Source organism: Amia ocellicauda, chromosome 12 (assembly GCF_036373705.1).
Source record: "Amia ocellicauda isolate fAmiCal2 chromosome 12, fAmiCal2.hap1, whole genome shotgun sequence".
NCBI lineage: Eukaryota > Metazoa > Chordata > Actinopteri > Amiiformes > Amiidae > Amia > Amia ocellicauda.
The window spans coordinates 32882788-32954876 of NC_089861.1; the positions used below are offsets into that span (position 1 = coordinate 32882788).

Here is a 72089-nt window from a genome sequence, read left to right on the forward strand (position 1 = left end):
AACACATAACAGAGGCAATAAAGTGCAGTTAATTAAAGGATAAGTTGTGTTGATCTTTTCCTATTTACCCTTCAAATTTTTCATTTTTACTACAGGTTTTTGTAAACCTCAATGGATTTGTCCATTATGATTAATCTTTCCTCATTATAGAATCTGGGTTTAAAAGTTGATTTATTCTTATTAACAGTTTAACTATTTATCAGTAAAACACTATAATGGTCAGACATTTGTTTATTTATCTTTTTGTGTTCACTTCATGAGAATACAGCATAATTTTTTTTACAGGTTTACAAAGTCAGATCTGGCCCTTTGGACCTGGCTTGCCACCTTTTAACTTAACGTTTTTAACTTAACATTTATGCGATCTTTTCCAGAAACATTTTTTGTTATACTGGTTGAAAGTCTCTTCACAATCAATAATTTAAGTGGTCTAAATGTATATATATATATATATATATATATATATATATATATATATATATATATATATATATATATATATATCTGTGGAAGGGACAGGACTAAAAAAGGATCGTGATAGGATGTCCTTCCTGTCTGTCAATCTATATTTGCATACCGCCGCGCATTCTTGTTCATGCAGACAATCACACGTCATCAGCGCGGGAACTTTTACGCTAGTTATTATTGTAATGAGTAACCTATGAATGAGACATGAGGTCATCTGAACCCGCTGCGATCGATTCCACCCACACGTCTCTCCTCCTGGCGCTGAGACTCTGCTCTGTGTGTGTGCGCATGTGTGATAGAGGGGGCGTGGCTTTGGAGACGCCTCTGAAGGGAGGGCTGCTCTATGCTTTCAAAGCTAGCTTGCTAACTGCTGGCGTCTCAGGATAGCATACCCTAGCTTTAACTGCTAGCGTTAGCTGCCCCAGGACTGTCTCCTGAGCAATGTTAGACAGTCACAGTGGGGCTACCTTTCTTTTAGTCTTAACTTAGCGTCCCATAACTTTCCATAGTAAATGCTACACATACCAAACTTCAGTATACTTACCTATGCCTTTGTTCTCCTTTCCTGCACCAGCAAAATCGTCTAAATAAAATTAGTTGAAGGTGTCTCCATCCACCGTCTTGCTAATTTTGGGTGCGCTCACTATTCACTCTGGTAACAACACGTCGGTGAACAGTGGTTCCTCCCCGATGTGGACTATTCCACAACCACAACAATCAGAGGGATGAATGCATGATATAAATAATTTAGCCAACATCAAAGCAATGTAAAATTATAGTTATTGTTAAGAAAACTACTACTACTACTTTTAGACAATTAATAACAACAACTTATCACATTCCTACTCTGATGGGGGTGGCCACTTAGATTCTAGGGGTGGCCCATGCCACCCCGGGCTACCCCACCATCCCCACCCCTGCATAGCAGGCCTCACCTTAACTACAGTTTTTTTCAATTGCTAACAAGTATCAGTCAATACTGAAGCAATTTTTCTAAACTCTTCATACAGTCTGCATTACCATGCATCTTGGCCAAACAGTTAATCTCACCTCCAAAATTCACTCAAACCACCAAAACACTTCATACATGTCTCAAAATAAGCTTGTTCGACCATAACACTGGCAACAATTCTCACTCAGAAGGCATTGATTGTCACTCATAACACACTGACCTAAAAAACACGAACAACAGGGAGCATTGCATAAATGATGAACTTATATCTTTGAAGTTTGAGTGATTTTTCACATAAATCAGTATTTCATTATAGAATAAAAAAACACATTTTCACTTTATTGTACTAAAGTATATGTACTAAGAATGAATCAGAAATGCAGCAGTTTGCTTCAATATCCTTTATTTGTTCTATATATTTGCATATAGTAATTTACTTGTGAAAAATAAAAAGTTGAAACAAAAAACAATTCCTGAAATTCCAAGGCTGCAATAATAAAAAACATCAACAACATGTATAGTATAATCACTCATACTGTGCAGTACTGTGAGGGTCTAGTTCTCACTCTCCTGCATTTGGTCACAAGTTCTCATCAACATCACATCCTGTCTTCTCTGGCGATGCATCTTGGAAAGTATCTTCTGGAATGTCTAATCCATTCCTGGCAGTCTTCAGGAGAAGTGTCTCCACACCCCGCATTTATGGCATCCAGTAAGGACATCTGGTCATGTGGAAGGTGGTCATAAACCTACGAGAATAAAAACAGGACACTTGGGTAGGCTTTCAGCTGAAATTACCATCAGCTGTGTTTGTAATTTTTACAGTTTTTTATGATCGCTAGGACCTATTTCTCAATACTTAGGTCACTTTTTCAAAAGTCTTCACACAGTTCTCCTAACCAACTTTCAGCTTGGCACAGCAGTTAATTTCACATCCAAAATGTATTAAAACTACCAAAACACTTCATACATGTCTCAAATCAACTCATTCTTCCATAACACTAGCAAAAGTTGTTACCCCACAAGCACACTTTGTCACTCATAAAACAATTGCCTAAAAACACTAACAACAGGTAGCATTATGCAATGTTTTCTTTTGTAAAATGTATTTACAAAACAAGAATGACACCTCTCTACTGTTTAGAATTCACTGCAGTATATGTTACAGGAATGAATCAGACAATGCAATATGCATCAATATGTTTTATATCATTTTTTGGTTTTGAATGATTCTGAAATACAAGAATTTGTATATACAACATCTACCGATACACATACAGTAGCAATGCTAGTCAACCCTGTCTTCTGCATTTGGCCACAGGTTCTCATCTCATCTCACATCTTATGTAATTTTGAGCAATACACCTAGGAAAGAATCTTTTGGCATGCCTGGTCCATCCCTGCCAATCTTCTGCAGATATTACAGTAGTTTACATTATACCTAAAAACATGCCCTTATATGCCTCTGCCTGTTTGATTTTGTTCAAAACCAGTTCTGTATTTTATAGTCACCTTACCTGGACATATTGGTTCCTGAGTTGCTCGTTCAGAATTCCTCTCAAAGGGGACAGTGTACAACTGCTTCATCCTGACTTGGTGTTGATTCAGGACTCTAGAAATAGTTTGTTATGCTTACATTGTGAATATTTCCAAATGTGATGTTGTCTGACAACACTCTGTCCCGAATCTCTGTGAGTTTTATGCCATTGTTTCTGATGACCATATCAATGATTGCAGTTTCCTGCATAGCAGTGAAAATTCTACCTCTCCCGCCTGTGGGAGGTAACTGTTGGGTCCTAAGCAGAAATACAAAAACAATTACACACAAGTGGGTTTGGAGGCTTTGCTAAATTTACTTCTGTAATGTGCAGGTCAGCCCTTGCAGAATGCACATCTTAGTATTTCATTTTTTAGATTTGGAATATATTTCAATACAGTATTATACTGTAGAAATGTAGCAAATTGCTGTCTTATTCAATGTTGTGTTATGTTAGGTTTTGAACTTAAGTTTTACAGTTTTGTGAAAAGAGTATGTAAACATGTTCAAATTGGCCTGTAGGTTTTGGTGGTGGTTGTGTCTGTGAGAAAAGAATTCATGTGATTTGAAAGATGTTGTAATTGAATGCATTTTGTGCCAAAACAATGAAAAATGATCCACAGTTTAGCCCACATAGACTGCTGTTGTGCTCCCTGTGTGAAGAGTTTTGAAAACGTGACCTAAGTATTGAGAAATGGGTCCTAGCGATTGTAAAAAACTGTAAATATTCTGCTAAGATTTTTTATATATTTCAATCTTGTTACTGCAGAAATTGCACCACATTTGCCATCATTATGTTTTGAATGTGTTTTTAACAGTTTTGGGAACAGTTTGTTAGCATTTGAAAACATGTGCTGCAAATATATATAGTTTTGCAGTTGGTGGAGTATGAATGAGAAAAGAGTTAATGGATTTCGGAGAATGTGGTCATTGAATGCATTGTTTGTGAAAGCAATGAAAAATTATTCACAGTTTGGCCCACATACACTTCTGTTTCGCTGTGTGAAGAGTTTTGACAATGTGACTTTAGTTTTGACCAATGCATGTTAGCAATTGAAAAAAACATGTAAATTAGAATATTTGTTCAGTCAATAACACACACTCCCACAAGTGTGAATCTCTACTGCACATGTGCAAATCCTCATTGCTCAACTGTTCAATCAGCAATCAGTCCATAATCACAATAAAAGTGAATTGGTGTTGGCTTGAAAATTATGTAATTTTGTTTGACAAGACTAACCCAATTGATTTTGGTGTCTAGTGTAGAGAGTTGTGTTTACTGTTTTGCAGAAATGTGCTTGGCATTTGCATTTTGTGTTAAAGCAACCATAAATTACTTACTGTTTGGCAAGAATGTATACTGTTCTGCTCATCTAGGTTATGGTGTTGATCATTTGGACTCAGATGCGCAGCTTGTCTACAGACAAGGCAGGCAACTGCCTGAGGCCCCAGGCCGTTAGGAGGCCCCCAAGGTTATTTATAACATAACCTAATGGTGATGAACGCTGGTTTCAGGGCCCCAATTGGAATTTTTGCCTAGGGCATCAACAGACTCTAGAGTCGCCCCTGTGTAAACCACACTTTCATTCTCGTTCACTCAGCAAACGAGAAAAACTATAAAAACACAACTGGCGCCCTCTTGTGGTGGAAAAATATAAGAAGCGCTTCTAAAACAGCGAGGGAATTTACTAAGAGAGGTACTGTAATACATATATAAGTATATGCTGTAAAATATAAACTACTGTTCTGCGCTTCACACATGATTTCTGTTAATAGTGTTTTATGTAATCGTCCAACCCTGATCCTGGAGAGACACAGTCCAGTACATTTGTCTGATATGTTGGTAGAAAAATTGAAAATACTTTGAGATTTAATTCTGCCGGGTCTATTTCTCTGTCGGCTACAAGAGGGCAGCAAAACGCCAGTTATAGACAGCAGATATGTGGAACACGATCCTACAGTCAGGAACAGAACTGGTTTCTGTTCAAGGTAAATAAAGTAAAAACATGTTTAACTAAATAAAATACAAAATAAATGCTAAAATAAAAAATACATGTTGAAATACAGAAATAAATAGATACATGTCTATGTATTTATTTATTTCGACATTTAATTATTTCAACATGTATGTATTTATTATTATTATTTTTAATGTTTGCATGGATATTCCTCCATAAAAATCGATGTTATCTCTAAATGGGCAGCAGTATGGAGTAGTGGTTAAGCCTCTGGACTCTAGAGCGGAGGGCTGTGGCCTCAATCCCAGGTGGGGGTTACTTTTGACACTACCCTTGAGCACGGTACTTTACCTTGACTACTCTAATAAATTGGCAGCTGTACAAATGGGTAAAATGTAAAAAGAAAGTGATATTCTGTAAAAATTGTAAGTCACCCTGGATAAGGGTGTCTGCTAAGAAATTGAGTAATAATAAATGCCTAGGAACACAGACAGACTCTCGATGACTAAAGTATTGGTATCTTTCAACTGACATTCACTTCCATAAACTTAGGTACTAAGAAATTAATTACTGTGATCCAGATGATTCTTACTGTTGTTGAGTGAATTTACTGTACTGTCTCCCCCCAGGACCAGGCTGGAGACCATAATATAATACATTAGACTTTCAACGAAATACAAAATCTGTGTTAAAATCCTAACGGGATGTATTTCAGGGAGAACAGTTGGGCACAGTTGAGCAGCGTGCGGGTCTAGGATGCTGCAAACGGGCGCAGCTGTGCCTTACAGGGATCAAAGTCACATGGGACATTGACATAGTGTTGTGGCATATCGGTTCGGACTCTGGAGTGGAGGGCTGGGAGACACTGCTGTTGTACCCTTGAGGAAGGTACTGTAGATTTATCCATGGGTAATTGAAGCCCTATTCAAACTGGTTTCGATTCAAACGAATCCGGTTCCGTTTGTTTGCTTTGAAATAATGTATCAGTCAGTGAGCTGCTGTCCACACTTGTCGTATGTCAGTTCGAACTCGGGTTCGTTTTCATGGTTCACTGCCGTGTTTTGTCAGGACTCAGATCACTTGTGTTCATATTGCAATAATCAAGTGAGCTCGGTTCGTTTTGTATTAATAAAACACCGGATATTTACATTTTACATGATTAGTGCATATACGAAATGGCAGCATAACGCGTACAATAACAATATATGATGGTAATACAGTAACTACATACAGTAGTCCAAATACATTTGACCAACCAAATAATAGGCCTATAATGGGTGCAATCATTCTGCGCAGATCTGACCAGCAAAGCAATTCAGTTTCAGAATCTGTGACACAGTCTGAATAGTGAACCGTGAACGCACCCAACTGTCTATTTAAACAATACAACAATAGGCTACTATACTTGTGAATATTATAATCAGTGTTGCAATGATGAATGGTGATTGTTTAGCCTATTACAAAATATACAACAGTAGTGCGACATCCACTAAATATCGATCTAGGAGTATTTTACTGCTACTGCTAAACCTTTAAAAATATAGTACTAGTTTACAAAATACAACTTTTGTAACAGCAATTGGTTATTTCTGACACTTATTTTCTCAAACAAACAAAGGTACAAATACGCCGCAAAATGAATGAAAAATGACTCGCTTCGGGGCATCTTTAGATCAAATTGTACGTTTAATCTATTCATGTTAACTTTACTTGTATTTTATCCCATTTAGAAAAAATGTCATAAATAACTTCGTGAACAATAAGTAAATTAACAAACCCATATAAATGCGCATGTTATCTTAACTCGCTGGCTCTGTATACAGTCAAAACTACACGTTATTGGGTGACATATGAGGTTCGTTCCTGATTGCAAAAGAACCGAGACCTTCCAGTGTCAGTTTTTCAAGCGAACCGAACTCGGTTATTTTGCCAAACGGAAAGTTCGTTTCAATTCGTTTGCCAATTCACACGCTTCCCCAAACGAACCGAACCGCACTGAATACGAAACAAACCTCTACTATGAACGAGCCCCGAAGGGTCGGTACTATGATTATTTCTAATAAGAAACGTAACAACAACAACATTGCAATTGAGGACTACAACACCTGCCAAAGCGATAAGGAGGGATGAGGCAGGACGATGAAGTGATGGAATGAATGAAGCGGCCGGGGCGTGGGTGGCGGTATAAGTGCAGTAGCAAACCATGCGTTGGCCATAGCAGGAGAGACCGAGAGAGAGAGAGAGCATCCTCCTCCGACAGACGCCTAAAGGTAAGTGCTGAACCGCCAAAAATTACAAATTATCCATCCATCCATCCATCCATCCATCCATTTTCGAAAACGCTTATCCTTGTGAGGGTCGCAGGGACTACAATTTACACACACACACACACACACACACATATATAAAGCAAAGCGGCCATTCTACAACGCGTTAATGAAGTCGCGATGCAACCGTCAACTAATAACAATAGCAACGGCAATAATACATTCATTATCCAGAATAGGCTACTGAAGAAGAAGAAGAAGAAGAAGAAGAAGAAGAAGAAGAAGAAGAAGAAGAAGAAGAAGAATTTGATTGATGCATAGTAGAAAGTGGATTCTAACAGTAAATTAAATCCAGATTTGTACTTTTACATTTGCTGGTATATCAAAGTTTTGATTTGGTCTAACCCTTACCTTTAGTCTTGAAGTTTTAGGGCCGGATTAAATCTAAACTTTGACCCACCCGCTAATAGCAAACTGAAAACCTGTACGGTTACTTTTCTGATTAGAAGAAAGTGGCATCTATCTAAAATTGAAACCGCAACTCAGTACGTCTGCAGTTTTCAATCAAAGTTTTGTCAAAGTTTTGGTTTAATCCCAGCCTTATCTATCTGGAGCGAGTCTTGACTGTATTTTGACGAGGTTTATTTACCTTTGTCTTGCGTACTGTGTAAGATTTATTATTATTATTATTATTATTATTATTATTATTATTATTATTATTATTATTATATAAGAATGACAAAAGTGCAGAAGTAAAGTTCATATCAAATACAAAGCATACATCCCAGTTCAATAGGTAACAAGTGCAGACATGATGCGGTCTGAGCTACAGGGAGGGGGGCAGAGGAGAAACCACAGTAAAACAACAGCAGATCTGTCAGTATAGGAAGCAGCAGGATAAGGAAGCGCAATTCTATAAAGTGTGAAACTACAGGAGTGCTGAGCAGCTCAGGAGAATAAACTGCTGTATGACAGGGACAGTGTGAACAGATGTGTCTGGAAGAATCGCCGGACGGTATCCTCTCCACCGTCTCTACAGGTGCAACGTTTATTTTAAAAGCTTAGCTATAATTAAATAACTGCTTTTTGAAGTTTATTATCATTATTAGAGTGTTATTATTATATAAAGAGGCTAAGTGGATCGAGAAATCGTGTCCTCAGTCCAGGCTCTCGAGCGCAGACTGTATAGAGTCCAATCATAAACGTCCGCGATGATGTAATTTGAAAAATAAAACGTTATTCACACGTTAGCCGCTGCAACCTGCCTCCTCACACGGGACCACGGCTAGGGTAATAAATACGGTATTATGTATGGTATGTATGTATGTATGTAAATATTAATGTATTAATTTAGTGTATTTATCAACAATATGTGCTGTACTCGACTCCCGCTATGACTGAGATCTGAAGATAATTGATATTAAAATTAGTATATAGCACTAGTAGTATGTTAAATGCTCAAAAAGTTTAGTAGGAATTATTGAAAGACTGTGCTAGAAGGTAACACACCTATTTTTAAACAACTCCCTAATCTGTTATTACTTACTTACTTACTTAATTAATTAATTATCATACTAATCATGATATGAAAAGTTCAAAATCACCACGTATTCGTTTAATAATCAGGGAAGGAACGAACGGATGATGGATGAATTAATGAGTGAGTTTGGTGCTCGTGTTTATATCCATATTCATACGTTTTTGTAAAAACTGAACTTGAGTTTAATTGTATTTGCATATTGCTTCTTGTTTGTTACGGAAAAAATGAAAACACAAATGAAGACAATATATTATGATTATTATTATTATTATTATTATTATTATTATTATTAATGAATAAGAAAACTATTTGCGCTGACAATCTCATAACTCTGTTCTGCCAGAGACTGGGAGAGACGCATTACGTGATTACGTGACACAGAAGTGACGCACTGAGTTCCTAGACAGCCGCCACTAGTCATCATTAACTCAGCTGCGTCTCACAGTACCCAACAGCACAGAGCGGACAACCAAACGGTCACTATATATTGAAAATATTATTCAACTACAGTCTACAGCAGTAGCAACCCAGTGCAGTGCAGTGCAGTGTCTCTGCAGCAGGGCAGTGCAGTTAGGGGAAATAATCGCCCTCTGAATCACCTTCAGTTTCTGGAATTAATTAACTATAGTCTAAAGCTCATATTAAACAGATTTAATTGGACAACACACCCGAGATGATCTAACATTTACAACAGGACTGTCCACACTTTAACACCACACAACATTAAACTGCTTTTCTTGCATACAGTTACACACAGACAGAGGCGCAGTGGTTAGGGAACAACTGTGAGAACCCGTTAATCCAATTTCTTATGTGTACATTATTATTATTATTATTATTATTATTATTATTATTATTATTATTATTATTTTAAAATATATAATTTCCTGGAGTTAAACGGTATCAGAGTAGAACGAACAATAAGTAGGCTTTCGAAAATACAGTGGGTGAGATTAAGAAATTCAAAGGAATTTGGCAACTGTTCTACAGGGCCTTACTGTACCCCTCCCTCCCCACCCGCTCTCGGCTGCTCATACATTAATGCATCAGTACCAGCCAGTCTGCTCTGTGGGCCGAGACCGATAGGTCAGCGTGGCTCGGAGCGGAGGGACAAGAAGGGAAGAGACAGATAGAAAGAAAGAATGAAAGAAAAGAAATGGAGACAAATAAAAGATTTCCCATACAACAGGATGGAGGAGGAGAAATCAGTCTGCTTCAGGACATTATTATTATTATTATTATTATTATTATTATTATTATTATTATTATTTGTTTTTATAATTATTGCTATTACTATTACTGGTTACCATGACCCTGTACTTTAAGATGCTGTTATTATTTCTATATATTATTATTGTTATTATTATAATGAGTTATTGTTATTCATCCATTTGGCTCCCACATTGACACGATATCAATATCATTCACCACGATACCATTACATAACCGTCCCTGAGTTTAATTAATCAGCTCAAGAGATGGTTACAGGGACTTCATGTGATCAAAAGTAATTGGACCACACTACAGTACCACATTGCACTAGACTACACTGCAGTATATCATGCTACATTACAGTACACAGCACTGGGGGACTGTACAGTTGACATCACTGCCAGAGTATTCCTAATGCTTTCTTTCTCTCTCTCTCTATCTCTCTCCCTTTCATATTCCTCTCCAAGACAGCTAACAAAACCAGGACAACGACAGCAGCAACAGCAACAGCAACAGCAACACCACCACACCAAAAACAAAGAGAAAAAAGCGACAAACCAGCAAAGACCCAACACCAACACCCCTCTGCCCCCACAGAACCACCACCTCCCGCCAAACAGAATGCAGGGCCAGCGGGTGCTGAAATGGTTGAAGGGGACCCTGCGCTGCTGCAGGACACTGGGCTTCGCAGTAGCCATGCTGGGCTTCCTGATCTGGGCGTATGTGTGGGGGGTGCCGATAGCAAACTCGCCCTACAAGCTGGTCTCCTTCGGCATGTACGGTCTGCTGTTGAGCCTCCATGTGCTCCTGCAGAGTCTGTTTGCCTTCTTGGAGCACCGGCGCATGCGAGGCGAGCAGGGTGGGCCAAGAAGGGGGTTGGCAGGGACGGGTGGAGGTGGCTCGTCTAATGCCAGCTGTAGCAGGACTGTGGCGCTAACCATCTCAGCCTACCAGGAGGACCCGGACTACCTGAAGAAGTGCCTACTCTCGGTGCGGCAGCTGCAGTACCCAACAGAAAGCCTGCGGGTCATCATGGTGGTGGACGGGAACAGCAGGGAGGACGCCTACATGATGGACATGTTCCAGGATGTCTTCAGGGACAAGGACCCTGCCTGCCTGGTCTGGAGGCACAACTACCACGCTTGGGACCCCAGGACAGGGGCAGCGGAAGGGGAGGGGTCCGCAGGGGTGGACCCCCAGCGGGCGCAGGTGGAGGAGCTGTTGCGGAGCCGGAGGTTCGTGTGCGTGATGCAGCGCTGGGGGGGGAAGAGGGAGGTGATGTACACGGCCTTCAAGGCGCTGGGCGGCTCTGTGGATTACGTGCAGGTCAGTACACCGCAGTGTAACACAATACAGTGTGATAAAGTACAGCACAGTGCGGTAACATACAATGCAGTAGAGTTCACAACATTAACAACAACGAAAACCTCGCCCCTCAGGTGTGCGACTCGGACACCGTGCTGGACCAATGGGCGACGCAGGAACTGGTGCGGGTGCTGGATGGGGACGAGCGGTGTGGGGCTGTGGGGGGAGATGTGCGCATCCTGAATGCAGACGAGTCCTTCGTCAGCTTCATGAGCAGCCTGCGCTACTGGATGGCTTTCAACATTGAGCGCGCCTGCCAGTCCTACTTCAACTGCGTCTCCTGCATCAGCGGCCCCCTGGGTAAGGACTGGGCCCTTTGTATAGTCCCCTATACAAAGGGTTATATAGGGAACCCTATATAGGGTTCAATTAAGTAATTGAGAGCTCAGTTGGAACAAAAACCAACAGGGTAGGTGGTACTACAGGAAAGGTTTGAGATCCACTGCTATAGTCCACACAGCACTGGCTCCAGTCCGGCTTTATGGTTTGTTGGCTGTAGATTTAGGATTTTTCTCTCCCTCCCCCTTTCTCTGTAGGGCTGTACAGGAACGTCTGTCTGCAGCAGTTCCTGGAGTCCTGGTATAACCAGACCTTCTTGGGCTCCCACTGCACCTTCGGGGACGACCGGCACCTCACCAACCGCATGCTGAGCATGGGCTACTCCACCAAGTAAGGCCCCGCCCCCAGGTCTCTTTGCCTTTAGAATATAAACCCTTCTCTTTCTTTCACTGAAAGAAACTTCCCTCTCTCTCCTTAATGCAGTTACAGTCTATTCACCCCCTCTGCCTCTCCCATCTGTAAGGATTTTTCTGGAATGAGAAACAGGCTCAAAAGTACAATTTTCCATTTTATTGGAAACCCAAAATCAATATACAATACTATAAGTTCTCCAAAGATCTCTGGAAGAGATTGCTTAATATGGCACTTTTACACATAGAAATACACACACAGAGACAAACACACAAATTGTCTGCAAACAAGTGTCTGACATCAGCGTTGAGTCAATTCTCTGCTTAACAGTTGGTAACACATGTTGGGAGCTCTCTGCAGAGACACTCAAAATCCTGTTGGAAAACCCACATTGCATATATTGTCATGATAGAACAGTCAATTTGCCAGGTCGCTACAATATGTTTTTGCAATCTAAGCACCTTATATTTAGTTTTCCACCAATCACCACTAACCTATCCTTATCTATGAAGGTTTTCTTTCTTTGGACATTTTAACAACCTTTACTCCAGTCCTCATAAATCCATTACTACAGTTTAAATACCTCACCAGACTTATTTGCTCTTTAAGATCATAGATAGCAGGTCAAAGAGAGAAATATTCAGATAATTTCTCACAAATAATTAGAAACACAAAATACATGTTATATTTAATTCTTAACTTCCCTTACACCTCTTTTCCCTCTCCCTCCTCTCCCTCCCCTCTCTCCACCCTCCCACCTCTTCCCACCTCCCCACTCCCCACCCACCCCCTCTCCAGGTACACAGCGCGCTCCCGGTGCTATACGGAGACCCCGGCCCAGTTCCTGCGCTGGCTGAACCAGCAGACGCGCTGGACCAAGTCCTACTTCCGCGAGTGGCTCTACAACGCCTTCTGGTGGCACAAGCACCACCTGTGGATGACCTATGAGGCGGTGGTGACTGGTGTATTCCCATTCTTTGTGGCTGCCACCGTTATCCAGCTCTTCTATGCGGGCAGCCTGTGGGACATTCTCTGGGTGCTATGTGTCATCCAGTTGATCGGGCTGGTCAAGGCCTCTTATGCCTGCCTCCTGCGCAGGAGCCCTGTGATGATTTTCATGTCCCTCTACTCTGTCCTCTACATGACCAGTCTCCTGCCCGCCAAGTTCTTCGCCCTGCTTACCATCAACAAGAGCAGCTGGGGCACTTCCGGGCGCAGGAAGCTGGTTGGTAACTACATCCCCTTGCTCCCACTCTCCATCTGGACGTCCATCTTGGTAGTGGGCATGACCTACAACACCTACAAAGAGAGCCAGCAGAACTGGAGCACAGAGGTCAAGCGGGAAGAGACCACCTATCTGCTAGCGGGACTCGGGTGCTACCTCGCCTACTGGACCACCATGCTCCTACTATACTGGATCTGGTTCCGGAGGGCCTGCTGCCGCCGCAGCTACTCGAACGACGTCACTGTGTGAGGCTGGCTGATTCAACAGAAGTGGGGGCAGAGGGGTGTACTCTTGGATGGGATTGGACAGTCTGATATTCAGGGTGTCCTGTGTCCTGCTGCTGCTGTGTGTTTAAACCAGGTCTAGTATTGTATGGTACCACACTGTACTACCACAGATTGTATTGTATTGTACATTACTACATTTTACTGTAACCTAATGTATGGGACTGTACTACACTGTACTGCTCTGTACTCTGTACTACACTGTACTGTTTTGTAGTACATTGTACTGTTGCACGAAGGGATGTGGGAGCTGTGTTCACTGGGGAGGTGTTGGTATTATTACAATCACACAGGTACACATACAAAGTACACTGTGTGGGCAGAGTGTGTTACTGGCTGGTTAGTGTAGTGCCATCCACACTGGCAATAGATTGTCAATGCACCACTGCTCACAGGCGCTTCTGTTCTGGATTGTACCCGATGACAAGACTGTGGTATGCATTTGCACATTTTATATTTATTTATTATTTGCAGTGTGTTCATAATTATATTAGTTTCCACTTTTACAGAAACATTTGCTATTTATACTCTTCATTTATTCTGTATTCGTATCTTTAAAATGTATGTGTTCACAAAAATAAAAACCGTCCAATATATTTCTAAAGAAAACCGTGGTGTGGTCTTTATTGAGGAAAGAGGGAGAGAGTACAGGGAAGAGAGGTGGAGAGAGGGGGTGGTAAGGCTGACATCACGAAAATCTGAATGAATAAAAAACAGACAGGTCTTAGCTTCATCCCTAAAGCATGCAGGGGTTAGATCTGGCATAATTACCATTACGTCTAGAGTTTATAACGATCATCTGTCCATAACGAACGGTAGACAAACTGCAAAGTTATCATATTGATAACGGCAGACCGATAAAGATGGCGAATGAGACTGCATTGTGGCCCTTCCTTTGATGCAGTTATTGCTTTGCAGTGGGGCTCTGTTTGGCAGTGACGCGAATGACGCTTGATTAACATGTGCATGTGTTTCCCTTCAGGAGCTCCCTCAGGCAGACGCTGAAGTGAGGCAACAGGAAGTTGAGGATCAGGGTGGGACGGCAGCATGCAGCCCAACTCATTTCCCAGCTGCAGCAATCCCTGACTAGCGCTGGGCGTTCACTTTGATCTAGCTGCTGGTTTTCATTAACCCCCCCCATACAGGCACACCCATCCCCCTACCCCCACTTGTGGGCAGTTATGGGCTACAGTCAACTGTGTGGGAGAGTTTAAGTAATCCTTTCTGCTGAGAACAAACCAGAGAATTAAGGGAGGTGCATTGAATTCCTTGTGTGCCACCCTGTAGTTTCTGACTGACTGATACACACCATACTGTACACCACTCAGGGCGGGACAAACTCTGTCTCTCATACACACACACACACTCTCTCACACATACACATGATGATGGTGGTGGAGAGCGCTGTCTAACATGTTGGTCCAAAATCTACCATAGGCGTTCAATTGGATTGAGATCTGGTGACTGCGAAGGCCATAGCATATGATTCACATCATTTTCATAATCATCAAACCATTCAGTGACCCCTCATGCCCTGTGGATGGGGGCATTGTCATCCCATCAGGAGAGAAATGTTTCACCATAGGATAAAGGTGATCATTCAAAAGAACTTAGTAATGATTTGCAGTGACCCTTCCCTCTACCTAAGGGGACAAGTGGACTCAAACCATGTCAGGAAAATGCCCCCCACAGCATAACAGAGCCTCCAGACCCCCTCACTGTAGGGGTCAAGCAGTTAGGCCTGCACCGGTCTCTTGATGTCGCCACACATGCACTCACCCACTTGTTGAGAATATGGTGAAGGATGACCATATCTCTGTAGAGCAGTGCCTATGGTTTTTGCACCACTGAACTCTTCTCTTGCCATCTTGATCCAAAATTGAGGTCAACTGGGCCTGCTCAGCATTTTTATAAATGCCACAGAGCATGATAGGTTGTTAATTCCTTAATTGTATCATGCAGTTTTGGTGGAAGAAAGTTTGGGGTTGGCAGTTCTAATCAGAATTTATTACGTGCACAGGGAAAACAACAGAACACGGTACCCAAAAATATTAAGCAAGTATAATAGTGTTTTTCAAACTTTTCAAGGAAGTTCAAAGCTTATATATCCATTTTGGGACATACCCTTCAAGGGGCTTAACATTTTACAAACAGTGTCTGATTGCTCATTTCTAAGAACTATGACAGTTATTTCATTGGCATTCTAAACTAAGCCTTCCCATCTCATCAATACTATTATTATTACTCATGAATAATAATCATTAACCTCAAAATTGCCAGCTGCATTGGAAGGTCATTTTAATTTAATACGTTGCAAGAAAGAAATGTAAGTTGCTGATTACCAAGAAGGGAGTAACAGAAAAGTTAAGAGAACATTTTCCTTACAAGAATGCAGGCAGTTAAAGTTACTGAAGAGAGAACTCCAGGGTCACAGCACACAAAGGACAAAGGCAAGATAGGATTTCTATATTTCCTCCACACAGTACACCTGTTTGGAGGCATCTGCATTCGTTATGTTCCTCCACTCATTTATTTAGGTTTTTCCTAATGCAAATTGTAACTTAAGGGTTTTTGCTGCATTATACACATACAAATGCTTAATTTCCATAGTTGCAAGCTGTTACCAGAAAGTTACAGTCTAAATAAACTAATGGCAGGCTGCCATTTGCTGAGGTGGCATTTTTGTTTGTCGTTTCACTTCCTCCATGTGCCTCGACTTGCTGTGTGACTTGCTTGCTGACATCTTGACTTGTCAGTGTGAAGAAAACATGATCAAAATACACAATTTGATTAATAATTATAGGTATGTAAAGAGTTGTTTTCATCATTAAAATATATTATCACTTTAGTGTTACTATGTAAAATTAACTTATTTTTTTATGTAACCTGGAGGTAACATTGTGCAATTATGACATAGGGTGATATTAAACTTAGTAATGTATTGCCATTATAATAATGATTTACTTTTTTTAGGCCTTCCAGTGAAACTGAGTGAAAGTTGTTCACATGCAGGCACTTGACAGAAAGTTGGATTGGTGCAATATTAGGTGTATTCTGGAGGTGCCCCAATAGAAAGGCAACCTACTAGATGTTGACCATGTGAAAGAACTGAAAGAGTACTTTAGGCAATTACTAAAGCCAACTATGATACAGCACATGTTAGAGCAAACTAACCTGTACTTTGTTCAATGTGACCCAAGCAAGCCACTCAATCATTGTTATCATTATTATTTATTTCTTGGCAGATGTGCCAGGGCAACTTACAAAACATAAGCGCAATAAGTGCAAAATGTCATGATGAAATGGAACAGTCCATTGGCATATGTTTCTATTTGTCTGTGTTTGGTCTTTCACAGTCCTGTATGTACTGGAAAGCTTCCAGTAGAGTTGATTTTATGGCCAATACAAATGCAATTGTCAAACAATATTCCAAATAAAAGAGAACAGAAAGTTAGGACTGATTTAAATCTGTCCAGAGTGTTTCTGCATTTCATGAATTTTCTCAAATTAAAATGTTTTTCATTCTGTAATTGAACAATGTTAATTCCAGGTAACATACCTACAAATATTTTCCTAAAATATGTGTGACTTTTTTTTCTTTTCTTTTTTCCCTCAGTATAGACCTATTTGAATAAAAAATATCATTTCATAATGTGTGCAATAGAGGGTTAATTTGTCACCCTTCTCTCCATATATATAATAAGTAAGTTATATATTTAATTAATGTATAACTATATAATAAATAATAAAAATAAAATAAAAATGTATCAAAAATGAAAGTGAAAAACTTATTCTAGAAATTTGTAGAAAGGTAATTGAAAATAACTGAAATAGCTTGGGTGGATGTGTCCATCCTCTATGCAATAGCAATCCTAAATTAGCTTAGGTGTAACCAATCGCCTTCAAAATCATGTCAACATCAAGTTGAGTCTTGATTCACATGATTTCAGGATAAATTCAGCAGTTCCTGTAGGTTCCCACTGCTGGGTCGTTGTTGAAAGGCAATTGGGTAGGTCAGGCTTTGTGCTGCCTTAGGTGATTAAATAGTTATATATTGCCGTCGTAATGAAGGGTTGAGCTCCCAGAGGGCCCAAGGTATTGTGTGAGGGGATGGGGCGTCCCTGGGGGACACACAAACCCTCTAATTACATTACTAAACTGTCACAAAATCCCTCAATTAACCTCCAGACTACGGCACTCCAATTTTTGATTATGGTAAGGGAGGAGAACCTCATGTCATCTCATTTACAATTCCCAATGTAGACTCAGATCCCTTTTCTCCCAGAGGACCACCATGGACAGATCAACAAGCAGGTAAGCAATTTCAAGAATACATTTCTTTTTTTTCTCTTCAGCCACATCTGACATCCTATCTACAACACTACATAAGAAAGTTTACAAACGAGAGGAGGCCATTCGACTATCTCGTGCTTGTTTGGTGTCCATTAATATCTGAGTGATCCAAGGATCCTATCCAGTCTGACTTTAAATGTTCCCTAATTTTCAGCTTCTACCACATCTCTGGGGAGTTTGTTCCAGATTGTGACAACTCTCTGGGTGAAGAAGTGTCTCCTGTTTTCCATTTTGAATGCCTTGAAGCCCAATTTCCATTTGTGTCCCCGGGTGCGTGTGTCCCTGCTGATCTGGAAAAGCTCCTCTGGTTTGATGTAGTCGATGCCTTTCATGATTTTGAAGACTTGGATCAAGTCCCCACGTAGTCTCCTCAGGTTCAGTTCCCTCAGTCTCTCTGAGTAGGACATTCCCTTCAGACCGGAATAAGTCTGGTTGTTCTCCTTTTGAACTGCCTCTAGAGCAGTGATATCTTTCTTGATACTGTACACAGTATTCCAGATGAGGTCTAACTAGTGCATTGTACAGTCTTAACATTACTTCCCTTGTTTTAAATTCTACACTTTTGACAATATACCCTAGCATTCTGTTTGCTGTTTTTATTGCTTCCCCACATTGTTTGGATGGAGAAAGTGAAGAGTCCACATAGACTCCTAGGTCTTTCTCATGCATTACTTCCTCTAGTGCTATTCCTCCCATAGTGTAATTATAGTGGACATTTTTGTTACCTGCATGTATTACCTTGCACTCGTCCACACTGAATTTCATCTGCCAGGTGTCAGCCCACAACTGAATATTATCTAAGTCTCCAAGAACATGGTTTTCATTAAGATTCTCCTCTATTTTCTGTCTAATCATTTGTTCCAACATTTAACAAGTGATGCAGGTGAGACTGATTGGTCTGTGATTTCCTGGCTCAGTTTTGTCCCCTTTCTTATGGATTGGACATTTGCTGTCTTCCAGTCAGTTGGCACATCCCTTGTTCTAAGTTTCTTTTGGAATATTTTAGTTTGCGGCCAATACAAATTTTCCCTTATTTCTTTAAGTACTGTTGGAAATATACCATCTGACTCAGGTGATTTGTTTGTTTTAATTCTGCTAGTCCCTTTAGTACCTCCTCTTCATTTATCCTGATCTCTTTTAGGGTTTGACTGGACTGATTGTTAACATGTGGCATGTTATCCATTTTTTCTTTTGTAAAAACCTCTGTGAAATACTAATTTAGAACATTTGCCACATCTTGTTCGTTTTCCACTTCCTCCTTTATTGACCTATTGCTGCTGTAGAATTCAACATATTCTTTGTATTTTGTTTCGTCTCCATCCCTTTTGTATGCGCTATACAACATTTTCTTTCTCTTGATATTTTTTGCATACCTCTATTAAACCATTTTGGCCAATGTTCTTTGGTCCTCAATTTGCTAATTTTTGGCACAAATAAACATCTCTACTGCGTTTTAACTGCATAAACACAAAAATAAATAAGTTATAAACACATTAGAATAGCCAAAATCAGGTTATTTTCACCAGTCATTAAAATATAACATAACATAATAACTCAAATATAACCCATAATCCTGCCTGCCCTTTACAATAGAGTCAGTCTGGAGCTCAAGTGGTGATCTCTACCTGTCTACAGTTTTTCTTGTGCTTGAAAAACACACACATTGTACAGCATTACGTGTGTTTTCTTACAACTGTAGTCAGATTGAGTGGATACAGTGATTACCCGCAAATAAACATGGATTGGAAATGGAGATTGGAGATCATTCGTAGGTTTGTGCCAGTGGTGTGAAAACACTGCGAGTGAAACGCCAGGTCCAAATGGCACGAGTGCTTTTACTCCACTGATCAATATGCGATTGCTACTGCACATAGTACAGAGTGTAATAACACAGGCACATCGCACGTAAAATAATGATTCATGGACATTATCAGCAGAGGAGCATTTATTGCGATGCTATATATTCGTGGAGTAAAAGTGTTCACCTGGAGAGGGCTGTCAAAATGCAGTGTGAGGTATGAGCTCATGGAGGGAAACGTGTCCTGTGTGGATTTTCCCAAGCTGTCAGGTATGCAGGCTAAATATATAGTAAATAATTTATTGAAATACACTTATTTTATTCACTGTAGCTTTGTATGTTGAAAACAAAGTTTACAGTGTTGAAAATGTTTACTTTAGTGTACAGTTATGTTTTGATAAATGCAATATAAATGCAGTTATTATTCCAATATTTACATTTACACTTGTTTCATTATCTTATTGTATGCTGTTTTTGAGCTTTTTGCTTATTGTAGGCTAATTATTTATGTTTTGACTGCAGTGTGTGCATTTAGAAAAAAGTGGTCCAGATCACGTAGCACAAACTGGGAATGGTTTTTGTTTTGTTTTGTTTTCTTGGACACACTGTCTAAAATCTGTTTACTGTAAAATATGTTGTCGACTTGCACATATCCAAACTACAATCATAATAATCATAAACATATAATATTACTATTATAATTATTATTAGCCTTACTGTTATAATGATGATGATAATAATGATAATAATAATGTATTTACTGTTATTATTCTGTACAATAACAGGGAAGGGATTAAGTATTGTAGCGATCCTGGTGGGTTTCTGTATGTAAAATACTGTTTATTAGGTGAAAGTATTTTACATTTTACAGATAAAAACATTCAAAATTGTAATACTTGTGATTATTTTTTTTTTAAATCAATTACTAAAATCACTTAAAAAAAATTAAAATCTCAAAGTGATTAAATTCAAAATAACTGAACATGTGCATAACATGAAAAACAAATGTGCTAAAAGCAAACCTGCTAACCAACAAAAAATGTCAAATACATTGAAAATAACTGAAAATGAATCGGACAAATAAAAAAATAAAAAATAAAACAAGAAAAATAAAAAACAAACCAAAACAGTCCAATTCATTTAAAATTAAAACCAAACGGCCAATGCATTTGACAAAGAAATATAACAAAAACAACCCAAAAAAACAATCAAACTAGTGTTTTTAAAAACAACGAAATCTTTAAAAACAATTAAAATTCATTTTTAAAAGTCATTTTAAAATATAATCTTTCATAAAAGAATTAAAAGATCTTGGCTCAGGCTCCAGCAGGGGGAGATGGTCGTCCCCGGAGGTGGGTCCCATCAAGGGATCCTAAGCTCCCCCAGATCTTTTATGTGCCAGATCTTGTAGGCTTCCTCCTTGCCCCTCTGATGGACCTCCAGATTGACATACTCACGAATGAGTACCATGCCCATCCGCGTGGTGACAATCGGGTCCAGCTCCTGCTTATTAAAAAGGCAGATGTTCCGTCCCTCCCACAGGGCCTGCTTCACTGTGCAGACGACACGCCACCAGCACCTCAGGGAGGGAGATGTTATTCCTTTGGCAGGGCCATAAAGGATCCGCTGGGCGGTCGTCCGCACAGGAACGGCAAACCTGCGGAGGAACGGGAAAAACAGGAGCCAGACCCTGCAGGCGGAGGGGCAATCCCTAAAGATATGAGCCTCCGTCTCCTTCCCCAGGCAACCCTTATAGGGGCAGGTGTCATAAGGAGCTATGCCCCTTCTGTGCATGAACACTCGGGTGGGGAGACACCGACTCACAGCCATCCAGGAGACATCTTTCTGTGTATTCGTGAGGCAAACGTGCGTAGCGTTAGCCCAGATAAACCGGCAGGTTTCGGGAGGGAAATCTTCTATCCGGCTGGTCTCCTGGGTAGATCTCATCTGGCTACAGATGGTCTTATAATCCCAGGAGGCCAGCACGACTTTTTGGAGGCCTACTTCGAGCGCAAATGCTCGGAGCGCCCTGTAGAACGGCGGGGGATCCCACGAGTGCGGCCTGGTATTATCCATGGCGCAGAGGCCGAATGGTCTCAGGCTGGATGTTCTTGACCACATAGGCCAGCCCCTGCGCCTTTATCAGCCGCACAACGTCCGGGACCCCCCTGCCTCCATCCAGGGTACCCTTCACCATCTGCACTCTTTTCAGCCTCTCCATTTTGCTCCCCCAGACAAACCGAAATATAATTCGGGTCACTAGTTTTGCGATGACCTTGTCTGGGGGGAAGATCATTCCTACGTAGAGGAGTATCGGGAATAGGATGGCCTTTACGACCAGCACCTTACCAGCCATCGTCAAGGTCCTTGTGCTCCAGCCGTGGATCTTCTTTTGGACCTTAGATATGGCCTCCTCCCAGCTCCAGGTGCCCGTGTTGGTCCCGTCGATCGTGATCCCCAGAACCTTGATAAACGGCTTCACAGGGAACACGGTCGGCGGGCCCCGGCCGACAGGCCATGCCCTGGAGAGGTAGACCTCGCTCTTGGCCTTGTTGACAGCGGCCCCCATCGCCCTGCAGAAGCCGTCCACAGCAGTTCCTCGACCCTGGCCACGGACGGAGCGTCCGTGCAGACCACGGCCACGCCGTCCATGTAGGCCAGGGCCTTCAGTTGCTCTCCGCCGGAACCCGGGAGATGGAAACCTGTCACCCGGACGTCCCGGCGGATCGCCTGCATGAACGGCTCCAGACAGAGGACGTACAGCAGGGGACAACCCTGCCGGACCCCCGACCTGACCGGAAATGGTTCGGTCAGGTGGCGGTTCACAAGGACCCTGCTGCTTAGACCGCTGTAAATGATCTTAACCCATTTCCTCAGGCCAAGAGCGAGACCCATCCTCTCCATGACGAGCTGCAGGTATTCGTGGCCCACTCTGTCGAAGGCTTTCTCCTGGTCCAAGCTGATTAGGACCAGGGGAAGCCCTCTCTCGTTCGAGTAGGCCACGACATCCCTGAGCAGCATGGCGTTGTCGGCTGCCGATCTCCCCCGGGCACCACAGACCTGGTCGGGACCCACGACTTGAGGGAGTGGCCGCTGCAGCCGGAGCGTCAGTGCTTTGGCCAGTATCTTGTAGTCGGTGCACAGGAGGCTGACCTGTAGCCCAAAGGGTGGGTGAGTCAGTTCGGGGACTCTGTCTGTCTATCTGTGTGTGTGCATGAGTGTGAATGTGTGTTACATGTGGGGTGTTATTGTGTTGGGTTGGGGAGGGATGTTTGTGGGTTACTGTGTTTGTGTGGCTCCCCCTGTCTCCGGGTGGTACAGCCGGAGAGCGGTGATTGGACAGGAGGGAGTCACCAGATAGGGGGATATATAAGGGCGTGGTGACGAGCTGGAAGGCTGAGTTGAGTGGGAGCTAATGAGAAAGAGAGATCCGTGTGGGGTTTATCTGCATCTTAGAGCGGATAGGGGGAAAGTAGATGTACCTCTGCGAAAAGATGAATAAACACCTGTTTTGTTTGGAAGACTTCTGCTTCTTTGGTTTTTATTTCATCAGCGACCATTAAAAGGTTAGGTCGCTACAGTATGTTAACCACTAAGTAGCCTATATTCATTCTGAATGAAATTATTCAAGTTATTAATTTCTCCTCATTATGATTGAAGAGAAAAGAATACTTAGTTAGACACTAATCTTGAATTTAATGTCAGCCTGTTTGCATGTCGTCTGTTTGCGCTCTGCAAAGAAATGTTTTACCAAATTTTTTTTTGTTATTGTCGCCTAAACCATATCTTCCTTACTTTATCACTGTGAGATCTAGGAACATTAACATAGGTTGTTTTGTTTATGTATGGTTAACATTGTAATAGTTGTTATTTTAAAGAAAGATTATAAGAGATGTATTGATGTATTGATACCCATAATCTTTTCTTGAAGGATATGTCATTACGAAGAAAAAAGCGTTTTTATTTTTTTGGCAACACCCCCATCAGGATTAGGGGACCCCCCATAAACTCTAACCCAATTCGAACACTGGCTACCTCCATGCAGCACAGGAGCATCCTCACTCAATTGACCAGTACAGAGCGGACAGCTCCACTGTGCTGTTAAACTTACAATATTGTTGAAACGAATTTATACACCACGGGGCGCAGGACCCAGCTCATGCACCACACGCAGAACATCGGAGCGGTGGCCTCTTGCTCCACTAGCACAGCTAGGAGCGAGGCTGCACCAGCTCTACAATGTCATCACAAATTAACTATATACATTGCGGGGCACAGGAAAACTTTTCATGAGTTCTCCGCACAATCACAGGAGCAGTGGCCACCAGCTCTACTAGCATAGCTAGGAACAAGGCCACACCAGCTTGACTGTGTCGTGACAAATGAACTATATACATCACGGGGCACAGGAGGTGGCTCATGCACCACACGAGCAGTTGAACACAGGAGAAGTTGACGCCTGCTGAATAGCACAGCTAACACAGGGCAACTACAGCTCTTGCTGTGTGAATAAATTAACTATGTACACAGCAGGGCACTGGAGAAGCTCCGCTGGAGGACAACAGCAGCGGTCCCCTGCTCCATGGCCTGCTCGGCTAACCCAAAACCTCTGTGTTCCCTGCTCCTTGTTACAAGCACATTGCGCAGTTGTTGGTAATAACTGTTTGTGCTCATTTTGTGGAAAACACAGGACAACAGGACAACATCAAAGTGTTTAATAAATAGCAGCATGAGTAACCTCTATTAAAGTTCCGGTGCAGACGAATACCCTTAATTAAAAACATCACAAAACAAAAATGAAAAGAAAATATAGAAACCAATCAAAACACTCCAATAAGAAAATCAAATCATCAAATCTTCAATCATTTAAAAACACCCATGTTACACCAGGAGGTACTGATACTTGCATTAAGCATGCTGTAACTGTCAGGGGCGGGGCGTGATTGGCCATTAGCGGTAATTGATCACTTATTATTTATTTGTTTATTATCACTCTTCTTATTTAATTATTGTGTTGTGCACTGTTTATTATTCACGATTGTTTTATTTATGAAGTATGTTCTTTTTTACTTCCTTATTGTTTCTATTTTTATGGTTAATTTGTATTTGGGTTGATTATTGGTTTAATTAATTAATTGCTTTTGTTGCCAAGCGCAAGCTGCCGGACTACATTCTCACGTGGGCTAACCTGCACGCTTTTTCATTGGTCGCTTTTTCCTGTGCCCCTACTTTTCTATTTAGTATTTAAGCCCAAGGAAATGGTCATTCGGCAGAGAGCAATGGACTACTGAGCAGGACATCTGGCGGAGAGGGGAACCAAGCAGTAGTGCTGGAGTGAAGCAACCGGCAGAGTGAGTGAAGACTGGGAAAGTGAACGGCGAAGATTTCTCCTTGCACGGATTATAAAGGAAGCTTTGGAAACAACGGACATTGGATTGCTGAAGATGACAGCGCATGCTACGGAGCGTTAAGTACCCGGTTGTAATTCTTTAGAAGGGAATAATTAGAAAAGAGAAGCCACACGTTGCAGAGGTTGAACTTTCTTTATTAAGACTTTGTTGAGATCTTCTCTGCCGGTTTACTTTGTGGAGAGCGTTCCCTGTCCTGGGGCTAGAGACTTACCTGCTGTGATTTACTTTTCGGTCTTTGTGATGCAGATGGGTGACTGCGGGAAAGAAGAAAAGACATTAATTAACTACATTTGAATTCATGCAGTCTGAGACTTCCTAATACTTGTTCCTACCTGCAGTTGTTGGGGTCCCAGTTGGCCGACAGGGTTCCAACCCAGCTGCAAAGAGACTTGTGTTTTCTCCGAGAGGAAGGGGGATTCTTCCGTGTGGTGTCACCTATTGTGAACAGAAGAGACTGTGAAACTTTGATGTTGCTTTCTGTGTTTTATATTAGGAAATTGGGTTTTATTCATTCTAATTAGTCTTTTTTCTTTTATTTTCTTTGTTATTCTGGGTAGGGTTTTTAGTGTTTTATGTGCCCATTTTTATTAAAGGCATTTTAATATAGGTTTTAGAATTTTAGGGATGCCAACTTCCTAGGGTTCTGAGCTAGTACAGTCTTCATGCCCTGTTCTAGCTATATATAATAAATTGTTACTTTTTTGTGAACTTGCCTTCCATGTGGTGGTGTTCTGGGGTCTGGTCGAGCCTGCCCGGGGAGAGAATTGACGGGGGTGAACGAGGTCCTCTCTCGTCAAACAAAAGAGGTGTTGTGGTCATGAGCGTGTCACCCCTACACACCCCATAGGCGGTGACATAATAACATAATAGAATACTACCATCACACTTTTTCTGTAGTATACTGCAAATTCCTTAATTTGTTAGGATCCATTAGGTCATTTTAGAGTGTGCCTGAGCCCAGTCAATGTATATATTCAAACTTTAATCTCTATATATCGAGTTTCATTGTATATATTGTGAACCAACTCCTCTAGAAAGGGCCTGTGAAGGTTCAGGAGGCTCCAGGGAGGAGGGCCTGGAAAACCTGGAGTTCCCTTTAAAATCGAAAGACAGCCATTACCAAATGGGAAGAGCCTTCTTACCTGCCAATCATTGAAAGCACGTACGAAAGCTGCCCAATAGGGGCCCTACTGTCAGGAGAGACCCGCCCCTGGCATCTGTGAAAAGTCTCCTCCTGACTGCAGCTCCCTACCACTTCTTCTTTCAGCTTGCCAGTGAATGTGCCGACGGTTTCGCTTGCGATCCTAAAGCTTGAGAAATGTGCTCCCCTACTATTCGGAGTTTGGTTCCTCATCGGATTATATCCTTTGATTATTATTCGATCTTCGGAGTTCAGACTAGGGTCTTTTTGTGTATTACTACTATTATTATTTGCATTTTCAGCTTCTCTTGGTGGAAAGTGTGCAGTAGGAATCTCTTGGAGCCGGCTTTGGTCCCTCCTCTGAGATCTACTGCACGATTTTACCTTTCTATACCATTTTTATTCCTTGCAGATTCGAGTGGCATAGGAGAGGGTAGAGAAGGAGTCTACTCCACGGAGCAGCCTCCCTGCGGTTGTGACCGCCCACTCTATCCTGGGATCTCGACCTCTGTCGGTGGATTTTAAACCGCTCGATATGCCGAAAACAGCTCTTGACACACCTAGCTCGTCGATCCCTTGACCTTTGTCAACATCGACCAACCCCACCGATCCCTCGCCCCTGCTGCTCGACATTGATCAAGATTCTCTCGACCTCTGTCAGCGGATTTTAAACTGCTCGATATGTCCAGAGTAACGCTCGCCGTTGTCGACAAGATGTTCGAACTGTCGATCCCTCGACCTTTCTGTCGATATCGACTGTGAAATTCCTCCCTGTGTCCATCCCATTTCGACCTCTATCGACCTTGTCGACCTTCGTGTCCCATCGACCTCTCGACAACACGACCTGCTCTCAACCTCGTTGACAACCTCGACTTAAACATCAAGGGGGCAGTATCAGAGCTGAGCTGCCAGAAGAGCTGTCGACCTACTTAGAGAGTCTGAACGAAGGAGACAGACATGGATCTGTTAACCGATCTGTTTTTTTCCACCATTGTTCCGGGTGCCAGGGCAAGCTGCCTTCCAACGATGGACAAGACTGTCTGGGCGAGGAGCATACCCAGAGCGCACTGACAGCAGAAGGGGGCTGCATGCACTGTGTGGCATTTACGTAGGCTATGCGCCGTAAGAACGCCCGCAACTCCCCATCGGCCAGCCACCGCAGCGGAAGCTCTGCCCGCCGCTCTTCTGTGGGTTCAGCTCCGCACGAACCCCCGGCGAGTGTCTCTCCGGAGGCAGCGCTCGTCTTCCTCCAGAGCTTCACCAGCGAGGGCGCAGTCTGTCTCCCCCTCTCCGTCTCCTCGCAAGCGCTCCCCCGGGAGGAGAGCGTGATCCCCAAGACGAAGGTCCCCAAGACCGAGGCGCTCTCGCTCTAGATCTGCCAGACGCTCTGCTCCGCCAACTCCTCCAAGGTGCAGGAGACGGGAAGCAGATGGGATTGCGTCTCTGATTAAAACAGTGAGGGAGCTGTCGCACAGGCTGGCCTCCCAGCAACAGATGCTGCACTCTATGGCAGCGAGACTTCCGGCAGAAGACAATGTTTCCCGTCTCCCCCACCGGAAGAAGCGCGGTCCCACATGGTGTCGCGCTCGGACATATCGGATCCACTTTGCCCTAATAAACAATGCAGAACAACAGACGCTATGCTGAAGAAAGCGTATTCTGCAGAGACTTCAGCGGTCCAGGCCAATAATGCACAGGCCATCTTAATCTTGTACATGGGTCACCTGACAGGATACCTGAGGGAGCGCCAGTCTACGGCAGATGTAGAGGAGATGGAGCCTGTCAGCGCCTATATGACTGACTTGCTGTGAGAAGGGGCGAAGGCCATGGGGAGATCCCTCGCAGCTATGATTGCAGCCAGACGTCATCTGTGGCTGACAAAGGCGAAGCTCCAGGACAAGGAGAAGTCTGTCCTCCTCGATGCTCCCATCACCCCGGGTCAGGCGTTCGGGAGATGGTGGAACTCTCTATCGAGGGGTCGGCGAAGGCAAAGGAGACAGCGTCCAAATATGCTGATCTCCAACATGCTAGACGGCCGCCACAGCAGTGCCTATGGGGATCCCAGCAACCCGTCAGGCCGTGGCCGAGGCAGGGGAGGCCTCAACCCAGGCTGCAACAGTCTAGTGGCTGACAGCCTGAACACCGCAGAAGCCAGCCGCAGATGAGGGGGAAAAACAGGTTCACCAGCTGGAAGCCTAAGGGCAAGACAAACGCCTGACAGCCCCCTGAGAAGCCGCAGGATCGTCCCTAAAGGGACACGTCCACCATCGCCTTCCCCACCCCACCACCAGCAGACCACCGACTGGACTCGACCAATGGTGCAAACGACGATGACCCACGGATACGCCCTCCAATTCCACTCTGGCCCCTTACCCCTTCAGAGGGGTGCTGCCCACTACTGTCAGATGCCCCGAAAGGGCTGAAACTCTCTCTCGGGAGATCGCAGTGAAGCGGGAGAAACAAGCGATAAGACTAGTGGCCAATGAAGACTCTCGAGCAGGCTTCTACTCGGGGTACTTCCTGGTGCCAAAGAAGGATTGAAGCTTCACGATCTGAGGGCCCTCAACATGTTTCTGAAGAAAAGACACTTCCGCATGTTGACGGTGCACCGTATCCTCCAGTCTGTCCGACCGGGCGTCAATAGACCTCAGGGATGCCTACTTCCATGTCCCCATCCTCCCGGCGCACAGGAAATATCTACGCTTTGCTTTCCAGGACCAGGCGTACGAATTCAGTGTGCTGCCATTCGGCCTCTCATTGGCTCCTCGCACCTTTTCAAAGTACATGGACGCAGCCTTGGCCCCCCTCAGGACAAAGGGGATAAGGATTCTGAACTGCCTGGACGACTGGCTGGTGTGCGTAGACTCCAGGCCTCATACAGTGGAGGTCACACGTCACGTGACTGCACTGGGTCTCACAATTCACACAGAGAAAAGCTCCCTTGAACCCGCACAGATGGTGGGCTTCTTGGGAATGAAGCTGGACTCAAAAAATGCTTGCCTACCTGTTCAGAGACAGAATTGAGTAATTGGAGAAATGCCTGGTGTAATTCAGAAGGGCATTGATTCTCCGGCTGGTCAATTTTCAAAAACTGTTGGGGCTAATGGCGGTCGCCTCGATTATTCTCCCCTTGAGCCTGCTGTGCATGCGCCCATTGCAACGCTGGGTAAACGCCCACAAGCTACACTCCGCGAGACACAAACACCGCCCACTTACAGTGACCGCGGCATGCTGGCAGGCACTGTCCTGGTGGAGAAACCGGAACAATCTGTGCCTCGGCTCTTCCCTCGGATGCCTGAACAGATGGGAAGTCATCACCACAGACGCCTCCGGAACAGGCTGGAGCGCTGTCTGGAATGGGATGTGAGTCAAAGGAGTGTGGAGCGGCCTCTGGTCAGCCGCACACATCAATGTATAGGAGCTGTAAGCGGTGCGACTAGCACTGTGCCACTTTCGCCACGGTCTGGCAGACAGACACGTCCTGGTTCGGATGGACAACACGTCGGTGGTGTCTTATATCAGCCACCAAGGGGGCCTACACTCCTCTAGACTACATCGTGTGGCGTGCAGACGTCTCCTGAGGCCACAAGACAATCTACGCTCTATACAGACAATACACCTGCCGGACGTGTCCAATACAGCGGCGGACATTCTCTCCAGACAGCTCGGAGTGGAGACTGAATCCTCACGTGGTCGAGCAGATCTGGAAGAGGCCGGGACGAGCTCGGATCAACCTCTTTGCTACACAGGCAACGACCCACTGTCCTCTGTGGTTCTCCCTGAAGACGGGAGGTGGCCCGCTGGACGTGGATGCTGTTGCTCATCCGTGGCTGCAGGAACTGCTGTATGCCTTCCCCCCACTGCCACTTCTTCCACTGACACTGGAGAGGATTCGCCAGGACAGGGCTCAAGTTCTCCTGATTGCCCCCCGGTGGCCGAAAACAATTGTGGTTCGCGACACTGGCACAGATGATCAGCGCGGACCCGTGGCAGCTTCTGCTTTGAGGGACTGTTGTGGCACCCCAACCCAGCATAGCTGCAGTTGTGGGTTTGGCCCCTGAAATGTCGTGAAAATGCTGCAATTGGCCAGGGCCCCCTCCACCAGGGCCCAGTATACTTACAAGTGGTCAGTTTTTCAGAACTGGTGTCTAGAGAGACGTGTGGATCCCATATCGACAATCCTGTGCTACCTGCAACAGCTGCTTGAAGACGGGAAATCTGCATCCATGTTGAAAGTTAATCTGGCTGCTATCTCGGCATGTCACGACAAAATTGACGATGTCTCCCCAAGAGTGCATTTCCTGGCGATCCAGTTTCTGAAAGGTGCGAGACACTTGAGACCACCGATAAAGGACACAATTCCAGCCTGGGACTTGGAATTAGTGCTGAAAGGACTGAGCCCATCTCCACAACAGAGCTCCGCTTCCTCTCGCTCAAGGTAGCTTTTCTTGTAGCAATAACGTCGGCAAGGAGAATTAGTGAAATTCACGCCTTGTCTGTGGATAAAGCCTGTCTGATCTTCTCGGGAAGTAATGACAGAGTCACTCTCAGAACAAACCCGGCCCTCCTGTCCAAGGTCGTGTCGGCGTTTCATGTAAATCGACCTATTGTCCTGGAGTCTTTCCACCCCCCACCACATACATCAGATGAGGACTGCAGACTACACACACTCTGCCCTGTCCGGGCTTTGAGGTGTTATATGCAGAGGACTGTGCAGAGCCGCAAATCCGACCAGCTGTTTGTCTGCTATGGTTCCACCACCAGAGGGAGGGCGGTTTCAAAACAGCGACTGGCGCACTGGGTGGCGGATGCAATCCAGCTCTCCTATGAGATTGCTAATGTTCCCATGCCTGAACACATCTCAGCACGTCGTGGGCTCTTTTTCACGGTGCCACACTGCAAGAACTGTGTAATGCTGCAACCTGGTCCGGTCAACAGACCTTCACAAGGTTCTACCACCTCAACGTGGTGGACCAGCTGCACCCAGGCTTGGGCACTCAGGTACTGCAAACTGCTAGCCCTCAGGCACTGTGAGGCTCTGCTATCCTTGTCATTGTGGGTTTGGGCTTAGTCAGGTGTTAGGACTCACGACAGCTCTGGTATAGTCTTACCATTCGGTAATAGCTGTCTTTCGATTTGAAAGGAAACGATAGGTTATTATCATAACCCCGGTTCCCTGAAAAAGAAAGACAGCCATTACTCTTCAGGTGTCGCTCAGCCAGACGACCTTCCTGATGAAGAAATGGCAGGGAGCTGCAGTCAGGAGGAGACTTTTCACAGACGCTGGGATCGAGTCTCTCCTGACAGCAGGGCCCCTATTGGGCAGCTTTGGTACATGCTTTCAATGATTGGCCGGTAAGAAGGCTCTTCCCATTAGGTAATGGCTGTCTTTCTTTTTCAGGGAATTGTGGTTATGATAGGTTATTATCATTAGCCTGCAATGACCTGTCGCTGCTAGATCAATTGGTTGCACAGGTTTTGCACAATCATGGCCTTGCTAATTGTTTGGTTTGATGGGCTAAGATCTGCTCATTGCCATGTTGGGGTGGGGCCATTTAGCCATTAATACCAAGTGACCTTTATGAGCATTTGATGTGTTTAAAAGAGAGTTGACTGATTGTAGAGGGGTTTCTCTGTTTTTCTGGAGTTAAAACACCAAGAGAGAAAGGACTATTGCTGAATAGAGTGAGTGCTTTATTTATTTAGTGTTTTTGGGTTGTTTGTTTGACCTGATTTAGTAGACTGTGCTGTTTTAAAGTGGTCTCCCTGTGTTTGTTGGGAGAAAGGGACAGTGGAAACCTGTACTAGCTTTAATTTCCTTTTATTGCAGGGGGTGGATGATCATAAGGGACAAGCCCTTATGTGAAACCCTGTTTGTTTGTTTTTTGAGTTGAGTTGTTTTTGTTTTCCCCAACCTTCACTGCCTCTTGTGTCAACAGTCACTCGTTCACAATATTCAAACTTCGATCCATATATAGTTATATTTTTTAATTGTTGCACCCTTACACTTCACAATTTTAGCGCTCAGCTGATACTGGTTTGCTATCCCTTCCAAACACTACTTTTGGAGATATGGCTTTTTGTTCCATTGCTCCAAAACTGTGGAATGACCTTCCAATTCACATTAGACTGTGTACATCTGTCAATGTATTTAAGATACAACTGAAAACATATTATACACTCGCTTTTCAAGCTTGCTAGTAATTATGTGTGATTTCACTACTAGTAACTCTTTTTACTTTTTGTATGTATTTGTTGTGTGTGTTGGTTTTTAATATGTTAATGGTTTATTTTTAATTGTAAAGTGATTTGTGATGTCCTCGAGTCCCTGACCACCTTCTGGCTATTCCTCAAGATCTGTTCAAACTGTCATTTATCAGTTTATTCCCCTGAGTGGTACAGCTGTAATTTTGCACTTTATTTCATTATTTCATTATTCTGCTGGCTTTTACATTTCTTGTAAACCTGTGGTTTATTGTGATTTCTCCTATGCCCCTTCCCCTTAGTTCTTAACTATGATTTCATTGCATCTTGTCTGCACTTGTTAGCTATTAAAAGTAGGATGTAGGACTTGTATTTTAAATTAACTGTGTGTTTTACCTGCACTTCTATAATTTTGAAACTGTAACCCTATCATGTTCGATTTGTAATTTTGTACTGAATTATTGCGCTTGTATTGCTCCTGTATACTGTAAGTTGCCCTTGATAAGGGTGAATAATAATAATAATAATAGTAATATGTTTACATTTTTCTCTCTCTCTCTTTATACACAATGTTTTCCTCTTTGCCCCACCATGATATATTTATTTCATTAACAGACTCTTACCTTACAGACATACATATATCATGTTACAGTGTGTATGTGTATTAACTGCGTAGTACCAGGAGGCAAACTGCCAACACCTGACTAAAAACTTGGAAAAATATATTAACAGACTGTTAGTCAGGACTCACAGGGGCCTGACACAGGCACACACCCTCTGGCATCATGGAGAAAAGCCTGAGGTCAGCGCTCAATTCGGACAGCGGACTGCATGAGGACACTGTCTGACCCAGCAGCTGCAGTAGGACCTTGTCGGCCCTGGGGTGGGGATCACTGCTTTCGCTGACACTGACCAGATAGCTCTGATTAACGCCTGTAGTTTCATGCAGACTTGGGGTGAAATTGACATTAGCAGGGCTCTTCAAATTCTGTCAAGCAGTGATGTGATGTGGCTACTTATTGATTCAACCCCCCACCCCCCGTTTCTATTTGTAAATCAAAACGAGATCAACAAAACACATGAAAGTTGGGAATTTTCATTGAAAACTTTTGTAAATTAAATTATTTTAAACAAACCCATTAAATAAATATTCTAACATAAATATGTATTCGTTTTACAAATACTAATAGTTTAATATCTTATTTAATAATTTCTATCGGTAAAGTGGATGCTGATTATTACTCCACTTTAAAACGTAAGCGCAGTTTCCTTCCATTATCTAATGTATTCCTGGAGTTTTCGAGGTCAATACGCAGTTGCCGCTGGGAAGTTTGCTCATATGAGTTTTAGATTTTAAAAAATACGCATGCATAGCATTGTGTAGAAATCTAAGAGACGGAACTGGAAACGGGGGTGGGAAGTTTTGTATGGCCGGGAACTATTGCATCCTACACCGGCACGGCAGGACAATAATTCCTATAGCTTTGAATACTCTGTATTCTTAGATATTTCATAGTATTTAATGAAACCTTGCAGCTGACGATTTGTACACTGGTTATTTTTATTCTTATTTAGCTGTGGTGTCGATTTTATCCATGTACACCAGACCATTTGCCGCTATTCATACATAAAAAATATATTGTCAATGTCAAGAACAAAAAAGGAAATGTATTTTATTGGTTATGAATAGTTCAGTTACAAAATTTGTCAATACATTGTAATGTTTCACATTTGTTCCCCTTAGCATGGTACTATCCATAGTTAGCAGTTTATTATTGGAAAATTATCCAACCAAACGTGGCGATTTCAGGTGAACTTAGCCATGGTTACTCTAAGCCAGTGGTTCCCAAACTGGTCCTGGGGGACCCCCTACCCTGCTGGTTTTTGTTCCAACCGAGCTCTCAATTACTTAATTGAACCTTAATTGAAGTAACAATCTGCTTAGATTTTACTTTTTAAATTGTGTAAGAAAACGGTTGTTTCTTCAATACGTTGTTTAATATAATTATATACTTAACTTAAAATCACTACTGTTTAAAATAATTAAAGGTCTCTGATTTAGGAAATTATTAGTTCAATTAAGGGTTCAATTAAGTAATTGAGAGCTCGGTTGGAACAAAAACCAGCAGGGTAGGGGGTCCCCCAGGACCGGTTTGGGAACCACTGCTCTAAGCTCAAGACGCTCAAACTAATCACAGAAGGCAAAATAAGAAACATAAGTAAACATTTGATAAATTACGTACAAAAGTGCAAAATAAAAAAACAGAATTATTAAAATTAGTGACAGGAATTTTATTAGTGATATTTATGTTGTATCGAACATGAAGTGTGTGGTTAGGGGGGAAGTATCACAACAACAACAAAATATATATATATTTATACGGCCCACATATAAATAGTAAACCTGCCAATCATTAAAAGCATGTACCAAAGCTGCCCAATAGGGGCTCTACTGGCAGGAGGAAGACCCGCCCCCGGCGTATATGAAAATTCTCCTCCTGACTGCAGCTCCCTGCCATTTCTTCTTTCACATGCCTGTGAATGTGCTTTACTGCTTTTTGCTTTAAAGCTTTGAGAAGTGTGCTCACCTGCTCTTTGGAGTGTAGTCTGCTTCTTTTCGGAGGTAAGTGTGCGGTAGGAGTTTCAATTGGAGCCGGCCTCGGTCCCTCCACTGAGATCTCCTGCATGATCTCCTAACGGTTTTACCGTTTTACTGGTCGGTGACCGCCCCACTCTATCCTCTTGATTTTCTCGACCTCTGCACTACACTGCGCGGCATTTATGGAGGCTTAAGAGGGCCAGGAACTCTCCATCAGCCAGCCACCACAGCGGAAGCTCCGCCCGCTACTCTTCTGTGGGCTTGGCTCCGCACGGACCCCTGGTGAGTGTCAAGATTCACCAGTGAGGGTGCAGTCTGTCTCCCCCTCTCCACCTCCTTGCAGGCGCTCCCCCAGATGAAGGTCCCCAAGAACGAAGTGCTCCCACTCCAGATCTTCTAGACACTCCGCTCCGTGAACTCCTCTACGCCGCAGGAGACAGGAAGTGGATGGGATTGCGACACCGAATAAGACAGTTGGGGAGCTAACGCACAGGCTGGACTCCCAGCAACAGATGCTGAACTCTGTGGTGGTGCAACTTCCGGCAGAAGATGATGTTCATCATCTCCCTCACCTGTCACCACTGCTACCGGAAGACGGGCTGTCCCATGTAGCGTCGCGCTGGGACATATCAGACCCTCCATCTTTCACAGAGGTGGCAAGTTCAGTGTCAGAGCACTTTCGAGGGCCAAGCAGGGAGTTTAAAGCCCTGATGAGACGTGCGGCTATGACAGTGAACATACCCTGGTCTCCCCAGGAATAGGTTCTGAAAAAACGGTTTGTGATGGAGAAGACTGCTAAGCCTGCGGAGATCCTTCCCCTCCTTGATTAATGTGTGGACATTGTGCAATCCACGTGGAACCAGCCGGCATCTGCTCCTTTGACTTCTAGGCATGCAATGTACATAATGGCGGGGGTGGAAAAAAAGGGACTGGGATCTTTCCCACCAGTAGGGGACTCTGTGTCCAGGCTGGTTCAGGCGAATGCCATATTAGGCAAAGAACTGCTTTACCCTAATAAACAGTGCAGAACAACAGACGCTCTTCAGAGGGGTGCTGAAGGGCTCAAGCTCTCTTTCAGGAGATCGATGTAATCCAGGAGAAACGAGCAATACGACTGGTGGCCAATGAAGACTCTCGAGCAGGCTTCTAATCGCGGTACTTCCTGGGGCCAAAGAAGGACTGAGGCTTCAACATGTTTCTGAAGAAAAGACCGTTCTACATGTTGATACGTTCTGCAGCGTATCCTCCAATCCTGTGCTTCCTGCAACAGCTGCTTGAAGATGGGAAATCTGCATCCATGCTGAAAGTTAATCTGGCTGCTATCTCGGCTTGCCATGATAAAATTGACAATGTCTCACCAGGAGCACATTTCCTGGTGATCCAGTTTCTGAAGGGTGCGAGATGCTTGAGACCACCAATAAAAGGACACAATTCCAGCCTGGGACTTGGAATTAGTGCTGAAAGGACTGAGTGGTGCTCCCTTTGTGCCCATCTCCACAATGGAGCTCCGCTGCCTCTCGCTCAAGGTAGCCTTCCTTGTAGTGATAACGTTGGCAAGGGGAATTAGTGAAATTCATGCCTTGTCTGTAGATAAAGCCTGTCTGATCTTCTCGGGAAGCAATGACAGAGTCACTCTCAGGACAAACCCGGCCTTCCTGCCCAAGGTTGTTTTGGAATTCCATATAAACCAACCTATTGTCCTACAGTCTTTCCATCCCCCTCTACATACATTGGATGAGAACCACAGATAACACACACTTTGCCCTGTCCAGGCTTTGAGGTGCTATATGCGGAGGACTGTGCAGAGCCGCAAATCCGACCAGCTGTTTGTCTGCTATGGTTCCACTACCAGAGGGAGGGCGATTTTAAAACAGTGACTGGCGCATTGGGTGGCGGAAGCGATCCGGCTCACCTACGAGACTGCTAATATTCTCATGCCTGAACACCTCTCAGCACACTCAACGAGGGGACAAGCCACGTCATGAGCTCTCTTTCAATGTGTCGGACCGGCTGCCAGGTACTTCAAACTGCTAGCCCTCAGCCACTCACTTCAAAACTACATTCTAGTTAAAGCATGATGGGAAATGTCATTTTGAAGTGAGTGGATTTTAAGTCCTGCTTGGGAGTTAAGTCTAGATTATGTCTTTAATGCAACTGGCTCCAGGTCTTGTTGATCATGTTGTTATATTAATTAATTTGCGACAAGAATATTGAATCTTGAATAGTTTAGCTGGTGTGTTTATCGCTGTCCATATTCGGGATTCATTAAAAAAAATGACATTACCAGATTTTCCAGTGACAAAAAAGCTTATATTTGCAGTGTCCCCCCATCTGAAACTGAATGGCATATGTGAAACAAGGAAGAAAATGTCATGCAGAAGTCGGAGCACTTTCTGAAGTCAGTCTTTCTACAAAAGCCTTGCATTGTTTAAATTATATTAATACTTCAAGTGGTGTAATAGCATTGTTTAATTTAGGAACTTAAAAACTGACTTGCAACATTGATATGATTTATAAAATATTGTTATACAGAAGTCAGAATCCAATGTCAGATTTTCGTCATATAACGGTTGTATGTGAAAGTTGGATTGACGTTAGAATAATCTGACATCAATGCAATGTTATTCCAACTAACTGTACCAGCTGGGTAGCTGGAGTAGGACTAAATTAGTCCCTTATAGACCCCTTATATACACAGTAATTTCAAGTTCTCCTTGGCTCTCTGGAAGAGATCCCTTAATACAGCGTTTTTACAAACAAACACACAAACACACATCTTGATTGCAAACAAGTCTCTGGCCTCAGTGTACAGAGTAAATTCCACAGAAACTAATTGATGATAACAAAATAAAACAAAAAACTTTCGGAGATGCAACTGCTCAGGGTGTTTTGTAAGATACGTTGACGCATAAGATTTAATTTCAACTGGGGGTTTACATAATCTCTTAAACGTCGGAAAATTAACTTATGTGGTAACGGAATTTGAGCTGCTGTTATCTTTTTAATTAATGTTTTCTCTTGTCATCTAGTATCTTGATATCTTGCAGTCCACAATGACTTACAGTAAAATAATTGTATATATTACAAAATCGTGGAATTTTAAGCCCAACCTTATCATCGATGTTTCCGGTAAATCGAATACACGCCCGGTTGCCCAGACAACACAACGTCACTCTAACAGTTACTAGTCCTTACAAACGCACATCGCAATTACCAGACGTTGCTTAAACTGTGACTAATGCCTGTCTATATTTAGCAAAAACATGAGTCTATAAAATGGTCAATTTACGCGACAGGCTCAGAATATCAAAAGAATAATAGGAATAAAGAAATACAGAGCTCTTTTCCCCAAACACACTCGCCATTCCTCTGTTCGAAGATTTATGAATAAGTCTGTGCAGCCAATGAAAAATGTATCCCACACCCCACCTGAAACATAAAAGTCAGAGGCGCCTAGCGGATACTATTGTGTAGTAATACGAGTCTTATGTCAAGGAGACGCTCCTACAGTCAAAACGAAACAGATACAGTTCATTTTTATAAATTCATCTTCATTTCTATTACTGTTGTTGTAGTTATTATTATTTAATCAGGGTATTTTGGCTACGTTGCAGCGATAGGCCTATTGCATTAAAATCAAATTCTGAGAATCACACGACAAATGCAACTTATGTGAAGTGTATAAAACATGAATGTATTACAATTTTATATATATATATATATATATATATATATATATATATATATATATATATTTCTCCAAAGTATATCAATATTTGAGCCATTGACCCACAATGAATATTAACCCAGACTATTGTGTTAAATGTTTTGTACTAAGCCCAGCATGCAAAAAATACACAGAATTGATGTATAATGTAACATTATTATTATATGTTTTTTATGTTTTACTTATAGTTCACTTACCTTAAATGTAGTGATCTCAGACAATGGTGTCATCACTCACTCTGCATGGTATTGATGTCTTCGTGCCCAGGAGAAATAAAACTCAGAGACCACTGCACCCCTCCTCCCTGGGCCCCTCTCTGCCTCACCGTTACATTTGCAGCGTTTCTATATATTATTTTGTTTAATTGTAATTTTCTATTTACATTTTTATTTGTTATTTATTAATTTCAAATGCTAACGGCAGAAATTATTACATCTATCTTTGTCTGTCCTTCTATCCTATTGTGTTTTTCAGGGTAGATTAGTCGGCAAAAGACCAATCGACTTAAAATACTATTAAATAAAACCCATTAATCAAAGTCTCCAGAAAGACACGCTGAGAAATCTTTACACTCTAAACAACAAAAAATATATTTCATGGGACAACTGTGCCACTTAGTGCAAAATACAGAAATCACAGGCTCAGAGAATTACTTTTTTATTTACTTATAGACACGTTTCTTTGATTTCTGTAGGTGTTTGGATCTCTAGTTGTGACTCTTGGCTCTCTCCTCTCTCTCTCCTCTTGGTGTTCCACCAGTACAGGAATCTGGAGGGGACACACACAGCAGAACCAAAGTTATTCAGTTTAGTTTTGCCTTTTATAAGGCACTCACTGAGTTTGGGACCAGGTGGTGTTTTGGATAACATCCTCATGCCAATAATAATCATCATCCAACAACAACAACCACAACAACAACAACCACAACCACAACCACAACCACAATGCTCTACCCTAGTGAGAATAAGAGTAGTAAAATGAGTGAGGAGAGGCAGGCGATGAGGAGGCCGGGGCTGATAGACTGAATCAGCGAGTTCAGGGGGGTCAGATCATCCTCAGGGCGGAGGGGGGGCAGCAGCACAGGAGGGCTGGTGTCCTGGGTGGGAGTCTGTGAGTGCAGAGCCATGTCAAAGAGCTCCTGCATCTCAACTTTCCCCACTGAGCTCTCCCCCAACACTGAGAGAGAGTGTGAGAGAGAGAGAGAGTCACACAATGCCTCATTGAGAGAGAGAGAGGGTTAGTAAGAGGGTGCAGACCCTGCAGTACTGGACTGGACTGGACAAAGTCCAAGCCACACCTGTGAGGTACATGTAGTCCCTAGCGATGGAGTGCTCCTGGGTGAACATCTCACAAAGATAAGTGCCCTGCTGTTCACGCCGGGTGGAGGGCATGGCGTAGACTGGGTCTGTGCCGCACGTCAGCTCCTCGAACTGCGCCAGGTCCTGTGTCCGCAACTAGGGGGGTGGGCAGATATCAGTCTTTAAGGGGATTGTCTTTAGTGATTAAACCAGTGAAATCCTCTCTGTGGATTGTAGGTTGGACCCTATAGTCCCCAGAGCGCTAGCTCCAGTCTGGGCCCCTATACAATACTATAGTCCCCACAGCACTGGCTCCCACTCTTTCTTGTCCCTCTCATCTTGAGATCTCTCTCACCTCCTTGGTGAATTTCCAGGAGATCTGGGTGTCCAGGGGCAGAGTGAACCCCACCTCACATTGTAGGACCGTCCGGTTCCACTGTCCCACGGACACGTCCCTCACTGCAGAATAGATATGCAACACTGAGAGACACTGAGAGACAAAGATACACACAGAGACAGAATGAGTCCACTTACTGGGACAGTCCAGGGGATAGCCACAAGATTCATACTGGCAGGTGATACAGCTGTACACAGTGCCGGACTCCTGGAAACCTGCAGACCAGTCAGGGACACAACAATCACTGCAGCACTGCACTGGAGTGGACTGGACTGGACTGGCTCAATGGACTGTAGTGCTCTGGACTGGTCTACATTGTAATGTACTGACTGGATTATATTGGACTGCACTGACTGACTGACTATACTGGAGGGGTCTGTACTGACAGCACAGGGATGGCTGTTAGGCAGGAAGGAGCTACTCACCACAGGGAGGCACACATCCAGTAGCTGAAAAAACAAAGAAAAGTCTAAACATGACCTAACAAATACCAGATCACGAACATAGCAATGAGTCGTACTCTACTCTACTGCACTGGACTGCTCTACTCTGGACTGTGAGACACGACACGACACGACACGACACGACATGACATGACACGACACTCACCACGTGGCAGCTGGGCGGCCTGACTGACGAAACCATGTGCGACTCTCTGGAACTCCACTTCGTACACGGACGCTGGACACGGGTGTGGAGAGAGACATACGATGGTAACTGAGACACGGTGAGATAGATGCTGCAGTGCATTGTGGGTCAGAGCAGAGTTAGTTAACCTGCATCCGTTATGGCTACTGCCACAGTTGCCCTCATCAGTCGGGCCGGCCTGTCAGCACTGTCTTTGTTACTAATTGCCACTAATGTAAGGAGCTGTGAGGTCCATACTGAATTACCCACAACCACAGGGTCTGGTGTTGTGTCACCCTGCTTGGACCATGCACTCTCCCCCTCTCGTTCTCTTCTCCTCACAATCACCATCACCCTCTCCCTCCCCTCTGCAGCCTCCTTCTACTACTCTCTCAGTTTGGCCCTACCTCCTCCCTCTCTCTCACCATCATTTCTCTTCCTGTCAAATTTCTGTATTAGGGGTGTGAGCAGCTCCTGTAAGATCCCTCTCAGGACTCTGTCATACCCGGCCCCTAGAAGACACAGACACACCTCTCAGAGATGCACACTACACACTGACAACCAGGCCAAGTGCAGTAGGGCCCCTGTGTGTGGGGCTGTTTATGTGAGTGTGTGAGTATGTATGCCTGCGTTTTGTGTGCGTTTATGTGTTCATGTGTCTGTGTGTTAATGCGTTTGAGTGTCCCTGTGTGAGTGTGTGTTTGTGTTACTGTAACTAAGAGTGTATATATCTGTGTGTAACTGTGTGTGAGAATAACACCACACAACATTAAACAGTTTAAGTGTGGACAGTCCTGTTGTAAATGTTAAATTGTCTCAGGTGTGTCTTCCAATGATATCTATTTAATGTGAGCTTTCATTTAATTTAGTGTGTAGTCCAGGGAACTGGACTGAGTTTTGCTTACAGAAACTGAAAGTGAGTCACAGAGCGATAACTGGACTGTACTGTACTATCCTGCTGCAGAGTCACAGACTGGACTGGACTGTACTGCTGTAGAGCGTATTTCTGTAATGAATGTCCTTCTTGCGGTAGACCATCACAAATCCCACTCATAATCCAACTCAAACCACAGCCCTCGCCAACCCCACCACCTGCCCCTTACCTCTGCTACCTCACTCACCCACTCTGCCAGCGTCTGTCACTCTCTGGTCCCCAAAGATGCGCTCCAGGGCCCGGTAGCAGGCGTCCATGCTTCGCACCCCGCTGTCAGGCAGGACGTAGCCCCAGCACAGGCGTATCCCATCACTGGAGGGCACCAGGCAGGAGAAGCAGGAAATGCTGGGCCCCACGCAGGCCAGCAGGCACAGCCACAGTAGGCTGGCAGCCAGGGGTGCTCTACTGCCCATGGCAGAGCAGAGACCTCGGGGCTAGGGTGGTGGGTTGTCCAGTGGTGAAGGCAGTGGATCGGATCGTTGATGAGAGATTTAACAATACTGTCCAGTCCACTTCAATCAATGACTCTGCAGCAGTACAGTCGAGTTCAATCAGTGACTTGGCAGCAGTACAGTTGAGTAAAGCTGTCTCTTCAAAGAATACAGGTAAATAACTGATAACGGATGTGTTTTTATTTGTGGGAGCTGGTTGCTATGGTGACGGTTTGACATCTTAAATGGGCTGCATATAACATCATGTTTTAGACAGTTTTAAAGCATCCCACACCCCACCTGAAAGAAAAGGCAGAATAAATTGTAGCAGAGATGCCAAGCGGGTAATATAGTATAGTAATACTAGGCTGCTGTTGACGAGACGCTGCTACAGCCAAAACTAAAGGGATATAGTACGTTTTTTTAAAAGATCTCCATTTCCATTATTATTATTATTTAAACAATGTAATCAGATAATTTTTGCAATTACATCACAGCAATAGGCCTACTAATTTAAAGTCCAAGTCTGAGAATCACACAAAAAATGCATCTTTATATAAATCGTATGAAACATTACTGCTAATGTATTAAAAAAATAAAAAAGTTGATATTACCCCAAATTTAAGCCATATTTGGGCTATTGACTCAAAATCAATATTAATCCAGTACTGAACAGTTATTTAGTTTATAAGTTACCTGATCAGTATTTTTAATATTGATAATTCATTTTCAACCTTGACTATTGTGTAACATCTTTTGTTTTAAGCGCAGCATAAATAAAATACACAGAATCGATGTATAATGTAACATACATATATTTTTTCTTACTTCATTTCACTTACCTTAAATGTACTGATCTCAGACAATGGTGTCATTACTCACTCTGCACGGTATTTATGTCTTCGTGCCCAGGAGAAATAAAACTCAGAGACCACTGCACCCTCCTCCTGGCCCCTCTCTGCCTCACTGTACATGTGCAGCATTTCTACATATTAGTTTGTTAAATTGTAATTTACTATTTACCTTTCTATCTGTTATTTTAATTTCAAATGCTAACAGCTATCTTTGTCTGTCCATCTATCCTATCGTGCTTTTTAGGGTAGAATAGTCGGCAAAAGATCAATGGATTAAAAATACTATTAAATAAAACCTATTAATAAGAGCCTCCAGAAAGAAACGCTGAGAAATCTTTACACCCTAAACAACAACAAAATTGTTTTATGTGACAAGAATGCCACCTTTAACATTTAATGTTTAATCTATTTAATGTGAGCTTTAGACTGTAGTCCAGGGAACTGGACTAAGTTTTACTTACAGAAACTGAAAGTGAGTCACAAGGCGATAACTGGACTGTACTGTACTATCCTGCTGCAGAGTCACAGACTGGACTGGACTGTACTGCTCTAGAGCGTATTTCTGTAATGAATGTCCTTCTTGCGGTAGACCATCACAAATCCCACTCATAATCCAACTCAAACCACAGCCCTCGCCAACCCCACCACCTGCCCCTGCCCTTTGCTATCTTGCTCACCCACTCTGCCAGCATCTGTCACTCTCTGGTCTCTGAAGGCAGGAGAAGCAGGAGGTGCTGGGCCACCCCAGCAGGCCAGCAGCCAAGGGGACTCTACTGCCCATCGCTGAGCAGAGATCTCAGGGCTAAGGTGATGCGTTGTCCAGTGGTGTAGAGAGTGGGATAGTTGATAAGAGATCTCACAATACAGTCTAGTGCAGTTGAATCAGTGACTCTGCAGCAGTACAGTCGAGTTCAGTCCAGTCACTAATGTTGTCTCTTTAAAGAATAAAGGTACATAACTTATTATTATGCCCCTTGGCTTTGTTTGTGTGAGATGGTAGCCAGGGGGCTCATTATACCTCTGGTGATGAACTGACGCTGGTGATGAAATGTGCGTGATGAAAAGTGACAAAAAGCTGGGATCCCATTTTGGATCAAATTAACTGAGACACACTGAGTGACACAGATAATCACAGAGACACAATGAGACACACTCACTGAGACATACTGAGACACACAGAGTCCACTTACTGGGACAGTCCAGGGGATAGCCACAGGATTCATACTGGCAGGTGATACAGCTGTACATAGCGCTGGACTCCTAGAAACCTGCAGACCAGTCAGGGACACAACAATAACTGCAGCATTGGACTGGACTGGACTGGCTCAATGGACTGTAGTGCTCTGGACTGGTCTACATTGTACTGTAATGACAGGCCTATACTGCAATGTACTGATTCGACTATAGTGGACTGTACTGACTGGAATATAGTGGAAGGGTCTGTAAGGATGTTCAGGAAAGAGAAACAGGCTCAAAAGTACAATTTTCCAATTTATTGAAAAAAAAAAATAATAATTAAAAAAAAAATATATATATATATATATATATATATTTTTTTTTTTTTTCAATAAATTGGAAAATTGTACTTTTGAGCCTGTTTCTCTTTATTGTGTAGGTCCGCCTTTTGCCACCAAAACAGCCCTGACCCATTGAGGCATGGACTCCACTAGACCTCTGAAGGTGTACTGTGGTATCTGGCACCAAGACGTTAGCAGCAGATCCTTTAAGTCCTGTAAGTTGCAGGGTGGGGCCTCCATGGATCGGACTTGTTTGTCCAGCACATCCCACAGATACTTGATTGGATTGAGATCTGGGGAATTTGAGGCCAAGTCAACACCTTGAACTCGTGATTCATCAGACCAGGCCACCTTCTTCCATTGCTCCGTGGTCCAGTTCTGATGCTCACATGCCCATTGTAGGCGCTTTCGGCAGTGGACAGGGGTCAGCATGGGCACCCTGACTGGTCTGCGGCTACGCAGCCCCATACACAACAAACTGTGTGTTCTTTCTGTCTGAACCAGCATGAACTTTTTCAGCAGTTTGAGCTACAGTAGCTCGTCTGTTGGATCAGACCACACGGGCCAGCCTTTGCTCCCCACGTGCATCAATGAGCCTTGGCCACCCATAACCCTGTCGCTGGTTCACTGCTTTTCCATCCTTGGACCACTTTTGATAGGTACTGACCACTGCAGACCGGGAACACCCCACAAGATGTGCAGTTTTGGAGATGCTCTGACGCAGTCGTCTAGCCATCACAATTTGGCCCTTGTCAAAGTTGCTCAGATCCTTATGCTTGCCCATTTTTCCCGCTTCTAACACATCAACTTTGAAGACAAAATGTTCACTTGCTGCCTAATATATCCCACCCACTGACAGGTGCCATGATAACAAGATTATCAGTGTTATTCAATTCACCTGTCAGTGGTCATAATGTTATGGCTGATTGGTGTATAACTAATTTACTCCAACATTCTGTATTATTTGTGGGGTCTATAGATTTAATTACACTAGATAGAATCTCCTACTGCAGCTGCTGCTCATTCAGCAGGTTTTTATTTTGCTTTCTTTATTATTTTATTCTCTCTGACATGATTCAGAGCACTGTCCCCTTTTCATCTTTTTATTTGCAGCCTGTTCATCTCATCATTTTTAACTTCTTGCTTTTCTTTCAATTCTTAGGTCAGTGCAGTTTTCCTTACAGGAACACAATATCTTTGCAATGCAGCCTTTAAATTGAATACAATACCATAATCATTCCCAGGTACTTCAAGAAAATAAGTTTTCACCCATGTCAATGTTTTCAGCCACTTGTTTGCCTAACAAAGACTTTGCATATGCACACAGACAGGTGTCCGCTTGCACACCCCATATGTCTTTGATTCAGTTTTCCTCCTATTGAAGTGTAATCTGCTCCCAAAGCAAGATTGAACTGATCTATAGTTTATCTCTGACCTACTCAGAGTACCAGAGGTTGTATCTTATTACCGCTGACTTTAAACTCCTTGTCCTGGAAATGACTGTAAAAAAAAAAAAAAACGTCTAAAGTGAACGATCAAATTAAAATCTCTGAAAATTGTTCATGGTTCATATGATTCATAGGAGACATGACATTGCAATGGAGGGCTGCGGATCCTTTTTGACTCAACAGAACAATTAGTTGATAATAGTGAAACTAAACAGGCCTGATCTCATGAGTTACTGGGGCAGTTGCCAGTGAGCAACTACTTCATGTAGAACTGATAAGAAACTGCAGTCAATATTGAGAGACAATCCATAGAACATACCTTAGCGCTTAATAATATTTGTGATAGTAATCATGTGGGTTCTTCACTAATTATAATTTTCTGAAGCACTGGGCTATCTATTTATTTCTTATCTAGAAAACATTTCCAGTGCTTCAGAGCACTACCAGTGATCATTTCTCAGATCACACTTGGTGTTTCGAGACCAAAACCATAAAATTTTTGACATACATACATACACACACTCCTGCTTCAACCTCACAGGCTCTGTGCTGTTGGTTCGTTGTCACATGACGAGATCCCGGACAAGCCTCCAAACAAAGAATTTCTTGGGACAGGAGTTTCAGGAAATCAGCTTTATTTTCAAATGAATTCAAAGGGAGACCCTGTGTCTGGTTAGGACCGCTAGGCCTGTTGATTTCCTGGTCACAAGCAGTTATATTACCCACCAGAAGAGGCGCTCTACAGAGAGGACAGTCCTCCCTTTCCCATTGGAGTAGACAGTGATACAGAAGCAAAACAGCCAATAATAAAAGTATACAATTTTGCATAACAGTGACAGTCTGGGACATTTCCACAACTTGTTTACATCTTAAACTAGAAACTTTTATCTCATCCAAAGATATAGGGGCTCCTCAGCACCTGGTATCAAGATCTTGATCCCTCAGAATTCAATGAGACAATGAACAATGAACAAAAGGACAGTGAGCTCCTGGCACTTCAATATAATTTATCTCACACACAGAATAACAACAATCATTATACCTACTCAGAAATGCATTGATCATATTAAAAGCAATGGTATACAAATGAAATAAAAGCATTGACCATTCAAATTAACCCTTTAGTTTAGTTACATGTTCTTTAAAAAAAATTGTGGCATGGTAATAGCTGGAGTAGAGTAAGTTGGACCAGTTACCTTAAAAAACAAAAAGCCATGGTTTGCTCATTATTTTTGTAACATTGCTCTTTAAGTATTTACATATACTACTAAGAGGTTGACACATCTGTGTATTATGGTATCATTTTTGTTTGGATGTATGATTCTTTATGCCTTTGAATTTGAGCAGTCGTGGTTCTTACCCTTCAATTTGCTGTACGGTCCAAGGATGGCCCTAATTCAATGGGGGAGTATATGTAATGAACCCATATACAGAGTGCTATGTATAGCAATGTCCATGTTTTCTGTATGCGCTTGAATAGCTGTGATGCACTGTTTTGCCTCGCCCGCCCCCTTTTCTGTACAGTACTATTAGCATAGTCAGTTTCAAAAGAGAGGAGTTGGAGGTAACATGGCGGATAGTGTTGTCTTTTAGAAGCAAGTATAGCATTTTATTATTATTATTATTATTATTTTTATTTCTTGGCAGACGCCCTTATCCAGGGCGACTTACAACATAAGTGCAAAAATACAGAGAAGTACAAGGCATCAATCATTACAAATTCAACTTAGCTAAAACATAGCAATTCAAAATAATACATTTTACAAATTCCAATTTACAATTTACACAAGTACAGTAAGAGACTTCCTACATCCTGGACGGTGAAAGCTAAGTGCTGTCAAGATGTAGGGTTACAGACGAGGGCTACGTGAAAGGGAGCAAGGAGGAAAACAATCAAGAACGCGAGGAGCATAATAAGCAATAAGTGCTATCTAGCAGGGATAGAGGACTAACATTACAAGTGCTGTTGGAAGAGATGCGTCTTGAGTAAGTCCCGGAATGAGGTCAAGGACTCTGCTTTTTGACTTCGGTGGGAAGTTCGTTCCACCACTTAGGGGCCAGGGATGAGAAGGAGCGGCTCTGGAGGAAGGAGAGTGGAGAGGAGGCAGAGTTAGCCTTCTGGTACTGGAGGAGCGCAGTGGTCTGGAGGGGATGTATGGAGAGACGAGTGACTGAAGGTAGCTTGGTGCAGTGTGGTCAAGACAGCGGTAGGTGAGGGTCAAAGCCTTGAACTGAATGCGTGCCGCTATCGAGAGCCAGTGGAGGGAGCGGAGCAGTGGAGTAGCGTGTGCAAATCGTGGCAGAGAGAATACCAGACGAGCCGCAGAGTTCTGGATGAGCTGGAGTGGGCGGGTAGTGGATGCAGGCAGGCCGGCCAGGAGGGAGTTGCAGTAGTCCAGGCGGGAGAGGACCAGTGACTGGACGAGTAGCTGAGTTGAGTAGTCGGTGAGGAAGGGACGGATACGGCGTATGTTGCTCAGGAAGAATCTGCAGGTGCGCGTTAGCGTGGTGATGTGCTGGGAGTAGGAGAGCGCAGGATCGAGGGTGACTCCTAGATTTTTAGCGGAAGAAGAAGGAGAGATTGTGGTGGATTCCAAGGGGATCGAGATGGGGAGGTCAGCAGAAGGTGAGGAAGAGTGGGGGAAAAAGAGGAGATCTGATTTGGAGAGGTTGAGCTTGAGGTGGTGCGAGTGCATCCAGGCGGAAATGGCAGACAAGCAGGAAGAGATGCGTGAGGGGATGAGAGGGTCAGAAGAGGGAAAAGACAGGAAGATCTGGGCATCATCAGCATAGAAGTGGTAGGAGAAACCATGGGAAGCGATGAGGGGGCCCAGGGAGCGAGTGTAGAGAGAGAACAGGAGCGGGCCCAGGATGGAGCCTTGGGGGACACCTGTGAGGGGAGGTTGGGGGATGGATGAGGAGCCTCGCCATGTCACTTGGTAGGACCGGTCGCTGAGGTAGGAGGAGAACCAGGTGAGAGCAGTCCCAGAGATCCCAAGGTCAGCGAGGCAGGAGATGAGGATGGAGTGATCAACGGTGTCAAATGCTGCAGAGAGGTCAAGGAGGATGAGGACTGAGGAGAGGAGGCCGCCCGAGCACGGCTGAGGGAGTCAGTGACAGCCAGGAGAACCGTCTCAGTGGAGTGAGCTGTGCGGAAGCCAGATTGCAGAGGATCAAGGAGTGAGTGTTGGGACAGAAAGTCCGAGAGCTGACGGTGGACCGCCCGCTCGAGAGTCTTGGAGAGGGAAGGGAAGTAGGGAGTAAGGGCTGTAGTTCTGAGGAGAGGTGGCATCAAGGGTTGGTTTCTTGAGCAGTGGGATGACAGCAGCTTGTTTAAATGCAGAGGGGAAACAGCCAGAGAGAAGTGAGGAGTTGAGGAGGGAGGAGATGAAGGGGAGAAGATCAGGAGCGGTTGCTTAGAAGAGACGAGAAGGGAGAGGGTCCAGGTCACATGTTCTGGGTTTGTGATGTAGGAGGAGAGCAGAAACTTCAGCATCTGAGAGAGGTGAGAATGAAGAAAAGGAAGCTTGATCGGTGGGAGGTTTCGGTGTGATGGGAGATGAGGGTGGAGTATTGAAGAGCCTGCGGATGTCTGCAATCTTGGAGGAGAAGAAGGAGGCAAAATCATCAGCAGTGAGAGATGGGGGAGGAGGAGGGGGAGGGGGGGCAAGGAGGGAGGAGAAGGTGAAGAAGAGTTTGCGAGGGTTGTTGATAGTGGTTTCGAAGAGAGATTGGAAGTAAGACTTCTTGGCTGAGGTGAGAGAGGACGAGAATGTGGACAGTAGGGAGCGGTAGAGTTCGAGGGCAGCTTGGAGTTTGGTCCTTTTCCACTTCTGTTCGGCGGCACGCAGACTAGTTCGGGTTGCACGGAGAACAGCAGAGAGCCAAGGCTGAGGAGGGGAGGGACGGGCAGGACAAGACGTGAGAGGACAGAGAGAGTCAAGGGAGGAGGTGAGGGAGGAAAACAAAGAGGAGGTAGCACAGTTGACAGATAGATTTGAAAAACAATCAATGGAAGGCAAGAGAGTGAGGGCAGTGGAGGCAAGGGTGGAGGGGGAGACAGAGCGGAGATTACAGCGGAAGGTGACAGAGGGAGTGGGTGGAGAAGGGAGGGAGGGAAGGGAAAGGGAGAAGGAAATGAAGTGGTGGTCTGAGATGTCCATGGGTGTCACGGAGAGTGTCGAAGGGGAGCAGCCTCTTGAGAAGATGAGGTCTAGCTGGCGGCCTGCTCTGTGAGTGGGGGGAGACGGGGAGAGAGAGAAGTTAAAGGAGTGAAGGAGAGGAAGAAATCCGGCACAGTGGGAAGGGTTGGAGAGGTGGATGTTGAAGTCTCCCAGGAGGATGGTAGGTGAGGACAGCGAGGGGAGAGAGGAGAGAAGAAAGTCGAGTTCATCCAGGAAGGAGGTGAGTGGACCAGGTGGACGGTAGAGAACTAGAAGGAAGAGATGAGAGGGAGAGGTGATTTCCACTGCATGGAATTCAAAGCTGTGGGTGGAATTCATTTGCTCCCTTCTGTTCCCCTAATGTCTTTCCATTGATGTAATACTGTATGTAAGTCTGTGGAAACGTGTGTAAAAGATGAATAGTGACAATGCTCTGTGTGCAACCTTGGATTCCTGCCGAATAACAAACCCAGCTTGATTGCCACCACACCAGTTGTATTGTTTTCACTTTAACCTCCTCTGATTATGGAGCACGAACTACATTTTTGTTCAATTGTAAGTTACTATTTACCTTTATGTTTATTTTAATTTCAAAAGCTAACGCCAGAAATTATGACATTATATCTATCTTTGTCTGTTTATCATATCATTGTGGTTGTCAGGGTAGTATAGACAGCAAAACACCAATATGGATTTACAATAATAAATAAATAAAGCCTATTAATAAGAGCCTCCAGAAAGAAATCTGTACACCTGTTATGCCAGAGGCCAGGGATAAGGGATCCAGGAACGGGGCTGGAGACAGAGTTGGAGAACAGGTGAAAGGTCTGGGGCTGGCTAACACTGTTATCACTGTAAGCAAGCGAGCAAGAGGTCAGGGGATCAGGCAAACAATACTAGAGGTGAATATTGAAAAAGCTATGTTGAGATAGGGAAAGCTGTGGTCATAAACTGAGGACCTAAACTTGGAAACAAAGGCTCAGCAATGCTACAATGAAGGCATGGCATGAAGGCAAAACATATTTTGATAATGTAACTAAATGTGTATAAATACTAAAGGGAGGTTAGAGGTAACTGGAGACAGGTGTGAGATAATTTATAGAAAACTACTGGGTAATAATTCAATAATGAGGGGAAAGACAAGATTGAGAAGGATCGGAGATAGAACCTGGAGTGTCAGCGACCTCGGGTGGAGAATAGAGGAACAGTCACAGTGCTGGCCTGACAACATCCTAAACAAAAAAAAGTTTTGTTATGGTACAAGACTGCCACCTAGTGGTAAATACAAAAATCACAGACTCAGAGAATTGAATAATCTTTTATTTACTTATTAATTTCATAGTTTGTGACAATTATTATTATTATTATTATTATTATTATTATTATTATTATTATTATTATTATTATTATTATTATGTATTTCTTAGCAGACACAATTCTTCATTCTTGGTGGTCCACCAGTACAGGAAGGAGTCTGGGCACGTCTTCCTGCCTTTTTTGGTTTCCCTCCCAACTGTATCGCCACTCGTTTGGCTTTGGTTTTTAAAACAATCGTCTTTCTCAATCGAACCATCTTCCACCTCCACGTCCCCATCCCAAACAGACTCGACCGTGCTTAAACTGCGTTTCCCAGTACCGTCCCTCCCAGTCTCTGGCTCCAGCAGCGCGATCTCCATCCCCGACTGTGCTGCCGCTGCGGCACCGCTCTCCTCTCCAGTCTCCCCACCGACATGCCCTGCATCCACACACCCTGCACCGGCATAAATAATAAGTGACAAAATAAGTGTAAAAAACAACAGAGATATTTAAACAAACAATTAAATAATCAGTGATTAAATAGTTTCGTCATCGTCTGTGACTGTTCCTGTCACACCTGTCAGCCACAATTCCCCTGTTCACCACCAGAGGTCATCATTCCCTGAATACTAACCCTGCAATCATCCAATTTACATTCCTACATACCATGCGCACTTGTCCCAAAAACCCTCCGCACTCATAGCTTCTACCTCTCCCCACCAGCTCCACTAACTCCACTCTGCCCTGCACTTAAACCCCTGTTTGTCCTTCAGTCACTGCTAAGCCTTGTCTCCTTCATTGTAGCATTTCTAAGCACTACCTCTGGCTATTGACTTTCTTGTGTTCCTGACCTCCTGCCTTTGCTTTTTGACCACCGCTTTGGATTGCCTGTTTGCCCCATCTATTGACCCCTGGACTGTCTTTAAACCTTGTCTCTTGGATATCCCCTTTGTGTTGTTAGCTGTGCTTCCTCTGTATGAGAGCTTGTACTTGGGTCCACCTCTGCTGTCCTCTGAGTCATTACAGTTCCTTATACATGCTTCAGCCTTGCTGGATCAACTCACAATATATTTCAAATATTTCCAGTATTAATAGTCAGCAAAAATTCTTGTTAGAGCTACCACGGTTTGTAGGAAATGGTTAAAATGTATCTCCTTTCATTAATTACAAAAGCACAATTTCACAACTATACAGCACAATTTCTGCTGCGATCATTTCACTATAAGCTTCTGGCTCATTTTTGCCTAAATGGGCTGTCATTACTGTGAGACTTTGCTCCTCCAGTCCATTCTGGCTCCCCAAGATACTAATATACCACCCTTGTTATTAGCGTGTGGGACCCCGACACCACCCAATCCCCTATAGCAGCATTCAGTGGCACTATCACACCAAACAGCTCAATTCTAAACACTGTAATATTAACTTCATGGCCTTTAAATCCCAGCCAAGCTGCTACTACTGCATTATTTGAATGGCAGTTGTGTGTGGAAGTCTTTCCTTTTACTGGAAAACACTGACAAATGATCCAAAGACAATCACTTTGTGGGGATCACGAGGAGATCCCCAGGCGTTATGCTTTGTTTGCCATTAACCTCAGCCCTGAAGAGGAGTGTATTGGATATTATTCACACATCATAAAAGGAAATCTGAGAGTTGAAATTTGATCAAAGGTGTTGCTTACCACTGTTAAAATTATTTTGTGTGCAATATTTGTTCAGGTGATTGGGATTAACCTGAGACAATGTGAAAACAAGTCTGGACATATTTTGTCATAGTTTAAGAGTTTTTCAGAGACCATTGTGTTTGGTAGTTAATACCCTCCCTCATTAATTGTCTGAAGAGCACTGGGTTGTTACCTGAGCAGAGCTGAAACAGCTGATTGTTTTGATACTTTTGGTTTTGCTTTTGGTTTTGATACTTTTCTCTTCACTTTTTAAGTAAAAAGACTAATGTGCTGCTAATGTTTTTGAGCTGGTAGAATGTGCTCACTGCCTGCCGGCTGACCAGGGAATAGTTGATTACTCACTTATATTCTTGAATTGTTTAATTACTTTCTTGTTCCCATTTCTCTAATTTTTGTATTATTCACGTGTGGTTTTGTTGAACATTTTTACGAGTTTCCTTTTGCACCTAACGAGGCGTACCTGCCTTGACTTTAGCGGTACCCAGCTGCCTTTACAAAGCTATTTCACCTGCTATCACTCAAGGAACAATTAGAGCTCCCAGACTATAAGAAAGATAGGTAGTGAATGCAACCCTGGTATTCTGAATAAGGAAGCACTGGCCAAGGGGGAAGGGTATTTGCACACTTCCGTATGAACCCGATCGAAAACGTCATTCTATTAAAGCTGCCATTGGCCCCTGCACACATCACTCAAAACAGGTCCCTTCCCACTTGCTGTTCTATAAAACGTGAGGTCTGCGCAGGTTCCTCCTCTTTTGCCGGGAGCTAGGAATTACACACGACCTAGCAACCCTTGGGCATTGCTTCCCTTTTCAGATAACTGGGGTTGCATTGGCAACCTATCGTTATCTTTCAAGTCGGAAGCACTGCCCAAGGGAGAGGGGTTATTATATAACAAAACAGTCGCAAGGGAGGAGGCAGCGAGCTGATAAGGGAGCCTGCCCCGAGGCATACCTTCTGGCCCTGTGTCCAAGCTCCATAAGACTCAAACATTTGGTCCGAGCATCTAAAGTCCTTAGTGCGTTCCAAATAGCACCTGACGGCCTGCACGTGGCAGGGTAGGTCAAGCTGACTTTCTTGCTCCAAAGCAAAAGGAGGAGGATGAAAAGCCATCAACTCAATAGGCCTGTTGACATGAAATGGAGACAGCGCTTTCAGGAGGAATGCAGGGTTAGGCAGGAGCCATCTCCTGCAAAACGGACACACGATGGGTGTACGGACTTCGCAAATTGCTCGCTTCTCCAGGAGGGCTGCAATTTCAACGCACACTCCCTCACTTGCGTCCACACCACGCCTCAGAAGGGGGGTGGATGGGCCTAGCAGCTTCTGGACAGCTTCTGTGCTTTCTAGCCCTGTGCTGTTTGCAACAAACACGCTCCCTCCCAATTACTGCTGCCTTCCTGTCGCTCTCCCTCCTCACCACACAACCAAGGTTATCTTGGAAGATAAGTTGGAAGCATTGCCCAAGGCAGAGGGGGGTTGCCACCCACCATAAAGTTAAGAACTGCTAGGAGTTGGGATCTCTGGAATATTAAGGAGAGGTCCGTGAAGCTATAGCCGATTAGCTGCTTCCCTGTAGCGCCCTGCTCCCCAGAGAACGAAAGAAACCTTGTAGAAAGGGAAGGGGTCAATAGATGTGTAGTTAATGAGTCACTTGATTTCTGTTTTCCTTCCAGTGCTGGTGAGATGAGGTCCTGTGAGCTCTGTGAAGACTGTGGTCTGGAGCCCAGAGCTTGTCAGCCTGAGGAGAGAGACAGGCTTTAACAAGAAAAGGAACGTACACCAATCTTTATAGAAATATTGAGTGTGTGGTTTCACTTACCTGCGGTGATACAGACGAGTCCTGAGACCTTGTAATTGTCTCTCTCAACCGGTTTTCGGTTGTGTCATGGGGAGGGGCCAGTGGAAAGGGGGGGGGGGGTCGCAACCAGGAGGGACCCATGCTGTCAGCCTGGAAGGACACCCAGATAAAGAACTTTGGACAGTGTGCACATTGGAGGCTACATGAACTTGGTACTCTGAAACCCTTTTATTTTTCTTGGTTGTCTATTGCTGCTATCTTTAAGATCTACTTTTTATATTGTTTGTTCTCCCTGTTGCTGCTATTTTGTATTATTGAGGGCTGTAAATTATAGAGTATTTTAGATATAGGTATTTTTGTATATTTTTAGATGGATTTTAGTATTTTATCACCCAGATAATTAAAGGTGATTTTAATAGTTACTGTTATATATATTTTAGTAAATAGCCCTTTTTCTATGCTCAGCAGACTTTGTGCCCTGCTGTTTTTTAAATCCCTGTTTGAATAAACCCTTGTTTATTATAATATTTGTATCCATGGTGGACTGACTGAGATCTTGCCAAACCTGCACAGGGAAAAAGGGGGTGAGGAATTTCCCCTCCTTGTTGATCATAAATAGGGGTGGTCACATTAGTGTTTCTAGTCCCCCTTAACACTATGACACAATTTCGAATTCCAGACTTTACATACTGTAATAATAGGACTGACATTATTAGAAAGAAGTCTCAATTGTACAATTATCAAAAGGTGTGTGACTGCTTGTATGCCATTGAAACATCAGCTCTGAAGCACCTGCACTGAATCCCAGTGTTGGACAATAGGTAACGCCCGCAAGTCAGGTTTCCATCTTGGCTGGTAAACCACATGCTTCATGACGTCATCAACTGGGATCAGGTTACACCTCCACTGAGGATATTTAACCATTTGACAGAGTCCTGATTTTATTTTCTTATGACCAGTTCCCTGCTGTTTGTGAAGTGCTGTCTAGGAAATCATCTTTGGTAAGTTTTTACTATCTTTTAAAGCCTTTCAGTACTTTAATCCACTTTGAAATTAATTAGGACTCTTTGTAATAAGTTAACAAGAGAAGCACTACAAATTCCTCATTAATGCAAATCCCCAATACAGGCAAAAAAGAAAAGGACAAAACTGCAGTTTTACGTATACTATATACAGCACAATCCAGGGCTTTTAAACAATTTTTATTACATTGTGTGTTTCATTTCTTTAAGTAATTATGATTTATATATATATATATTATTATTGTGTGGTTTTCTTCATTATTGCTTTGTTTTGACACTTGATTCTTTAATTGATTTATTGTAGTTGCACTTATTGTTTAATTATATTTGCACGTGGGTTTGTGGTGATTTGTCCTGACTTTGCACTGCCTGTGACAGGACTCCACCTCATTGGTTGCCTCATTATACCAGCCTTAATTGTATATTGATTTGCCTCTCTTTGAAGTTCTTTATAAGCAGGCAATAGCCAGCACTCTGGAGATCCTGTTTTCTGTCTAAAGCTTGATTTATTCTTCTGCATCTGCGTCTCTGCGAACATGCGCGGGCATCGTACGCAGATGTTCGCATAGGTGCCTGCCAACATACTTGCACATAACATTAACGTGTACATAGCGGGCAGTGTCGCATTTACCAAATCACAATCTACAGAAAATGAAGAAGGAACAGAAACGGAAGCCCATTTTCTATGAACTTTGTTTGAGTCATACATAATTTCATGCACGAAAGCGCTTCTGTGATTCTGTAATATTTGTAATTAATTTCATGGAGGAAATGATGAAAGGGTTTTTTCTTTTCAACCACAAAATTAAATGGAACTTTTACATTTTGTGCACAAAATGTATTTTCCTGGCATCATTTTGTGGACATAATGCATACTTGGGTGTTCATTCAGTCCATGGAAGGCAAAGTAAATTTAAATTTTCATTGATTAAATTGCTAAACACTAAATAATTACTACTAATCAGTAGTTTAACACCGATTTGGCTTACTCTTTTGGCTACGGGAATGATGGTCTGGAGTCGGGTCCAGACCGTAAACCCCCCACTACCTACAGGGATTGATCCAAGGTGCTGCTGCAGAGGCGGTGACAGTGGAGGTGGTGGGATGCAAAACCACGAACACTGAGGGTGTGTTGAGGATGGGATACTCTTTTGACCGGAAGTGAGTGTGATGAAATCGGAGTAGTCTACTCCCGAAATTGATTTATAAATACTGATTTGTGTGGGCGGTCTGGTGGGAGACTGTCAAACCCCCAAAAGTGTGAAATGGATCCCTGTGCAGCCTACACAGGTGAATTTTAGACTAGCGTGAGCTAGTTGGAGGTCCCAGATGTTGGATCGAATGTATGTTTGATGAGCTTTGTATGACTGACGTCAGAGAGACTTAATCAGGTGATAAGGTATTCCTTTTGTGTCGTGGAAGAGGCGACTCCGTTGCAAAATGAGTGGCCAGAGAATTATTCGGCGGCAAACGTAGTTTGTGTCAGCACCTGGCGGTATGGAGGAGGAACCAGTTCTGGGTTATGATGTGTGTTGCGCACGGATTAGGAATTGGTTTGTGATGGACAGCTGGTGAGGCATTTGAACAGTTTCATTAAATGCAGTCATTGTGCAACTCTTTATTGTTGATGTGCATGATGGCTAGGCAACCTGAGTGTATGAAGACTACATTTTGTGGTCAGGAGGAACCCCAAAAACACTGCCACAACAATGGGATATAATTCACACAACGCGGAGGAGAGGACGGGGGGGGGAGCAGTGATGGTTCAGGAGGCCAGGGGGTGGCGAACCAGTTGCCTGGTAAGAGGAACCGAACCTGATCAAGGGGTTGGCATCAGTTAACAGCTACAATTCCTCCAGGGACAGCAGGCAAAATAATGAAATGCCGTTCCAGTGCTACAGGAAAGTTGCCACATGCTGACTTCAGTGATGCAATTGGCTGTGAGGGCAACGTGTTGATGGAGAGAAGGGAAGGAGGAAGCGAGGCATATTGTAGGTGGCCAAGGAGTGAGAGCAGTTTGTGGTTGGTGCAGTGGCGAATGGCCAAATATGTGGAAATGCAATCAATTTTTTCATGGGGGAGGGAAGTGCTGAAGGAAGGGGAATCCAGGATGATGCCAGGCGTGGCTGGTCCAGGGGTATTCTCATAGCTGAGAGGCCCGCCAAGGGTGGAAGAGATGGACAATAGGGTGGTGAGGGAGCGGGGGGGGAGAGGGGATAGATCAAGGAGAAGGCGTCTAGTAGGTGCAAGATGGAAGGGATTGCAGGATTGGTAAGGAGCCTTAGCAAGAGTGTAGAGAATCTTAGGGCTGCTGCGGGAGCCAAAAGGCAGCTGATAATATATGTAGCTGAGGACAGAGAACGAGAGTTGTTGAGGGAGGGTGAGAGAAAGAGTGGGACAGGTAACGAGATCTCTTGTCCACAGCATCGGCCAGCATCACTATAAAGATCACAGACACTGAGCAGAGAGCCTCTAAAACGGACGGACAGACAGACAGACAGAAGAATGCTGTGGATTGCATGCTGTTTGGCCCTAGTGGGGTCACTGGGTGAGTGTGGGGTCAGAACAGACATTGTTACTAATAGTACAGTGACAGTGAGGCTATTTAAAGTACAGGATTGAGCACAGAATCATTACCAACCAGGAGCAATAAAGGGGAACGGATTAGACAGAGCTGAGTGTGATGTAATAATGCAGTATTGTGGAGGAGGGGTGCATTGGGGGTCTGAGGTATTACAGGTACAGTGTGTGCAGGAGTGTTTTTAGCAGGGGCCTGAAGGTGGTGTGCTCTCTATGATCCCTCTGTCCTGATGTCTTTCCCTCCCTATCAATCTCTCAGCTGGCTGTGGAGTGCCCAGTATCAAGCCGGTGATCAGGGGCTACAATAAGATCTTTAATGGGGAGAACGCAGTGTCAGGGTCCTGGCCCTGGCAGGTGTCTCTGCAGGTGAGTCTGTGAGCTCAGGACAGAGCCAAGGCTGCCCTGCGACAATATTTTCCTCCTGTTTGACGCTTGACACTTTTGTCTCATATGAGATTGTTGTGTCCTGTGTGTCAGTCAGGGTATTGTGCTGTGTGTTGGTAAGGTTGTTGTTGTGTTTTGTCAAACTAGGTTGTTGTGTTGTGTGTCAGTCAGGGTATTGTATTGTGTGTTGTAGGACTCCACTGGTGTCCATTTCTGTGGCGGATCCTTAATCAGCCAGTACTGGGTGATGACTGCAGCCCACTGTGGAGTCATGTAAGCCCCCTCCTCTGGTCCGGTCCAGTTTAGACTAGTACATTACAGTCCTGAGCAGTGCAGTAAAGTACAATATAGTAGAACACAGCACAATACAATACAAGTACAATCCAGTACACTACATTTCTAGTCCAGTTTAGACCAGTATAGCACAGTGAGAACAGTGCAGTCCAAGCATTATTCTACAGTACAGTCTAGTATAATATAGTCCAGTCCAGTGTAATACAGTCCAGACCAGTCCAACATTGCACAGTCCAGTCAAATATATTGTAATCCTGTCCAGTCCATTCGGTATAGTTTAGTCCTGTCTGGTATTATACAGTACAGGCCACTCCAGTCCAGTCCAGTATAAACTATCCCAGCGTGATACAGTCCAGTCCAGTATAAAACAGTCCAGTCTAGTATAGTAGTAATATCTATAATAATCTAGTCCATCTAGTCCATGCAGTCCAGTCTAGTCCAGTGTAATAGTGTCCAGTCCAGTATAGTGCAGTGCAGTCCTGTCCTCACCTGACGCTCCCCCCATCTGCTCACCTCCCCAGCCCTGGCCGGCACAGAGCCATCCTGGGGGAGTACGACCGCTCCTCCAACGCTGAGCCGATTCAGATCAAGGGCATCGCCAGGGTAATACCCCCCCCATTATTTAATGATGATTTAATAATAAAGATGTGAAACAAAATTTAACCTATTCACCTTCTCTTCAACCTGTCAAGAAGTTACATAATTGTGTGTGTCTCTGAGTGTGAATGTTTGTGTGTCTGTGTGTATCTGGGTGTGTGTGTGTGTGTCTGTATGTCTCAATGTGCGTGTGTATCTCTATGTGTGTTTACCTTTATGTATGTGTGACTCGGTGTGTGTTTATCTGTGTGTGTGTGTGTGTGTGTGTGTGTGCGCATGTCTTTGTGTCTATTTACCTGTGTGTGTGTTTGTCTGTCTGTGTGTCTCTGTGTGTTTACCTGTCTGTGTGTAGGTATGTGTCTCTGTTTGTGTTTATCTGTCTGTGTGTGTTTTCAGGCCATCTCTCACCGCAACTACAGTACCTACAACTACAACAATGACATCGCCCTGGTGAAGCTGTCCTCCCCTGCCCAACTCACTAACCACATCCAGCCAGTCTGCCTGGCCACCTCCACCACCAACTTCATTGCCGGAACTCGGTGTGTGACCACAGGCTGGGGTGAAACTAGAAACATAAGTAAGTGTGTGTGTATGTTTGTGTGTGTGTCTGCAGATAAGTGTGTGTGTGTCTGGCAGTGTCTGTGTTCAGATAAGTGTGTGTCTGGCTGTGTATGTGTCTGTGTCAGTGGATCTCTGTCTGCCTGGCTGTGTCTTAATCATTCCCTTGTCTCTCCCTTTCTCTCTCTGTCTCTCTGCAGCCTCTCCCCCTCGCCTCCAGCAGGTGTCGATGCCCCTGGTGTCAGTATCCGTCTGCAAGCAGTACTGGGGCACCAAGATCACTGACACCATGATGTGCGCAGGGGCCTCCGGGGCCTCCACCTGCATGGTAACACACTGACCCACACACACTGACAGTCACTGATACACACACACACACTGACACTCACTGATACACACACAAACACACACACACACACTGGCACTCACTCACACACTTCATATACACAAACTCTCACACTCACACACACATACTATTCCCTCTAACCCTCCCTCTCTTCTCTCTCTCTCTCTGTGCAGGGAGACTCAGGTGGCCCTTTAGTGTGCGAGAGCGGGGGTGTCTGGCACCAGGTGGGCATCGTGTCCTGGGGCAGTGACACCTGCAATGTCTACTCTCCCGAAGTGTTTGCCCGCGTCTCAGCCCTGCGCTCCTGGATTGATGTTACTGTGGCCACCAACTAGAGACCAAACATGGAAACACAGAGGGAGAGAGAGAGAGGAGGAGCTGATTCTCACCTTACTTCAGAACTGAACCCCTGCAGAAGATGTAATTCCACTGTACATCAAACTGCATCTGAATAAAAAATTACTCTTTCCCAAGTCCATCCCTGTCTGAGAGAGAGCAGTTTATTATGACATATAGAGTGTGTGTATATATGCAGGATCATTTAGGTGTATCATGAGAAGTCCTCCAACACCAAATTGTGTGGTTAGAAGCTTAAAGTCCAATTTTATTGTAACATGGAATTACCTAAAAACACACCCAGAGGTATTCCTTAACATACTTCACTAGTGTTCACAGCATATATAGGGGTACCAGTGGTGGCCCTGACATGCAAATAACAAAAACAAAATGTTTCTCCACATCTTGGAATTTGCTCAAATTGAAACTGCCGAAAAGTTTAGAAATTGTGGAAAGGGAGGGTACATACTGAAACATATTCAACCTCAATGATTGGACAAACAATCTATCAGTCAATAGTCTGCAGTCTAGCCTCATATATGTAGGAATTTCATTGTGATTCATGGTGACATTGATATAGTGGGATCTGTACAAGAGGCCTGTAAATATTACTGTAAGCTGAAGAATTCACAAGGTGAATAAAAAGTATGCCTTAGATACCTTGAATTCCAACACTTTTAGTAATATCCCAACATAAATCGCCTTCAGAGGCACAAATCACAAGCACAGGATGCAGAACTTTAGGGGCAGGTTGTACTAAACCAATGTGATCCTGGGTCCCGGCTCCGAGCTTAAGCTTGAGACCGGTGACATTGTACTAAATGAATCAGATCCTGCATTAGAGCGTGTGTTATAGAATTGCAATCTGGGTGGAAAACAGAAAATGTGCCAGTAGTATTGCAGGTTGGGTGTGTGGTTCTGGTAAATGAGTTACAGGTTTTGGTCATTGTGCCTCAAGTTAAACTTTTAGTGTGTAAACAATTGAGAAAAACTATAACACTGTTTTGTCAAAGTTGCTTTTTTTACCTTGTTTTCCATTACTTTCTTTTCTTTTTCCATTCATTTCCCAATCATAATGCTACCATTATAATTATAATTCCTTTACACCATCATTCTGTATTTGTGGGGTATATAGATTTGATTACACTAGCTAGAATCTCCTACAGCAGGTTTTTATGTTGCTTTCTTTATTATTTTATTCTCTCTGACACAATTCAGGGCACTGTCCCCTTTAAATCCTCTTTTCATCTGTTCGTCTCATCAGTTTTAACTTCTAGCTTTTCTTTCAATTCTTAGGTCAGGGGAGTTTCCCTTACAGGAACACAATATCTTTGCAATGCAGCCTTAAATTGAATACAATACCATAATCATTCCCAGGTACTTCAAGAAAATAAGTTTTCACCCATGTCAATGTTTCTAGCCATTTGTTTCCCTAACAAAGACTTTGCATATGCACTCAGACAGGTGTCCGTTTGCATGCCCCATATGTCTTTAATTCAGTTTTCCTCCTATTGAAGTGTAATCTGCTCCCAAAGTAAGATTATATATAGTTTATCTCTGACCTACCAGAGGTTGTGTCTTATTACCGCTGACTTTAAACTCTTTGTCCTGGAAATGACTCAAAAAAAAAAAAACTTCTAATGTGAACGATCAAATTAAAGTCTCTGAAAATGATTCAGGGTTCATATGATTCATAGGAGACATGACATTGCAATACAGGGCTGGGGATCCTTTTTGACCCAGCAACAGCACAATTACACAACTTTATAAAAGCTGATAATAGTGAAACTTAACAGGCCTGATCTCATGAGTTACTGGGGCAGTTGCCAGTGAGCAACTCCTTCATGTAGAACTGATAAGAAACTGCAGTCAATATATTGATGTGAGAGTACAGAGACAATCTATAGAACATATCTTAGCGCTTAATATTTGTGATAGTAATCATGTGGGTTTTCACTATTTATACTTTTCTGAAGCACTGGGTCATCTATTTACAGTTTTCCCAATTGCATACACGCTATTCTCTGAATAATACCCCAATACCCCTAAACTATTAACACAATGACCATTATAAAAAGTCACATCTACAAAACCTTACACACACAGGGAAAAATGAAATTCTGGTCTAAAAACTATATACACAGCCCTCAAAATCAAGTAATCAGTCCAGAATCACACACACATCATATCTGTTTCTCACACTGAGCATTAAGAAAACACTTCCATCAAAATGGAAGATTCATGTAGGAAGACAAAAAGAATCCACCAATACAGCCAGTAAATAACTTTATTTTATATAAAGTTTGATCCTGGCTACCCAAAAATTATGAATGTATTTATAATATTTAACACATACATTTTGTTTCATCAAGCAACAAAAAGTTACAGTATTGTACATTACACATGAATGGAGAGATAAGAAAACACTGAAACCTCAGACATCATCCTGCTCATCATGTTGATTTGGCCACATGTTTTCATCACAACTGATGTGTTCACTGGCCAAGCAGCGCCTGGGGAAAAACGCCTAGCATGGTGGATCCATCCTTGGCACGCCTCTGCAGAGATATTGCCGCAGGCCTCCTCCATTGCCTGGAGAAGACGCACATGCTGATGAGGGTCCGATCATACACCTTCCATCGCCAAGCTGAAGAAAATTCCTCAGTTGGATTGAGGAAGGAAAATCATTTGGATCTGGGGGTGGTTGGTGAACCATTCTTGGATTAGCACTGCACGGTGTATGCTCACATTGTCCCATATGACAGCATAAGTGCTGTAGCCTGGGGCCCTATGTTGTCTCTCTGGGGGTGGGAACAAAAGGTCATACACTGCATCAAGGAATACCAGGAGTGCTCTGTTGTAAGGGCCAAGTGTGATATGGCGATGGACAACCCCCTGCTGACTGATAGCAGCACACATGGTTGCGTTTCCACAACTCTGGCCAGGGATCTCCACCCTCGCTAAGTGGCCAATGATGTTCCTTCCCCGGCGCTGCCTCTTGGTCAGATTGAATCCTGCCTCGTCGACATAGATGAACTATGAACTATTTGCATCAAGCTCAAGTATTCTGACCATGTAGGACCAGTGATTAGAACATGGTGCATTAGCACACTTCCTGTACCTTTGTCTCTGCCGAGTGCACAAGAGTACTGTAAACAGATTCATACTCACTTGCACATACAAGTAGCACATGTCTTTCACACGATTGGAGTTCCAATAGGTACACGATATATTTGCTTCATGCTCACCCTGTGCCTTCTCAGCAAATCAATCAATAGTGGATATTGAAACACGGTGTATGTTCTAAAACATCCCATTGTCCTCTATTATATGGGTTTGGATTTCTAGGAGTCTAATCCCAGGGTGTTGCTATACATAAAGCTCTATTGGGGCACAGGCCCCTCATTACTCATATCGCTTTTTTTTTTTTCTCTTGAAAGCCTGCTGTGTGCAAGAAGTGTGCAACACAATGCACTATACAAACTTCCCTTGCTTAACCCACTATTCCTACACCAACAAGTACTGGGAAAGGTAAACCTGTAGAGATATTAATCTTTATGAAAATATTTAAGTATCTCCAACATACTGTACATGAACATTCTCAACCTGTTTTACGGCATAAAAGGCATACACTGTATATGCAAATAACAAAACCTACCTCAATTCTGACTTGCGTGCCGACACCTGGACTTCTGTGTGCACTGCAGTGGCTATTATAACAGCACACAGGTGCGCACGCATCAGTTTGTGTTTTCGGTTAAACTGCGTTGCTTTTACAAGCATTGATACATGCAAACAATACAATGTCATGTGCAGACATGCAGCACTCTTGTTGATATATGAAAGTCAAATATTGTGCATGGTAAATGTATACCCACTCACCTGTTTGTAGTCCTGAATGTCCTGATGATTCCTGCCACAGTAAAGTGGCTCAAATTGGGTTGCACTCACTGCCCAGCTTCCCACATACTCATCTAATGGTTGTTTACACTATCGACCAGTGTGGCTCTTATTTTAACCAAGATATTCTGTCACCTTCCTTGTCCTCTTTGTCTTCCCCTACCTCTGCTATTTGTTGCTCCATTTTTCCTGTACATTCATGAGTCCTTGTGTGACCTGTTTTATACTTGAAAGAACGAGGAGAACTGAGTGAACAATTTGGTCAATTGGGTTTGCACAGGTAAAGTGTGTTGTAGTCCATTAGCACTTTGACTTTTGTCTGGTGACTCGTGTATTCACACAAATGGCAAGGGTGTTTTCTCAATGACAATTGTGCTAACACGTTGACAGTTGTGTGTAGTGTTGCAACATGAGTGAACTGGACTCGCAAATTGAGCAAGTAGAATGTGTGCTTAGTTCTGCAGAAACGGTTCATAGTTCTGGGATGTTAGCTTGAACACCTGATCACTCCATAGAACATACCTTAGCGCTTAATATTTGTGATAGTAACCATGTGGGTTCTTCACTGATTATAATTTTCTGAAGCACTGGGTCATCTATTTACAGTTTTTCCCTAAACTGTTAACACAATGCCCATTATTATCATGTATGCTTTTGGTCACAGTGTATAAACGACTGGGAAAAACTATATTTCTTATCTAGAAAACTTCCCGACTTCCCTCAGAGCACTACCAGTGATAATTTCTCAGATCACACTTGTGTTTCAAGACCACAATAATTATTTTATAATTATTATCATGGACAAGCCCCCAAACTTTTTGATTCTTTATGCCTTTGAATTTGAGCAGTCCTGGTTATTACCCTTCAATTTGCTGTACAGTCCAAGGACGGCCCTAATTCAATGGGGGGAGTGTATGTAATGAACCCATATACAGAGTGCTATGTATAGCAATGTCCATGTCTTTCTGTATACGCTTGAATAACTGTGACACACTGTTTTACCTTGCCCGCCCCCTTTTCTGTAAAATGGAGTTTAAAGAGAGAGGAGTTGGAGGTAACATGGCGGATAGTGTTGTCTTTTAGGAGCAATTATAGCATTTGCTCCTTTCTGTTCCCCTAATGTCTTTCCATTGATGTAATACAGTATGTAAGTCTGTGGAAACGTGTGTGAAAGGCTCTGTGTGTCACCTTTCCTGCCGAATAATAAACCCAACTTGATTGCCTTTATGCCAGTTAAATTGTTTTCACTTCGACCTCCTCTGATTATGGAGCATGAACTTAATTTTTAAATTGTAAGTTACTATTTACCTATATGTTTGTTATGCAAACAGCAGAAATTATGACATTATATCTCTCTTTGTCTGTCTATTTATCCTATCATTGTGTTTGCCAGGGTAGTATAGGGAGCAAAAGACCAATATGGACTTACAATAATATTAAATAAACCCTACTAATAAGAATCTGCAGAAAGAAACGCTGAGAAATCTCTTCACCCTAAATAAGAAAAACAGGTTTTTATGGAACAAGAGTGCCAAACACAAAAATCACAGACTCAGAAAATTGAACAATCTTTTATTTACTTATTAATTTGATAGTTTGTGACCAACTGTAACTCTTGTCTCTCTCCTCTCTCTCTCCTCTTGGTGGTCCACCAGTACAGGAACCTGGAGGGGACACACAGAGCAGAACCACAGTTTTCCCAGTTTAGTTTTGCCCTTATACAGTCAGAGTTTAGGAACAGGTGGTGTTTTGGATAAAATCCTCATGCCAATAATCATCATCATCATCAAAACAACAACAACAACAACAACAACAATAATAATAATAATAATAATAATAATAATAATAATAATAATAAAATTAATGCCCTACCCTAGTGAGAGTATGATCAGTAAAATGAATGAGGAGAGGCAGGCGATCAGGGTGGTTTGATCACTGTTGGGGAGGGGTGACGGAGGGGGCAACAGGGGGGGATACTGGAGGGGTGTGGGGGGGGGTGAATGGGGGGGCAAATGGGCAGGGGGGCCAGTGTCCTGGGGGGGCAGCAGGGGGGGTGACTCAGAAGGCAGCAGGGGAGGAGACTCGTGAGGTGGCAGGGCAGGGGGAGCGGTGTTCCGGTGGGGTGTCTGTGTGGACAACAGGGGGGGCGGCTCAGGAGGCAGAAGGGTAGGGCTCTCCCCCAGCACTGAAAGAGAGAGAGAGAGAGAGAGAATGAGTCACACAGTGCAGCACTGAGAGAGAGAGAGGGTTAGTAAGAGGGTGCAGACCCTGCAGTACTGGACTGGACTGGACAAAGTCCAAGCCACACCTGTGAGGTACATGTAGTGCCTAGCGATGGAGTGCTCCTGGGTGAACATCTCGCACAGGTAGGTGCCCTGTTGCTCGCGCCGGGTGGAGGGCATGGCGTAGACCGGGTCTGTGCCACGCGTCAGCTCCTCGAACTGCGCCAGGTCCTGCGTCCGCAACTGGGCGGCGGGGGCAGATATCAGTCTTTAGAGGATTGTCTTTAGTGGTTAAAACATTTAAATCTTCTCTGTGGATTATAGGTTGGGCACTATAGTCCCCAGAGCGCTGGCTCCAGTCTGGGCCCCTATACTATACTATAGTCCACACAGTGCTGGCTCCCACCCTTTCTTGTCCCTGTCTCTCACCTCCTTGGTGAATTTCCAGGAGAACTGGGCATCCAGGGGCAGAGTGAACCCCACCTCACATTGCAGCACTGACCGGTTCCACTCCCCCACGGACACGTCCCTCACTGCAGAACAGACACAGACCACTGAGACACACATTGAGAGACATTGAGACACACTGAGACACACTTAGAGAAACTGAGATACAGATACAGACACTCACTGAGACATACTGAGACACACTGAGTCCACTTACTGGGACAGTCCAGGGGATAGCCACAGGTTTCATACTGGCAGGTGATACAGCTGTACACAGTGCTGGACTCCTGGAAACCTGCAAATCAGTCAGAGACACAACAATCACTGCAGCACTGCACTGGAGTGGACTGGCTCAATGCATTGTAGTGGTCTGAACTGGTCTACATTGTACTGTAATGACAGGACTACTGCAATGTACTGATTGGACTATAGTGGACTGTACTGAGACTGGGGGGCTGTTAGGCAGGGCGGAGCTACTCACCACAGGGAGGCACACAGCCAGTAGCTGAAAAAACAAAGAAAAGTCAACACATGACCTAACAAATACCAGATCACGAATGTAGCAATGAGTCTTACCACACCGCAGCACACCGCACCACTGTACTGCTGTACTACTGTACTCACCATGTGGCAGCTGGGCGGCCTGACTGGCGAAGGCCTGTGCGACTCTCTGGAACTCCGCTTCGTACACAGACGCTGGACACGGGTGTGGAGAGAGACACACGATAGTAACTGAGACACGGTGAGATAGATGTTGCAGTGCATTGTGGGTCAGAGCAGAGTTAGTTAAGCCTGCATCCGTAATGGCTACTGCCACAGTCGCCCTCATCAGTCGGGCCGGCCTGTCAGCACTGTTTTTGTTACTAATTGCCACTAATGTAAGGAGCTGTGAGATCCATACTGAATTATCCACAACCACAGGGTCTGGTGTTCTGTCACCCTGCTTGGACCATGCACTCTCCCCCTCTTATTCTCTTCTCCTCACAATCACCATCACCCTCTCCCTCCCCTCTGTAGCCTCCTTCTACTCCACTCTCTCTCTCTCTCTCTTAGTCTGGACCTACCTCCCTCTCTCTCTTACCATCATTTCTCTGTCCTTCAAATTTCTGTATTAGGGGTGTGAGCAGCTCCTGTAAGATCCCTCTCAGGGAGCTGTCATACCCGGCCCCTACAAAATAGACAGACAGTGTGTGTGTGCGTGCATGTCTGTGTGTTGCGTGTGTTTATGTGTTTGTGTATCCCTGTGTGTTTGTAATTTTCTTGTTATACATTAAAAATTCAGCCCCAAAGATTGTATGTGAGTGTATGAGTGTGTGTTTGTGTAACTGTGTGTGAGAGAAATAAGAAAAAAGGAGTTACTGACTGCACTGGACTGGACTGGATTGCTGTAGAGTGTGGAAGTGTATTTTGGTAATAAATGTAATTCTTGCTGTAGACCAGTGGTTCTTAAACCTTTTGTATGCCCACACCCCTTGTAGGCATCTGTGGTAATCAGCCTTCGCCAACTGCAACAACCTCCACCCCACCTGCCCCTGCCCTCTGCTATCTCACTCACCCACTCTGCCAGCATCTGTCACTCTCTGGTCCCCAAAGATGCGCGCCAGGGCCCGGTAGCAGGCGTCCATGCTTCGCACCCCGCTGTCAGGCAGGACGTAGCCCCAGCACAGGCGCATCCCATCCCTGGAGGGCACCAGGCAGGAGAAGCAGGAGGTGCTGGGCCCCACGCAGGCCAGCAGGCACAGCCACAGCAGGCTGGCATCCAGGGGTGCTCTACTGCCCATGGCAGAGCAGAGACATCCGGGCTAGAGTGGTGGCTTGTCCAGTGGTGAGGGCAGTGGGATCGTTGAAAAAGAGATTTCACGGTAGACACCAGTCCAGTTCAATCAACGACTCTGCAGCAGTCCAGTCGAGTACAGTCCCGTCAGTATGCCGTCTCTTCAAATAATAATAGAGTGGTCGCACGTTCCTTCTCAGTTTTCATCCATGCAATAGCGCCCCCTGACCGCAAGAGGGCACCGTATTTTTCGGCTCCTCCCTTCACCCCTGCCCTATAATGACGGGGGATCTGATCGGTTACAGCCTCAGGTACCTGAGGTTGCTGGACAATTTGCATCTGACTTCAGAAAGTAAAATAAAAATCTCGTTTGCTTACTTTAATGCATTTGCAGTTAGCATAAACCAAAAAGCTAAAATGTGCCGCTAATACGAGTGGTACCTGTATCTGTCTACAATATATATTTAAAGCGACCTAAGCCTAACTCGTCAGGGTTTTTAAGTTATGGGTGAAAAAACTGAGAAGTGGCAGCTTTTTGAAATTAATGTATTTTAAGAATCTCAACCGTCATGTTCAGTCGGAGCGAGCGCCCGGCGCTGCACTGCGCATGGGGATCCGCTCTCGTAGATTTGTTTTTTACTATAGTCTCGATTTAAGGATCCGATGTGGACTATTGATTATAATAGCTGGTTTTCACTGCCAAATAAATATGACTAGATTTTGTAATATAATAATAGATCGTCACTATACAAACACTACGATTATGAATGCCCTCTGCACACCCGCTTTAAGTTTAATTGCACACATGCATTGCTCTCAAAGATACAGGCTTAAAAACTGCTCTGAAGTTATTCATTTTTAGTATAGCCGTTGTTACATTTACTTAATCCATTTTCAAGAAAACCCACTACAGTCAATCTCGTTTGCTCTATTTGCACTTATTACTGTATTAATGGCGAGCGCTAAACGAGTGCCTGTCGCTCAAGGATGTGAGTGAAATGAAAAATGGACGAAAGCAGGCACAGTTGTGCAGCGATCTGGTGTTATTAATTGTTTTGTGACAACCAAGTCGTAAAGGGGTCGAATATGAGGGATTATACGGGTTTGGTTAATTTGGATAATAAGCAACAAATGACAATGCTTGAAGTGACTGCTGTACTGTATAAAAGTAGGGAGGAATGTTTGGGAAGGGAGAGAGTGTCAGGGAAAGCGCAGACAGGCAGGTTGCGGGAGCACAGAGACACACACGCATTATTGCGGGAGTTTGGTGCAAAACTACTGATAGCCTTGAGGAGGCAACTGGGGTGAGACTAATCTGATCCGGGAGTTTGCTTGGCGGTGTAGTGTCTGCGCTACCGCTGATATGGACTTGTAGTCCCTTAAGCAGCGGACGTGTGTGTCTGGTTTCTCGCAAATCCAGTTGTGGGCTGGGTTTCTGACTGTAAATTTATATTGTATTGGTGGGGATATGTGGATGTTTTTATTAAGCAGATAACTACTTAACTGGGATTAGGTAAGCGTTCAAACTGCAGTTTCTTAAGAGTTTGTATTGGGAAAATGTTTATAATGGTGTGATTTATTTATTGTGTGGTGAAATGATTGTTCTCTTCATTATATGAATTGGTGGGGGGTAAGTGCAATATTCCAGTGTATGTATTGTATGGGTGATTTAAGAACTCTTGGAGTATGTTGTGTTGTGTGTTGGTGTGCTGCTGATTTTTATTAATTATATACTATATCCCAGTTCTAGCTAAGCCCTATAGAAAACGGATCTGTGGCCTAGCCTAATGGGAATTGATTGAATATCTCAAGTGTTAATTGGCGTAGTCGGAAGGAGGTGTAGATTAATTGATTAATAACCTGGTGTGTCTGGTTGGCACTAGGTCTACAAAGTGGAGATCAGTTATGGTTAAATTTGAAGAGCTGAAGTTTATAAAGCTGCAGTTGCTACAGCGGACTTCTATGAAATATTTCCCAAACAACGTAGACCATGCAGGTTGTATGGTAAAGTATACTGTATGGAGTTCATTGCTGTATACATGTATTTACTATGTTACTGTTCTAGGGTTTTATTGTTTCTATACAATTAATAAATTACAGTACCGTTTTGTTTCAAATTAGTTTACAGTACGAGAGCAATGCATTGTACTGTTGCGCTTGCAATCTGACAAACGTGTTTGTGGTACAGTTGCTTCGCAGAGTGAACTTGCAGATCATCCAGTAAAGCTACTGCAGTTTTTATGCAAATATACCATGATGTGTACATTGACAATAGGCTACAGTACTATTCAAACATTAAACATACTACTTTATATACATTGTATACGTACATTAATAAATTTAGTAGTTTTTTTTTTTTTACAGTACCGTTTTTTTTAGTGATGGGTACAATACAGGTTATTACACAACTCGTTAAAACATACTAAGGTGGTAAGTTGTATCAGAGTT

General features: G+C 43.7%; 3 protein-coding genes and 2 long non-coding RNA genes across 5 annotated transcripts; 2 read left to right on the forward strand and 3 right to left on the reverse strand.

Annotated features, from left to right (window-relative positions):
* Nucleotides 1–1806: 1806 nt before the first annotated feature.
* LOC136764149 (uncharacterized) lies at nucleotides 1807–3171 on the reverse strand. Its single transcript, XR_010821156.1, has 2 exons — nucleotides 2938–3171; nucleotides 1807–2169 (listed from the first exon to the last, which is right to left on the reverse strand). It is a non-coding gene; the product is annotated as an uncharacterized LOC136764149 (long non-coding RNA).
* A 6986-nt stretch (nucleotides 3172–10157) lies between these two features.
* Nucleotides 10158–14082, forward strand: has1 (hyaluronan synthase 1). Its single transcript, XM_066717958.1, has 4 exons — nucleotides 10158–11260; nucleotides 11374–11599; nucleotides 11836–11968; nucleotides 12788–14082. The coding sequence occupies exons 1-4, from the start codon at nucleotides 10349–10351 to the stop codon at nucleotides 13461–13463; spliced, it is 1947 nt and encodes a 648-aa protein (XP_066574055.1). The 5' UTR covers nucleotides 10158–10348; the 3' UTR covers nucleotides 13464–14082.
* Nucleotides 14083–39680: 25598 nt separating this feature from the next.
* spaca6 (sperm acrosome associated 6) lies at nucleotides 39681–42400 on the reverse strand. Its single transcript, XM_066717910.1, has 8 exons — nucleotides 42175–42400; nucleotides 41479–41565; nucleotides 41036–41107; nucleotides 40852–40875; nucleotides 40564–40641; nucleotides 40385–40488; nucleotides 40029–40185; nucleotides 39681–39907 (listed from the first exon to the last, which is right to left on the reverse strand). The coding sequence occupies exons 1-8, from the start codon at nucleotides 42398–42400 to the stop codon at nucleotides 39681–39683; spliced, it is 975 nt and encodes a 324-aa protein (XP_066574007.1).
* A 17878-nt stretch (nucleotides 42401–60278) lies between these two features.
* Nucleotides 60279–61440, forward strand: LOC136764084 (chymotrypsinogen A). The gene is made up of 4 exons (XM_066717911.1): nucleotides 60279–60290; nucleotides 60455–60635; nucleotides 60817–60944; nucleotides 61136–61440. Exons 1-4 carry the CDS (start codon nucleotides 60279–60281, stop codon nucleotides 61295–61297), a joined length of 483 nt encoding a protein of 160 aa, XP_066574008.1. The 3' UTR covers nucleotides 61298–61440.
* Nucleotides 61441–66753: 5313 nt separating this feature from the next.
* On the reverse strand, nucleotides 66754–67174 carry LOC136764982 (uncharacterized). Its single transcript, XR_010821282.1, has 2 exons — nucleotides 67071–67174; nucleotides 66754–66862 (listed from the first exon to the last, which is right to left on the reverse strand). It is a non-coding gene; the product is annotated as an uncharacterized LOC136764982 (long non-coding RNA).
* Nucleotides 67175–72089: the final 4915 nt, after the last annotated feature.

Coding starts and splice junctions, on each gene's coding strand:
- has1 (XM_066717958.1), top strand. CDS start 10,349: ATGCTTTCTTTCTCTCTCTCTCTATCTCTCTCCCTTTCATATTCCTCT. Junction 11,261..11,373: donor GCTCTGTGGATTACGTGCAG/GTCAGTACACCG, acceptor CTCGCCCCTCAG/GTGTGCGACTCGGACACCGT. Junction 11,600..11,835: donor CTGCATCAGCGGCCCCCTGG/GTAAGGACTGGG, acceptor CTTTCTCTGTAG/GGCTGTACAGGAACGTCTGT.
- spaca6 (XM_066717910.1), bottom strand. CDS start 42,400: ATGGGCAGTAGAGCACCCCTGGCTGCCAGCCTACTGTGGCTGTGCCTG. Junction 40,876..41,035: donor GGCCGCCCAGCTGCCACGTG/GTGAGTGTCGTG, acceptor TTGTTTTTTCAG/CTACTGGATGTGTGCCTCCC. Junction 39,908..40,028: donor GGACTACATGTACCTCACAG/GTGTGGCTTGGA, acceptor ACTCTCTCTCAG/TGTTGGGGGAGAGCTCAGTG.
- LOC136764084 (XM_066717911.1), top strand. Junction 60,636..60,816: donor GGGTGAAACTAGAAACATAA/GTAAGTGTGTGT, acceptor GTCTCTCTGCAG/CCTCTCCCCCTCGCCTCCAG. Junction 60,945..61,135: donor CCGGGGCCTCCACCTGCATG/GTAACACACTGA, acceptor CTCTCTGTGCAG/GGAGACTCAGGTGGCCCTTT.